This window comes from Mytilus trossulus, chromosome 13 (genome assembly GCF_036588685.1).
Source record: "Mytilus trossulus isolate FHL-02 chromosome 13, PNRI_Mtr1.1.1.hap1, whole genome shotgun sequence".
NCBI classification, from domain to species: domain Eukaryota; kingdom Metazoa; phylum Mollusca; class Bivalvia; order Mytilida; family Mytilidae; genus Mytilus; species Mytilus trossulus.
The window spans coordinates 45,146,533-45,218,621 of record NC_086385.1 but is presented as its reverse complement, the minus strand read 5'-3'; the positions used below and the strand labels follow the sequence as shown (position 1 = coordinate 45,218,621).

The 72,089-nt window shown below is 31.8% G+C and overlaps 6 protein-coding genes across 7 annotated transcripts; 4 read left to right on the top strand and 2 right to left on the bottom strand.

The window, feature by feature from the left end:
• Positions 1 to 6,108: 6,108 nt before the first annotated feature.
• LOC134695153 (uncharacterized) lies at positions 6,109 to 12,372 on the bottom strand. Its single transcript, XM_063556353.1, has 7 exons — positions 12,275 to 12,372; positions 10,566 to 10,620; positions 9,608 to 9,703; positions 8,959 to 9,000; positions 7,750 to 8,024; positions 7,110 to 7,232; positions 6,109 to 6,314 (listed from the first exon to the last, which is right to left on the bottom strand). Exons 1-7 carry the CDS (start codon positions 12,275 to 12,277, stop codon positions 6,225 to 6,227), a joined length of 684 nt encoding a protein of 227 aa, XP_063412423.1. The 5' UTR covers positions 12,278 to 12,372; the 3' UTR covers positions 6,109 to 6,224.
• Positions 12,373 to 15,240: 2,868 nt separating this feature from the next.
• Positions 15,241 to 22,908, top strand: LOC134695139 (BTB and MATH domain-containing protein 38-like). Its single transcript, XM_063556326.1, has 3 exons — positions 15,241 to 15,377; positions 21,000 to 21,454; positions 22,284 to 22,908. The coding sequence occupies exons 2-3, from the start codon at positions 21,052 to 21,054 to the stop codon at positions 22,757 to 22,759; spliced, it is 879 nt and encodes a 292-aa protein (XP_063412396.1). The 5' UTR covers positions 15,241 to 15,377; positions 21,000 to 21,051; the 3' UTR covers positions 22,760 to 22,908.
• Positions 22,909 to 29,618: 6,710 nt separating this feature from the next.
• LOC134694408 (uncharacterized) lies at positions 29,619 to 31,171 on the top strand. The gene is made up of 2 exons (XM_063555418.1): positions 29,619 to 29,985; positions 30,759 to 31,171. Exons 1-2 carry the CDS (start codon positions 29,619 to 29,621, stop codon positions 31,169 to 31,171), a joined length of 780 nt encoding a protein of 259 aa, XP_063411488.1.
• Positions 31,172 to 46,801: 15,630 nt separating this feature from the next.
• Positions 46,802 to 51,844, top strand: LOC134695125 (BTB and MATH domain-containing protein 36-like). Of its 2 annotated transcripts, none has more exons than XM_063556315.1 (4): positions 46,802 to 46,877; positions 49,106 to 49,205; positions 49,305 to 49,610; positions 50,355 to 51,844. In XM_063556315.1, the coding sequence occupies exons 2-4, from the start codon at positions 49,133 to 49,135 to the stop codon at positions 50,741 to 50,743; spliced, it is 768 nt and encodes a 255-aa protein (XP_063412385.1). In that variant the 5' UTR covers positions 46,802 to 46,877; positions 49,106 to 49,132; the 3' UTR covers positions 50,744 to 51,844. The 2 variants fall into 2 exon arrangements, with proteins under 2 accessions (XP_063412385.1, XP_063412384.1); XM_063556314.1 differs by lacking the exon at positions 46,802 to 46,877 and adding an exon at positions 48,711 to 48,806.
• Positions 51,845 to 55,866: 4,022 nt separating this feature from the next.
• On the top strand, positions 55,867 to 63,981 carry LOC134695424 (uncharacterized). The gene is made up of 3 exons (XM_063556673.1): positions 55,867 to 55,955; positions 59,316 to 59,682; positions 63,527 to 63,981. The coding sequence occupies exons 2-3, from the start codon at positions 59,340 to 59,342 to the stop codon at positions 63,973 to 63,975; spliced, it is 792 nt and encodes a 263-aa protein (XP_063412743.1). The 5' UTR covers positions 55,867 to 55,955; positions 59,316 to 59,339; the 3' UTR covers positions 63,976 to 63,981.
• A 2,940-nt stretch (positions 63,982 to 66,921) lies between these two features.
• On the bottom strand, positions 66,922 to 67,632 carry LOC134694407 (uncharacterized). The gene has a single exon (XM_063555417.1). It carries the CDS (start codon positions 67,630 to 67,632, stop codon positions 66,922 to 66,924), a length of 711 nt encoding a protein of 236 aa, XP_063411487.1.
• Positions 67,633 to 72,089: the final 4,457 nt, after the last annotated feature.

The window sequence follows — 72,089 nt, the reverse complement described above, 5'->3', positions numbered from 1 at the left end:
GCAATCCAACATTAAATTATTAACAAATAAATTTGAAGTAAAATTGACCATAGAGAAATGGTTTACATGTATAATTGAATAGATTTCCTAAAAGTCAATGGCCAAATACGAAACTGAGACGATATACGTCGTTAGCAAACAAGAGCATATAAGAAATAACAAAATCCATATCTCCTTCATTTAAAGTTCCCGTGTCATGTAAACATTTTGCGGAATACGGACTCAAAAATCTTTTATAGGTTTGTAAATATATACAAGAACCATTCAAATCAGATCGTAGAATGAACATTGTGATATTCTTTCAGCAAAGAGAGGATGCATGATCCGTATCATAATAAAGTCGTTACATAACCTAATTGTATATTTGCGTATTAGGTGGTAAAAATATACGATTATCGGTTCAAGGATATCATATAATTTTTTATTTCTATTTCTACTGCTTTTTGGTGTAGAAACTACGATAAATGTTTAGGAAACCTTCTGTGACGAGCAACATTTTCTGTGTCAAATTTAGCAAATTCGTTCTTACTACATTTATTTCGAAATTCCGGAATCTTAAAAAAATGCCTTTTTGTATCCAAAAAAGATGCGGCACTATATAAATAACATATAACTGAGAGGGTGATAGAGCAGATTGTTACCCAGAGAACACATTATCAACAGCGGCAAAGGTGTGTGTTATTTTATTTATTATACTGAACGTTTTATCATTATAGTCTTTTACAGAATAATTTTATTTTAAAAGTATTTTCTATGCCGTCACGCACATAATAAATGTACGGATGTTAGAAAAAAATAACAAATAAAATGTTGTTTTTTTTTATTCTGACAGTCCAATAATAAAATCTGAACCAACACGTAGATTTTTAACATTGTCTTTTTGAAATTACTTGATTTAAATTCAATGCATTGTCCGTTAAACTATCGGTTTTGATGGTTCTAGACGAAAGGGTAACATTAAAAAAAATGTGTCACCCTTTCAGCTATGTAATAGAGTAAATTAACACCCTCGTATTAGCCAATCAAAATATGGCATTTTAACGTGAAGTATAATAACATATATTGTTTGCGGTTACATATACACCCAACAGTGTTGATCATTCAGATTTTGTCAGTTTTATCAACGGATCTTTTATATTGAAAATGCAAAACCCCAAAAGGCAAACATTGTCGCCTAGGTAAATAGCTACTTCATCTATACGTATAATCATGATATTAATGTCTAAATTTGAACATACAAGATACATAATAAAATTATCTTAACTACGTTAAGCTTACTTCTTATATCATGATCACATTTGCATTTTTGACAATCATCCCATGTACTGGATCCTTTAGAACAGTGGTGGTGTCCATGATCTTAAAAAAGAGTTATCTAAACGTTTACTTAAATACTACAACCATTTATTTATTTATTTTATATGCAGATAAGAATCATCTTAGACTACTTTCCATGAAACCATTACAGTTTATGACGTTTCTACACTAAGTTCATTTGATGTCTTCTGACTTACATTTAATTATAAGCCTCATGAGAAAACATGATTCATTCATTAGATTGGACTGGTTTTGTACTATATTTCAGCACTGGATAACGTTGGTATATGAAAACAACGAACTGTTCTATTCATGTCAAAGTGTTAAATTTACTTTAATTTAGTAATATATTTATAAAACTTTGTAATATAGTTACCAACAACAAAAAGATCTGCTTGTTTTACATGGATGGCACATAACAAAGCAAGCAGTACAAATTTGTTCATCTGAAATCGAAATGAAATAAGTATGACAAAATAATTAATACTGGTTCTCTGTAACAATTTAAACTCTTACATAGGGAGTGTGGCACGCATGGTCATGGATTTTCTTCAAACTTCACACATTTACTAGTCTTGATGAAACAAACAAACAAATGCAAAATTTTGGTTGCTAGGCTTTTTTCAACATAATTGTTCACAGTAAATGATTAAGAGAAAGATTTTTTTTAATTTTATTAAATATATGCAAATATGTAATTTAATAACTGATATTTTCTTATTCATTTTTCAATCATAATCACATACTTCCCCATTTTAATGTAGTTTGCATTAGATTAAAAATACCCTTTTGAGGTAATTTTTGAATGCTCACAATATTTTTTTGCGGACACATGAGTTAAAGTAAACCATAAATTCTTAAATACCATGGTCTTATCTTATCAATGATGAATAGAATGTTTTTAATGAAAGGAGGGGGCGGGCCCTCTGGGCTCCCTTTATCCGCCTATGGTGGCGCAATATTAGAATTAGTGATCAAACGTGTCAAATTATAACCGGTAATATACAACTCAATTTACAACACAGTTAAATACAGTATCCTACTCAGTACCATAAACAGTATTAATAATCCGGTGCTTGTCAAAGTACTCTAAACTGTATAAAGATGTAACTATAAAAAAAATGTTCTTATAAATTTTAAGCAAATCCTATAAGATATAAATAAGTATAAGGTAGTTCTAGAAGTCCATAACTAGTAGTGGACTTCTTGTAGTTCAACGACCAAGACACTGTCAGCGTTGGTCAGACCAAATTCTACACCAAAAACATATATTTTTCTGCTTTATTTTAATAATATGAAATAACACAGAAATTTAATCGGTCAGGTCGTTGTTGGTCAGGTAATTGTCAGCGTTAGAAAGGTCACATTTTCTGAACTTTTATGATTTTTTAAATATTTTTTGCTCTATTTTTTCATTTAAATATTAAATGATTAAATTTTATTATATTTCAAATTTAACATAAATCCTTTAATAAATAAAAAAGTTATAAGCATTTTCTTTTGTTCCTGTCATTGTTAGCCTTTGTCAGGTCACGTTTACAAGACAGCTATTAAACCAAGAGTTCCAAATTGTGAAATTGAAATCATCCCTTCGTAAATTTTACGGACGCCATCACGAGTTTGTTGACCGTTATGGAATAACCGTTTCACAAATGATATCGAATATGTTCCTTACGTAGTAACTACAATCCCCTTCCCTTTGATGAATGTGACCTACCGCATTAGACTATTTACCGGATGTGTAATCACATAAGCAACACGACGGGTGCCATATGTGGAGCAGGATCTGCTTACCCTTCCGCAGCACCTGCGATCACCCCTAGTTTTTGGTGGGATTCGTGTTGTTTATTCTTTAGTTTTCTATGTTGTGTCATGTGTACTTTTGTTTTTCTGTTTGTCTTTTTCATTTTTAGCCATGACGTTGTCAGTTTGTTTTAGATTTATGAGTTTGACTGTCTGATTGGTATCTTTCGTCCCTCTTTTAATGAAGATTTGAAAAAAGTTTTTCTTCTATTTATGTTTTGAATCTGAAACTATTACACTAAGTTAGTGCCATAGTTCCAAATTGATTGGTCTTAATTTATAAGAACTCGAATTTGGCATAAATCCTTTGAGAAATAAAATAGTGATTATCGTTTTAGTTTTGGTACAGTCATTAGTGTAACCCACCAAAGGGAGATAATTCGTAGTGTTAGGAAGATTGCACAATGATCATTTTTTTGAAATTTATTTTGCATGTTTCAAAGGAGTTTACCCATAACTCTTTTTTTTTTATTTTTGACTAAAACAAGACTGAAATTAATAATTATTGTTTTTGCATTTCTTTGTAATAGATGTAGCTGCATAATTTAACAGCACTACACCAAATATTGCATTTTTCTCAAAAATCCGAACTTCCTCTGCTGTTACCATGGCAACCAAGCAATAAATTTATCGTGCCGAAAAAGTTTAAGCGGTTACAGATAATGAGTATTAAATAGTTCATAATCAAAGTAATATAATTTAATACACCAGACGCGTGTTTCGTCTGCATAAGACTCATCAGCGACGCTCAGATCCAAATAAGTATAAAGCCAAACAAATACAAAGTTGAAGAGCATTGAGGACCCAAAATTCAAAAAAAAAGAGCCAAATACGGCTCGGTTTGTCTATGCCTGCGATAAGAAAATCCCTAGTATTTCGAAAAATTCATACTTTTTAAACAGGAAATTTAAAAAAAATATATCATATAATTGATATTTATGTCCACACCGAAATGCATACTTGGGCTGGTAACGACACGTCCACCAGTAGTGGCATCGACCTATTGATGTAAAGAGTTATCAAAGGTACTTGCCAGGCTTATAATTTGATACGTCAGACGTTGATCATGCGTTGGGTCTACATCAGACGCATCAGTGACGCTTAGATCAAAATAGTTCAAGAGCAAACTTGTTTTTCCTTCATTTCTACATTTTAGGTATTCGTGTATTCAGTGTGATTTTGGTAGGTTCTGTATGCACCCGGTTGATTTAGTTTTCATTTTTGTTATATTTTCATTTAACTTTCCTTTGTCTATCTTTTTCTTTTTCTTTTTTGTTTTGTAAAACAGAGTAGATAAAGAATACCTACAGTAACAGTGAATGAATTAGATCCAATGGATGTATTATTGTTTAATCTCACAAAGTTTGACGACTTTTTAATGGACCAAGGTAGCTAAGAACGTGACTACCAGTGTTAGATAAGACTAACGGTATCACGTTTTGAAGTATACAATGGACACAAGTTCATTTTTAATCATTAGGTCAGATCCGTTCATGTTACTGTGTTTTTGACCTAAGTAAACAATAACAAACTATCAATTGAGTTTGCACTAATTACTCAAAACTTGAAAGTGTTTAAGTAATACTGCTGGACGACTCACATAAAATATAACATCAATTAGACAATTGCATATAACAGCAAAGGGCATCCAGTTAAAAGCCTCCAGTCTTCCAAACCCGAAAGATTTTTATTCAAACTCCAAAACGTCTGCTGAAGTCTTAAATATGTGACTAAATTAAACAGATACCTCAGTATGAAATGTTCGTTTTTTGAAATTGTTCTTTTGTTTGTGCCCTTCGTCTACTAATTTTCGGTCTGTTTGTACTTATCAACTATGGTATCAGAATTGTATTTAAGCTTATTGTAATGTAATTTAATTTTGGATGTAACGCGTCTTCTGATTGGCTAACGTTATTTTTTTATGAGCCCATAAACATAATTTAGTCATGTGACCGTGACTTCATCAACGTTATTATTAATAATTAAATTATAAGAAATGACTGTAATACTTTTTCTGTATATTCGAAATAACATAAAAAATGTGGTGTACACTGTTAAATAACCCGCTACGCGCGTTATTCAGTGTGCACCAATTTTTTTATGTTATTTCTTTATAGACAGAAAAAACATTACAGTCATTCCTTAAATGTTTTGTTAATTTAATAACTTAACGTTTTGCTTAAACGTCAATTATTGATTAACCAAATAATACTTTAGAAAAAATATACGATCTTCAACAACTATCAGGTGTCTTAAATAAATACTTAAGGGAGATAACTCTGTAAAATCAGCTAAACGTTTTAATTACGTTGTGTTGTTAAGGTAATATTAAGCTTCTCAATAATCAAAATAAGTGTTTGTCCACCTGCTATATAACCAGTGTAATTTTTCTGATAAAACGGTTGGTTCAAATTTTTTAGAATTTTTATATTTTGGTCAAAGGGTCAAAGTAAATACTTTGTCAAAATTTCAAGAAAATTAAACGAGCCAAATTAATTTTAGTTAAAGTGTTGGGTACCACTTCAAGTGATTTAAGATTGAGGATAACCAGCATTATCTTGTTTGTTTTAGGCCACAATCTACATATACATGTATACATAATAATATGGACAATGTGATATTTCAATTTGTGGTTCACTTCTATCAATAACATCCACGAACGTAGGTATCCAAAGAATAATAATGAATTCACTGTATGCCAATTAAGCTATTAATCGCCAGGAGTAAACAAAAATGTGATATATCATTCAACTGAAACCTTCTTAAATATGTTTGTAATACAACATTAAAATATATATAATAACAAAATTGTCATGACACTTGATATCAATATACTTTTTTTTTCTGGAAATATAGTTATCTGGAATAATGGAACGTTTGATCTTAATTTTAATAATGATATGTGTTAGATGTAATAAGATTCTACATAATTACATTTATAACATTGGAAAAAACGACTTATTAAGGTTGGCTTTGTTTCTACAAACATTGCGTTGCAGGAGAAACAAAACTGTTGACTATGCTGAAAGATCTCCCATGCTTTATATCTAGATATTTTTCAAGTTCTTAGATAATGAAAAACTACACTTTGAATTTGTCTTTAATCAAGTCCATGTTAATATATATATTTTATCGAGTGGTTCTGCTTCAACATGCCTAACTTCTGGAGTAGTATCGCATTCTTGATGGAAAACCTATAAAACAAAATAACAAAGATAAAATAATATAAAACATTAATTTCATTTGATTTGATTTTTGTTGTTTTAACGCCGCTTTTAAGCACCGCATTTATGCTATTTCGTGTTGGCTAGTTTTATTGGTAGATGAAGCCGGAGTTCCTTTTAAAAACTACCAACCTTCGATAGGAAATCTGACAATCTTAATCAATTTAGATTGGAGTCGAGTGCACCCGCAAGAGCGGGATTCGAACTCACAAACTCAGTGTTGACTGGCTTGTAACTTCTGAGACCAATCAGAGAGTTGTCTCATTGGCACTCATACAACATCTTCCTATATCTATAACATGTTTATGTTTAATGCCACCACATTTTCCCGCATGTCTCTAGTCAGGAATCTATGGACTTTTTTATTTTTTCTTATTGGTTCATTTATATATATATATATATGTTTTTTTAAAGAGTTTAAAATGACGTCCATTTCCACTGAACCTTCACACTCTTTGAAATCGAAGCCAGCTGGAGCCCGACTCCAGGTGGGAGATTTTCTTGCTATTTTGCAGACCCATTGAGCTCTTTCCTTCTCTTTGGTCGGGTTGTTTAAATACTATTTGACACATTCCCTGTTTCAATTCTCAATTTGACCATGCACTGTAAATATTTACACATGTACAGGTCCAAGTGGTGAGTTTTCCCATTAGAAATTACAACGCATCTTTTAATTTTTATTTTGTACTAATTATTATTTATATTATCTTCAAGAATATTTTTTTATACATGACATGAATAAAAAATGTTAAGTTCAATACTTACCCTGATCTCATTTCCATCACATGATATAAGTATGCCTGCTTGTCTTACATTTCGTCGTGGATGATAAAATACTGGTGTGTATGGTTTAGCTAATTTTGAGCACGTCCCATTCCTTAAAAGTACCTATAAAAGTTATGAAAGCGTTTAAAAAGACATCCGTATGAAATATATCGAATAAAACCAAATACACGTATAAAGTACTAGTATCTATTTCACAGATAACGACGTTACTATAATCCCATCCTGTTTTATTCAGATATGACCGAATTAGAGTTATTACACGAACAACTTTGTGCCTCTTTCCAGAGAACCCGACATCACCCCTCCCCCGCGGTTTATGGTTGAGGTTCTTATTGATCAGTCTTTAGTTTACTGTGTTGTGTTTTGTGTACTTTTTTTTTTCTTTTAGTCGCTTTTCGTTTTTTACCAAAGTATTGTCAGATAGTTTCGATTAATGAGTCAAACTATCCCATTGATATTTTTCGCTTCTATCTTGAAGTCTTAGCTTAAAGTTGTTATATTTTATTTCAAAATGAATAATTTAACGTGATTTATCAAACATATTATGGTTACGATACGGGTATTTCACGTGACCACGTGATCGATAATTGTTTGTATCTTAAAGTCTGTTGTGAATTACCTGTTCGCCTTCAACCCATTTAGAACTCACAGGGGCGTTGCAAAGTGTCATAACTAAAGCATCGTTATCATGGCGACCATCGTTAGGACATTGTGCAGCTCGTGAGTTATTGACAAATTGATTTCTTGCAACGGCATCAAAAACAGCAACGATGTCGCATGTACTGGTATGTGGTGCATGGGTAACAACTGGTGCATGAGTTTTATGTGGTGCATGAGTTGCATGTGGCGCATGAGTTATATGAGGAGCATGAGTCTTTGGTGCTTCTGTTTGATCTAAAATGTAACAAAAAAATACTTTATGATTTAAGTTAACAATTTGTTTTTTATATCTTGTCTCTGAAAACATAATAATCTATAGAATAAAACTTTATATAACACAAAGTACCCAACTAGCATTTTTAAGAAACGATACTCGGTCGCAAACTGCCGTCATATTTTGATCCGCGAATGATTCCGGAAATAGACATATATATGCGTGTTATACACCATTGTTTAGATAGTTTAAAATAAATTTAGTTTCGGTCGGATAGACAACCGAGGAATCTAAATATAACGGAAGTTTTCAATCGAGAATCATTTAAAAAAAAATAGATTTGAGTATCTCAATTATGTTATAGTTATCATGTAACAATACAGATACAAGACATAGTGCTTGTTGCACATGTTATGTATAACCAAATATAAAGGAAAACTATTTCAGATACCAGTGTCTGTGAGTTTATAAAATCTGCTTAAAATTCAATGTTAGTCCTCAGAATATCATACCAATGTTTTTTTGTTTACACTTTTTACACAATGCGAAGGTGTATTTATGTCAGGATCAAATTTAAGAACCGCAATTAAGCTAGTTCTACGTGTATTTAGCCAGTTACATGTACCATATTCTATCAATACAACTACTGTCTATGTGTCGAACCAGACTCGTGCGAAATAGAGTTTTCGTATGACATTTTTTTTTTAAAGCAGATAATGTGTTTAAGTTTTGCTGAAAAAGATTTCACAACACTTAGTTTTAATTTCTTTTATTATAATTATTACATAAGCCAATATGATTTCGCCCTTCAAATTGTTCAAGGTGAGTAATAATTCGATGAAGCTAGAAAATCCGAAAGTTCTTCTTCATAGTAGAAAGAAAATGCACCGAATCTATATTTTAGTCAGAATGTGTGTATAATAAGGAGACTATGACATAAAAAAAAAACCTCACCATTACAGCTCAGACCTTTACATCTATGGCAATCTAAACACTCTAAAGAAATGAATTAAATATTAAATGAAAACACTTTAAATTTCAAGTAAATCGTTACATTACTCTTAAGTTAAAATTTGGTTTTCGTGTATTGTTCTAACTATTTATATGTCCGAGTTCAGTTGCTGGCCGATTTTAGTAGGAGCAAGAACTGGTTCAAGCTGCATATCATATGTACCATATAAGCCACTTATCATTGAAATGTAAAGCAATATATTTAGGTTTTATTCTACCAATTTACAAAAAAACAGTTGGTTTTCACTTTTGAATTGATTCCAGTTTGATTCAAATCTTTGTTACATGTAATAGGCATTGGATTTTTCTGAATCATCGATAATTTTTTTTTATGAAATTCGCTTCTGGTGAAGTGGATTTTTGTGAAACTGTTATAGGCATCTCTTTCCTTTGTATACCTCACTCTAAATATAAAATATGAACTTGGTCTATTGTTGAAGGCCATGCAATGAATTATTATTATTTACATCATGGGTAATTGAATGTTCTTTTAATTGACCAATCATATCGCATCTTTTAATTGACCAATCATATCACATCTTTTAATTGACCAATCATATCACATCTTCTAGTGTCTATGTTATGTACATACCTAAATGTTGTTCATGCTTACAGATACACCCGTAGCATTTTTCCCAACGTCGTTCTCCCTCTTCACAGCTGTTGTCAAACAAAAACCTTTTGATCCCTATAAAAATAAAATTATCGACTTAATCATGTTTTCAATCAAACATATTCTGCATTCGTATCAACTCGGCCGATTCCGTACCCTCATCTCACGATAAAAGGAGAGTAACGGATTCTTCCGAGGACTGCCGAATGATATTCTGTTAATAGGAACATGACTTCTTCTTATATTTGGTCACAGTTAAGTAGGGCATTTCTTTTAGACAATAAATGAAAATTGAAAAAAAAATCCTCCTGCGCTTTCTTGATAATATGTTTACAGTGTGTTGTATTACTTTTGGGACTAATGAGAACAAACTAAAAGAAAACTTTATCGGATCTAACTCTTAATATTGAAAATGTTATCTTATAGGGGTCTCGAAATCTTTTGACAGCTTCCGAAGTTCTAACCTTTTAAAACTTTTTCAGCTGGACTAAATCACTACTTTACTTTAAAAGAGGGACGAAAGATACCAAAGGGACAGTCAAACTCATAAATCTAAAACAAACTGACATCTTTAAAATTCGTGACCTATTTTGATTTTCAGTGTAATTTTATTCCCCCCCCCCCTCACTTGCTATTTAATGCATAAAACATGGAGAAATAGATTTGGAAGTTACACACTGCAACACACTGTCCACACTAGGACAAAGGACGTTACTGTGGTCTTGGACCATCTACATCATGCAAATACAACATTATTCAAGCTCATATTCATTGGTGGATTGAATATTAAACCAATTTCAAATCCTGAATCAATTTTGCACAACCTTTCATGTTGGATGGGTATGTTTGCAAATATTAAATATCATGGTAGCATACATAATAATAGTTTATATATTATTGATAATGGTTTAAAATTTGTAAAAGTTTTCAAACTTACCTACGGTTTCGTGTACAAAACATAAAACAGCCCACAAAAATAGAGTATTTTTCATCTAAAGAGAAAAGGTAAATAGTTTCAGAGTTTTTCCCATTCAAATTAAGATTTGTTATTCACGGTTACTTATTCTATATGTATGTATATGATTCACATTGAAAATATTTGGGAGCAACTCTTGTCCACATGTTTAGTATCCCTGTAAATAGCAGGGCTGATATACATAAAACCATTCAAGATATAATCGTAAATGCTAGTTTATCGTAGAGCATGTAGAATAAACAGCTGCGCCACGAGTGCATGATATGCCCGTCGTTTTGTGTGTGAAGTTTTATGTAATAATCATAATTTTCTGAGTTACGGCGCGACATGTGACCCCCCTTTTTTTTCTTACAAAAAAATTCAATTACTCTAAAATAAAATTTTAAATCATCATCACAAATTATACAGATCTTCAGATAAATATAAGTAAGAAGTGTGTAAAGTTTTTAGCAATAATCATAACTCGTTTTTGAGATACGGTGCGACATGTTAAAAAAAAACACCCTTTTTTAGTTAAAAAGTCCCGTAACTCAAAAAAGTTTCAATATGATTTTCACGAGAGAGTAAACAGATCATTTGACCATCATAAGAAACAACCATGTTAAGATTCATGAAATTTTAAAAAATTGTTCTCAAGTTACGGTGTGACAAGTTTACGCCAGACAGACAGACGGACGCCGGACATTTGTATGCGATAATACGTCCTGTAATTTTTTTTCGAACAGTAAAAATAACTAAAAGGTTTAGCAGGGAAAGAACTTATTTCTTCTATGTTATAATGATATTGAGTGTCAGTCTTTGAAAAATCATTCAATTTAGAGGAGTATCAAATTATGGCCGAAAAAAAAACAATCCTATTTTCTAGTACCCTCACTGTGAGTTAGAAATGTAAGGTCTGTCGTTTCTGTGTTTCAGGTAATTTGAGAAATAACTTTTGGTTAGACTGATATCAAATTGCAGGTTATCTCCTCTAAAATGTTCTAGTTGGAGAAACTCAAACAGATATCAAGGTATTTAAAAATCTTGTTAACAATATGATAATGAACAATCATTTTTCTCCATGTCTGATAGTTGTACATGTAAGACAAGAAGAGAAATTTCCACCTTTTCTATTTTCAATTTTCCGTAATGATCCGAAAAAAACAGATGATAAATTTGTAAGGTATCCATTTAACACTTTTTAAGCAGAAATTAAATAAACATTTTTATGTGTTTAAAACAGTTCGCTGCACTTATATTGCAGTTATTCTATACTCTCAGAAGCATAAGAAGGTTTTCCAAATCCCTGTAATATTTTCCAGTTTTCTAACAAAAGGTTAAGAAAACAAAATTATGGTATTAAACATGAGTAAGACAAAACAGAAGTGATCAAAACCTGCAATATTAATGAATGTTTATGAGTATTTTTCTAAATCCTTCATGTAGATATAGCTTGCTACTTTATATGCTGTGTTATATTAGCAAATATTGGCATTGATAGACTTATGCTATTACACCTAACATTTCAATTAAACTAAAAATTGGTTGTACATTTGTAAACATCAACACGTATGAAAAAAAATCACAAGTCAGCCAAAACTTAGCTTTTTTCATAAAAAAAACAACCTTTATATGTACGTGTAGAGAGTTTCTGAGGGGAAATATATGATTATCTTAAGCTGTGGACTTACCATATTGCAGTACGGATTTTAAATTTAACTACGATAAATAATAATTTCGTGTCGTGGTTCTATCAATGTATATAATGATTATCACACCTATAGTTCCTCTTTATATATGTACCTTACAAGAGTGTCCTTCAACGTGACTTTGAATGTTAGATAAGTCTTAAGGTTTGTCACGTTCGGTTAATAAAGTATAATTGTGGTCATCTATTTGGTACCGACACATCTTAAGAACGTGTGTGTTCTTTGCTCTTTGTTTCCTACATGCTAATTACTAAAGCAGTAGCTCTGGTAAAAAAAAACAGAAGAGTAACTGAAATTGCATAGCAATGATATATATATTTTATGAAAAGAATACCATTTTGTTTAGGTTTTTGTTTTAGTAAGTAAATGAGCGCACTGACTGAAAAAAAATCACAGCATAATTATATTGGGTTAAAATATCGAAATCAAAGTCGAATAACATTTTTACGATATACTATTTATTGACTAAAAATAAAGAATCATGAGTCAGAAAATTAGGACCACGCTAACACAATTTTCCAATATCATAAGTTATATACGATGTTTCTCCAATGGAAACAATTAAAACATTTTTTGATTCGAGCGTCACTGATGGGTGTTTTGTAGACGAAACGCGCATCTGGCGTACATATGTAAATAAAAAAAATAATCCTGGTATCTATAAATGAGTGTTGTTTAAAACGTTTAATATTTAAATTTCGACCAAACATTTGAAGATATTTTACTAGGGAGGAGGAATGTAAAAAAAGCACAAAAAACAAGTTCGTCAATTCGTGATTACGACCTAAAATTAAATTCATAATATACATCAAATATAATCAATAGGGTAACACCAAACCTACAGTGTACTCCATAATTACATGTTCCCTAAAACGTTTTCTTCTATCACGTCGGTTGAAACATTGTGAAGATCTGGAGAAATACCTTTGCAGCATATTGGCTGAATGATTTGCTTCCTCTGACATCACAAACTAATGAATGTGCGAGTGCGGCTTTATTTTAAAGGTGTGATATCCTTTTTTTGCAATTAACCATTCAATTTTGATAATTCGTCGGCATTCAGTTTTACTGCTGAAGTTGAATAAGATTTAATCTTCTAATTTCTAGCAGAGAACAAATAATGAAGAAAAGGATAAACTGTTCATTTAAATCTTTATGAAATGACTGGATGGTTTATCGTTCCAACGATGTGTCCTTTAATTGAAAGGGTAAGCCGTAAACAAATGGATGGTAACTTCATCCTGCTTCAGTTAGTTAAAATAGCCATCCAAATGCCTACATATTTAGTTTGGACAGATTCTCATCTTAGCCATGATTAAAGACATCAACCAGCTACATTACAAATGAATTATTGCACATCTTTAGTAGAAACTTGTTAAAACAGTTTAAAGTAACGCAAACTATCAATTGATACTAGTAAAAGTACTTGTTCGGTATTTAAGGAATGTCAGTAATATTGTTTTCGTTCTATGAAGAAAAAACATAAAAATGTGGTGCACACTGATTAACTCGTGTAGCGGGTAAATAAAAGTGTGCACCACATTATGGTGTTATTTCGAATAGACAAACAAAATATTACATTCATTCCTGATAATTTAAATCGCGGTAAATTATGAAAAAAAACGTTGTTGACGTCACTGTCATATGACATGTATGATAAAATTATGTGTATGCGCTAATAGACAAAGCATGCCAGCTTATCAGAAGACGCGTTACATCCATTCTACATGTAATGGTACAAATACTTGGAATTTGATGAGTTTTCTCCGCGTCACCCTTTTCATATATTTTTCATTTTTTTTTTCATTAGTAAAAGTTGGTATCGGTCGAAACCTTTTAAATGCGTTACAAAGTGTTTTTTTTTATATCCTATCTAGATGGTATGGTACTACATGTAAATTGATTACTTACCTGGTTATTGTAGATGCGATCCAATATATTATGTGAAAGGTTTCAAATGATATGAATGAAAGATTTTGAATACTCAATAATGATAATCGCAAGGGGGAAATAATTCGATCAACTTAACCCTTTTCGTATCTTGTTGTGATTCCTTTTTGTGCTTCATATAGTTTTCTGTTCCAATAAGAGTTACCAGAACAAATAAAAATTAGCAATCTTAGGTCTTTAAGAACAATTTTTATTTTATTTTACAGATTTTTTTGGTAATTTAAAACCAAAACATATTATTTTGTTATTTGTCTGAAAACCACAGGAATTTTCGAAGAGTTGAATTCGATTCAACGTCCAAGTTAGCCGGTCTCGGAATTTATCATATTTTATTGTGTAACTTTATATAGGTGATTAAATCAATTGTTTGTTCATTCATCAGCATTCAATAATCAGTGGTCAATATCATTTTTTATATAATAAAAAAGCATAACAAAAACCTATATCTTTGATGTCACCTACCGATTTATACTAATTTCTGGGTTTGTAATAACATGAGCGACACGATGGGCGCCATATGTAGAGTAGGATCTGCATACCCTTCCGGAGCATCTGAAATCACCCCACGTTTTTTGTGGGGTTCGTGGAGCTAAGTCTTTAGTTTTCCATGTTGGGTCTTGTGTTTTAATATCAATTTTTTCTGTTTGTCTTTTTCTGTTTTAGCATGGCGTTGTCAGTTTATTTTCAATCAATGAGTTTGGTTGTCCCTCTTTCCTCTTATAGTTCTGCTGCGAAAAATGGAAGCCTTAATGAGGCTTAGGTCAGGTCGTTAAAAATGGACGTGAAAAGGTATAGCCGTTTTGGACAGAAAATAAATTTATACCTTGTAGTTTATCCTTTAATTTAAAATAAATGAGACAAGAAAGGTTATCTCGCTTTACATTATGTAAACCTTAGACCATGTAATAAAGCAGACAATGAACTATTTTGTAGACTGCATATGATTACGTCATTCGTATCGAACGATACACATATATGACAAAAAATGTCAGGGTATTTTAAAACGACATTTAAATGTGTAGCTATTCATTACTTATACATTTTACTTCTTTGTGTGTTGTTAGTGTCAACAAAATACTGTATCTAAGGTCAATACTTTCTGTTGTGGAATCATTTTTTCGACATAGTTTTTAAGGTAAGCATTTATGCAAGAATTGCTACTTATCTTAAATATTTTCGAAGGTAAGTTGTGTATTGAAGTAAATATATGCGTTTGTCTGTTAATTGAACTATGCATTATTTACTTCTTTTTTTGCTATATTATGAATTTGCCCAGTAAGGCTTTAGTCGTTGGCCGCTTGTTCCATGTTTTTCAAAATAATTTGTAATTATTATTTCAAAAACAAGTAATCAATAAGATTAAAATGACTTATTATTTACATGGTCATCAAGATAAACAAGTATTATATCAAACTTAATGGGGTGTGTGATTGCAAAATATGGCGAGGTGAAACATGTCTGCGGGCGCCCAATCCTCCCCTAACCTGTGACAGTGGAATAAAAAGCACAACATATGAACACACTTTACACATTTGTTCAACTGTTGAAAAGTGTTACGCAACGTACAACGATAACAAATAGAACCAAACATGCTTATTGCTAAAAGTTCAGATCGGAGAGTACAAACCGTTACTGAGAGTAATTGCTATGCCAATTACAACTTGATCAAATAATCATGTTTCTAGTAATTAACTTTCAAACGTCATAATTCAGCCAGATCTTTTTATAGACCGTCAATATTTATAAATCCTAGTTTGCCAACATTTCAATTAACAATTAAAAACAAATTGTTCAGAGAACAATTGAAGGTCTTTCCACCAAAAAAGTATTTTGATATGAAAATAGTAAAAATTCGGTTTAAAATGTCATTTACAGGGTCAAATGATAGCTAACAGTACGCTGATTTAAAACATTCATGATTTTTATACAATATTTTTTAAATGAAGGAGAACATTTGTTAATTCCGGTACTATTTAACTGTTTAAATGACACTGATTCCAAAAATATATGGTTCTATATACTTTTACATTCAAAAAGTACAAAACATAGTTACTTCCGGTTTACACAGGGTGACTTCCGGTTCCTTTTTTATGGTCATATGACTTGCAACTTACAGTAAAAAGTCCCATGGCTTTATCATGTTTACATATGAGGTAAAAGCAAATGTCAAAATCTAGAACGTCAATTTAACCTATGACCTTGAGCTCAATTTCAATTTTATTAACCAAGGACCTCAAATCAAAAGACCCTTGATCATAATAATATTTTGTTCATGAGTTATATTATAATATGCATATTTTTAAACAAACAGGGGAGAAAACTCTTATTTTATGTTAGCGAATCCTTTAAACCAATATGTATGTGTTACGACATGTCGCAACTAACAATGAAGCAAAAAAATGTGCCTGAAAAGTGGCGAAAATAAGCTAAAACCTAAATTTAGAAATGACATTGACCTTTGACATGTTTGACCTTGATCCTATTTTTTTTAAAACCAAGGATCTCAAATCAAAAGACCCTTAGGTTTTATCACTTATGGTTTACAAGCAACAACTATTTTTTTTTCTTAAAAATACAAAAGGGGAAATAACTCCCATATATTGTCTCTGTACTGCTTCAGTCAAAAATATTTTTATGATCCTGAAGATATAATATAAAATGATAGGTAGTTTCGTTTCTGATACTGACTATATCATATGGAATATCTAGACGAGCCCGTTAGGGCGAGTTGAGATATTCCACATGATATAGTCAGTATCAAAAACGAAACTACATATTATTCTGTTTATCGGTAATTATGATGTCACACAATGTATTGCCTAATGTTTTCAGTGATACAGCCAGTACGTTGATACTCGACAATATAAGCCAGTAAAATCTAAGGGAAAATATACGAATCACCGATAAAACGAGCAAATTGTTGAAATAGATTTGTCGTAATCTTTAACGGTTGCAAAGGAGATTTGTACACTAGAAAAACAGTGTTGGAGATAACTCTTAAAATGAAAATATACTAGTCAACAAAAGAAACGATACACGACTTTGAAATAAAATTGATCAAAAAGTATTTTAAATAGAAAACAAAATGAGATACACTATTTTAAAAAGTTTTCATTTGCAATGTTTGCACATGTGATAATGAAAATCGAAACTTGTCGGAAAGTATCTAAATTCTGTGTAAACGATCATAGGGTGCAAATTAGGTTTGCGGAAAGTTGAATAAAAAATCGACACATAATTTTCTAAGTACTATATAAAATTTCAAATTTGTTTAAAAATATTCAATATATTAATTAAATTATATTCATGTTGTAACTAATGGGTTAAAATAATTTTTTTTCAAATTTTTGGGAAAAAAACTTTTTTTTATATCTCAAAAAATTCAAAAAAATGTTTTTTTATTTTCGTCTCAAATCAATGCTTTAGATATGAAAACGACACACATTATATTTGGAACCTTTCGGATAAGTTTTAAGATTGCTACCGCTTTTTGAATATCACTTTCATCGGATTTTGTCTAATGCTTAGTCCGTTTCTGTGTGTGTTACATTTTAATGGTGTGTCGTTGTTCTCCTCTTATATTTATGCCGTTTCCCTCAGTTTTAGTTTGTTACCCCAATTTTATTTTATGTCCATAGATTTACGAGTTTTGAACAGCGGTATACTACTGTTGCCTTTACTTACACATAATGTCTATGGTAAATCAGTTGATAATGTATACATTTTCACCAAAAACAATGTATTTTAATATGAAAGTTGGAAAAAATAAGTTTAAAATGTCAAATGATAGCTTAGTGTACGCTGATTACAAAAAAATATATGGTCTCTATACAATATTTTTTAAATCAGGGAGATAATTTGCTACTCCCGGTTTGAAAAATGTTACGATATTATTTGAATATTTATTTGACACTGATTCCAAAAATATCTGGTTCTATATACTTTAATATTAATAAAGTACAAAAAATAGGTCACTTCCGGTTGTTATTTTCAAGGTTAAATGGTTTGATACCTTTTGCCAAACGTCACATGGCTTTATCATGTATACATATAAGGTAAAGGCAAAGGTCAAAATCTAGAAAGTCAAATTAAACAATGACCTTGAGATCAATTTCAAGGTCATAAACCAAGGACCTTAAATCAAAAGACCATAGGTCTTAATTATATTTGGTTAATGAGTTATATAACCTTACGCATATTTCTAAACACAAGAGGGGAGAACACTCCCTTTTACATTCAACATACCCTTGCAATCAACATTTACGTGTCACAACATATCGCAACTAACAATTATGAAAAAGCAATTTGTTAATATCTTATACGGTTTTGGGGAATAAGTGAAAATAAGCCAAATTCAAAAACTAGAATATGACCTTGACCTAATTTTCTTCTATTTTTTTGGACCAAGGACCTCAAATCAAAAGATCCGAGGTCTCTATCACTTATGGTTTACAAGATAGAAATGCATATCACTTATATCAAATGCATATCACTTATATCAAATGCATAAGGGGAAATAACTCTAATATGGAGCGTTCATATTGCTTTGGTCAAAATAGGACAAATCATGCGAAGGATATAACGAGCAATTTTATAAAATAAATTTGTCGTTATCTTTTACGGTCGCAAAGGAGTAGTGGACACAAAGAAAACAGTGTTTGTGGAAATAACTTCTTCAAAGAAAAGTACTTGATTACGCAGGGTGAATTTCAAAAGCACATAAACTGTTCGATATCATATACCAAATATCTAAGCGACAATTTGCGAAACAAATATTTATCGCAAGAACAAAATTAGGCAGAAGAAAAAAAATAATCAAAAAAAAAACAATAGGTCTTTCCACAGAAAAGTGGAGAGACCTAACTATCTATTAAAAATCAAAACAAAAGACAAAAGGTTTATAGAGCATACACTCGTATAATCTGTTCAAACTTGATGGGTATACAGTTTATTTGGGTTTTCTTAATATTCAGGTATCTTTCATTTCATAGTTACTGTTGTATTTGTATAGATACATAATATATAATCAAACAGTTTTTCACAATAAAACAGTCGATTAATTTAACAGACAACTAACATAACTAATGATAAAAAAGTTATCATTTATAAAAGTGTCTTAAGTGTATCAGTACATAAATAATTATGATATGAATACACCAATATGTGATAATGTTTTCTTTAAACACAAACATTTTTTTTTTGTTCACTTAAGAATAATTACATTAGAGGTATGTTTCATTTTAATACGTTATTCTGTTTGGTTACACTGTAATCTCGCGTTATTCCTTAATCAACTACATTACACAATAACATTTATCATTCATGATGACACGAGGTCCCATTAAAAAGTGCACAGTGACCCCAGCTAAAGAATGTTATTATAATTATTGAATGCTTCTTTTTGTAACTTCATACGATTGTAAACGCGTTGACTGTGCGCACATTTTGATAATGGAACGGTAAACAAGCTGTACTTCGGGTAACGCTTTTACACCCCAATGAAGTTACAAAATGAAGCACTCAATTCTTAAATAAAATGTACACATGGATTGCATGATAAAATAAAATAAAGCACAATGGTGAAAACAGGTGATAATGACTTTTGTTCACGATGTCACTAAGTCACAATTTACAACAATATTTCACAAAGTCATTCAGTTCAGAGAATGAAGAAGTTGGGATGATGCATCATCAGATGGAGGCTGGTAACTTCAACTTTGTATCGTCGTCTATTTTTGTTAGCAGACCATTCTTGAAGTGACTTCAAGAGTTAATCGGTGGTATATACATCCTATATGTTGGGATGGACAAATGTTCTTTACTTTGTTGTGCCAATCTTCCAGGGAGTTGGTGATGTATGTTCTTTTGTCAAGTATTTGTTCCATTAAAAAAAGTATCCTTAACCAAAGCCTTTGTCAATCATATAATCAGTAAATGATGTTGTAGCGAGTAATTTGTCAGCTTCATTAATATTTTCCAAAGTTGTTAGCCAAACATCACCAACAAGGTAGATTGGATTGATTGATAACAGTGTGGTTTTTCGTATACGTCGAGTGATGTCTTCATTTTCTTTATAGTTTAACTGTTGTTCACATGTCTGTGTCTTTCCCCAAATACATCGGATAGAGTAAACGAAGCAGCCTTTGACAATTATCCTTTGGAGCACTATCCACATTGCGTTGTTATTTTTGTCTCGTAATAGGTAAGGGGATGGTTGGGATCCCGCTTACATAAAAAATATAAAGAATTGATTGAGGTTTTTATATAGTTCATTTCAGAACAAACAGTATAATTTAAAAAGATAAAAAGAGATTTTAAAAAGTTTTATTATTTTAGTTTTCACATTTCCTCTTAGGATGAACCAGCAATTAAAAAAAATATTTGATCATCGTCAATATAATAAATATATTTCTGAATATCTTTTATTAAGATTGTTTTCAGATATTATGAATTTTCCTGGTTAATTAACTATGCCATGCCTACCTAACCCACATGATGTATAAACAATGTTCACGCTGTTGCTTTCAACCAATCGTATTACTAGAAATGAATAGATTAGAAGGTAATATGAACATATCACAGAAGACAGCTTTGATGTATATAAAGATGTCGAATTTGTCTCAAAAATATAATATACTTTTTAGGGCAAATAGTGCATATATATAACATGTTTATTGATATACACCTACAGTGTATCGTCTTGTTTTATATCTACCAACGTCCTAAAAACTCAAACGTTGAACATGTTTATTTCCAGTTAAACACATATTTGTGTAATCATCAGACTCAACAACACCAGTAGCTCAGACATGGAGCTACGTCACCGGATGAAACACTCAATCACAGATTCATTGAGAACACGAGAAGAAGAAAAGTCACCGAGATCAGCTGTTTCGGATGACTTAAATAGTAATGATGAAATAGAAAATGAAGATGCGGTAAAAGAAGAAGACCCTTTAGAAAAGTTAACAAGCAATGAACAAAATTTGGCGTCACCTTTCACTCAACAGAATGTTGGATTGGTTTTTGGTAACACAAAGATCTTTGTTCAAAAGGAACTTCTTATAGCGGTGTCTCCTGTGTTTAAGGCCATGTTTAGTTCTTCATTCCTTGAAGGATCGAAGGAAGAGGTACCTTTACCAGGGAAAAAACTCAGCCATTTTGTTCTTTTTTTACGTTATCTGACTCCAGGATTCGATGATGAATTATCAGGTAAATACATCAATTGACCTGTAATTAGAACATCTGGTCGTCATATTTAGATATAGACAATAACAATTACGTACATTAAGTACATGTATCTCAGATTTCCATAAATTTTTTATCGTTTTGTTTTTAACAGATTTTTTACAATTATTTTTTTGCATTTTCATAATATAGAAAATGCCAATCTGCGGCTCCGGAAAGGCGGTATTTTTTGGGAATGACAATACTATCAATTGGGAAGAATTCTGGATGATTTATTCATTACATGTTTTGATAACTTTCGTGATTTTAAATTTATGATAATGGACGATCTCAAAATGGCTTTCTGTATATTTAACATGTCAGATGGCGATATTTTGCATTTAGCACCACTCTCCTTAGCAGAACCTACACCCCAAATTACTCTTGTCGGATTTTTAAACCAACATCGTCCTAAAAATAAACGGAATTATTTTCAGTGAACGTTAAATAAGCAGCAATTAATTAAACAACCAATCAATCAATCATAATTCAATGGGCCTCATTGGTACAACCATCATACATAAGTATGTAATTCATCTTATTCTTTTTATTCATAATTGAATATTGAAGTAGAACTCATTAGTCTCTATACGTTTGGATATTTCATCCGGCAACTCTTGTTATTGTTACTATATTAAGGTTTTTACTTTCAAAATATTTGTTGTTTATAACTCTGTGTCGGTTGCAGTGTAAGTGAGTTGTGTCCCATATATCACTGAAGGCAATTCATTTTTTTAAAGATAAAAACTCAAATTCATCTAAACTAAACATGTTTTTTAAATGTAATCTTTGAAAACCAATTGATTTTTTCCAGAAGACAATGTTCATCATATGTTGCCTTTAGCTGATGAATATCAAACTGATGATTTAAAGAAAAGAATTGAAGATTTTCTGGTTGATGGTGTGATTTCCAAATCAGATTCCATCACTTCAGAGCAAATCATATTAGATATTCTTGAAGCGGAAATGTACAAATTATCTGACTATTTAAAAGAATCCATTGCAGTTGCTTCCCGGAAAAAGTTTGACAGCTTGACAAAAAGTCCAAAATTTGAAGAAATATCTCAAACTACACAAAGTAAAATTAGCTTCAAACGGTGGAAAGATATCGATAAGATATTTAACAAGGCCGTAAAAGTTAGTCCTCAGTTCATACGGCATCAGGAAACTAAAGTGATACATGGTTATTCAAGAGGATTTGGGTCGAGCGTGTCTAATGAACCTAAACAATATGAAATTGATATCAAAGAGGTTGGTGAACATTTAAAAAAATACATGAAAGAGAACTAATGCGCATTTACATAAGGATGTATACTCTTTATAGGTCACATGATACCAAATGGGATATCTCCCGCATTGGAACACGTTACCACTAAACAAAAATGAAAAAATCAAGCCGTAAAGTCATTCTTAAGTTGTTTCAATTTGTCCGCATAAGAGGTTGCTGTCTTATTCATGTTATTAATAAATATAATGTTGTTTAACATACTTCTTGCTATTTTTTATTTTCCTCTATTACACTGTGTCTATTAAAACTACCTCGCCAAAAAATGTTTGATATATTCGGAACTGTCACGGAAGATCAACTTAAAGGAAAAAGGTAGGAGTTCTGTTTATTTATTTGTAATTATTTGTGATATTACAAAATATAAATAGATATTTTTTATATAACTAAAATTATCGATGGTAGGTGTTTTGAAAGTAAATTGAAACCGGACGTACACGTGTTGATTCATATGGAATCACACCACACAGCGAATCATTTATTCGTAGCTGGTGAGAATAATGTTACGAAAATTTTATTCTTTGCAAATACGTTTATAAATATACTATTTTGCTAACAGAATGGTATGATCGATGAATCTGAAACATCATCACGCAGTCTCATAGATACCACTTTTTTCCTACTATTAATTTGAGGTACAATATGCCGGTGAGAAACATTAATTGTGCTGTAAAGAATACACTGTTTCAAGTTGTGGTATGCATAAAAAAATGTCCAACAGCATTCGTCCTTCTACTAGTTAAGGCATTTGTTTCTTAGATTGATATGGTGTATATCATAATACCAGAACTCAAATGAATGAGAAAGCTGATGTAACTGATCTGCTTGTGTCCATCCCTTAAGACAAATACACTAAAGCAGTGTAATAAGGCCTAACACAAACACACATACGCACAAACACAAACAGTACACCATAGCCACCACTTTATTCCAGAAGCTTCTAACTGATGCCGAATTCTAGAGTGTAAAATTGTGATTGGGACCTACCCAAAACAATTAGAACTTTTCTGAAAAAGAATATCGATGAAAATAGAACTATATCATTTCCCCATAATGATTGAATGTTAGGAAAATTGACCAGAGTTATCTTACTTTAATCACAAAGAGGGGAAAGTTTTAATTTAAGCCCAATTAATATTAAAACGATTTTCCACTTACAAATATAGTTACCTTATTGATATATAAGGACTTTGTCAGCTAAATCTATTAATTTTATGAGATATTATGAATTTTTATGACAAAAGAGAAACATGCTAAGCATGGAAATCAGCGTTTAGGTCATTCACCTACCTGTAGTATATGTATATATGGCACACACACCATGATGTCAGTTCATAACTAGTTTGGTAAACGTAATGTTTCTAATACAAATATATCAGCTTGACTTATATGGCTGACTAAATGTATGCGATAATCTAAAATCGTTTAAAAAGGAAATTTATAAAATATTGATTTAACGGATACAATTAAAAACAAATTGCATAGACAATAACAATCAAAACCAAGGAGTAAACAAAGACTCGCAAAAACCAAAGGACATTTACATCAACAGTCATAAATAATAGATAAGAAACAACACGAACTCCACTGAAATAGATATGAATAACATTGATCTTCTACAGTTTTATAACAACAACATATTTTAACTTCTTTTTTAAGAGAGAGAAGAAAGATAACAAAGGGACAGGCAAACTCATAAATCTAAAACAAACTGACAACGCCATGGCGAAAAAAGACAAACAGAAAAACAATAGTACACATGACACAACAAAGAAAACTGAAGAATAAACAACACGAACCCCACCAAAAACTAGGGGTGATCTCAGGTGCTCCGGAGATATTTAAGCTATTCAAACCTGGTGATCTTTATATACTGTGATGATCTCCTCTGGAGCATTATGGCACAATTTGAATATGAACAGATAAAATCGAAGTCGTGTGAGACGGGTTCAAAGCAGGATAAAACAAGTTGGTCCTTATAAAGAAGCTGTACGTGCTGATTCTCTCTTTGAAGGAGGCAAGAGAGTCAGATGTGGCCATAGTTCCGAAGGACTATACCGGCGGGGATGAATGAGTCATGGTAGCTACTAGTTGTGCAATCTACTTTTCTGTGTGAACTAAAATAACAACCTTTGATTTTTCAACTCTTTATACCACTATTCCACATACTAAACTTAAGGCTCGACTGAAATAACTCGCCAGCTTATGTTTCTTTAACAAAAAGGGCACTAGATGTTTTAAATATCTAGTTTTGGGCTGAAATTCAGCTCACTTTGTGAAAAATCATACAGAGTGAAGGAGAAAATATACCAACGAGAATATCACTGCCTTGCTGGCATTTTTAATTGAAAACATATATGTTGCATTTTAAGGCTTGGTCTTCCAACAGACTGTTGAAATCCCAATGGGTACCAATTGCGCTTCTCTACTTGCAGATTTGTTTTTATATTCTTATAAATCAGACTTTATCCAAAGGCCTGTAAAGAAAGGATAAAAGAAATTAGCCCCGTTTTTAACTTCCCCTTTCGGTATATTAATTATGTACTGTCTCAAAATAATATAAGCTTAAGTGATTACTTACACTTAATATATCCAAGTGAACTTTAAATTAAAGATACTACCGACACAGATGACTCTGCTTCATATTTAGACCTTTTTCTCGAAACAACCGCTAATGGAAGGTTGAATACCACAATTTATGACAAACGCGATGACTTTAATTTATCTATAGTCCACTTTCCATTTCTGTGTAGCAACATCCCAGCGGTACCAGAATATGGATAATATGTGTCTTACTTGATACGTTGCTCTAGAGCTAGCTCAAAGTACGTTGATTTTGTTGAACGAGGAATACAGCTTTCTCAAAAGTTGCTAAGACAGGGCTTTGAATCAATCAAATCAAGGTCATCACTCAAGACATTTTACGGTCGCCATATTGAGCTGATAAGCCATTATGACAAAAGTGTGACAGAAATTATATCTGAACAAGAGTATATTTTTCGCCTCTTTTAATCTCGGAGTATCTGTAAAAAAGGCAAAAAAGAGATTAAAAGCTTTGTCGAGAATGGTTATACAAATAATATTTCATTCTTTTGTATCATAAAAAAAATATCAATTTTGTCGATTGTGAAAATTGTCGTTTAAGAAAACTTTAAAACGTTGAGGGTACAAAATGTCAAAATCTTTTTTTTTTTTTTCGCTTAGCATGTTCTTTTTTTAAGTTAACATAATTTCGAACTATCAAAGACTACTGCAATGCATTAATCATCCGTAAAAATACTGATACATAAAAAAGGAGTCATTTTACAATATAGTGTTGCAACACAATCAGCGATTACTCCAGACAAAATATCTTGCTTTACAGTTAAATATTTATTGCGTTGGAATATCTGTTGTTAAAATGAATCAAATGCCGCATTCGTATATGAAGATAGAAATAGTGTGTATTAAAGGAGCATCTTACAGCCATGTCGCCTGTGTTTGAAACAATGTACAGTTCTAAATTCTAAAGGGTCAGGAAAAGCCGACATGGAAAAAAATAAATCACTTTGTTCATTTTCTACGAAACCTTTGTACAGAATAAGATCATGTAGATGATGATTTTACATGGTGAAATACAAATAGGCAGATAATGAACTAAAACATATTTTTGTGTATGAGCCAATTTATGCCCGCCTACAAGTATGGGATTGACTCGCTGTGTTGAAGACACATCGGTTGCCTTGGGCTGTGTTCTGCCCCTGGGTCGGGTTTTTGATTCATAAACGTAGTCCTCGTTTCCATTTCCCATTTTATATGGTATCTGTACATATTGTTTTTGTTTAATTTTTCTTTTGCTACTGTTTAGTTAAACAAACTTCTTACTTATACTGCTGCCTTTTTTAACGATATGGTGGTTATCATGGAAGTTAAAATATAAAAACAAAGGATTAGGAATTTCCGTCAATTTCACTGTATCATTACATACTTGTGAAGCAAAAGGCGCAAAAGGCAATGAAACAGTTCTTCGGCTTAAAGTCACAGTGAAGCCTTCAACATGAAGGAAAACAAACTTTCACTTCATTGCAAGTTTAAGACGGCCCGAGCATTTGCCTGAGTAGAAGTCTTTGCAAAAGTATTATGGATAGACCTTGTATGATGTAACACCACTAGTTCAGGTTCAGAAATAAAACTACAGCATTTGATGTATTCCTGTTATAAATCCCAATATACAATTATACACATCATAACCACTCTATCTTTCGAAAAAATGCATTTTGTGTGCAGCGAAATCTCTTACATAAGTTTGACGCAAACGCTTTTTCGTTCGATTTTTTTATCTCAACTTGTAAAGAATAAAATCACAAAAATACCGAACTCAGAGGAAAATCAATTTCGAAAGTCCATAATCACATGGCAAAATCAAAAAACAAAACGCATCAAAAACGAATGGACAAGAACTGCCACATTCCTGACTTGGCACAGGCATTTTCAAATGTAGAAAATGGTGGATTAAACCTGGTTCTATAGCGCTAACTCTCTCACTTTAATAACAGTCTCATCAAATTCCGCTACATTTACATGATGCGTTAAATAAACAGTCACAATTAATAAAATAGTCGAAATATGGGTACATCAGTCATCATCGTATAACAATTTAACAGGACACAAAAACATCTACTATATACAAACATTTATATTCGTTGGATACTAATATTCGTGGATTTCGTGGATACAGGAGATACAGGAGAACCACGAATTCAAATGTTCAACGAATTACCAATGTTCTTACAGAATGAGTGTAGCTGTAGAATTTGCCAAAACCACGAAATTAAATATCCACGAAAATGTATGTGTTCTTCAAACCACGAAAATTGATACCCACAAAAAAAAAAGAATCTTCAGTCAATATACACGTTTGTTGATTCCATAATTATACCCTTATTCTTCTAAATTAAATATTTGAAACCATGAATACTTCAATTGCAAACTATTTCGTAATAGCCTTTTGTTACCAGTCAAGTTACGCCTCATATTAACTATGGAAAAAAATAGTTACTATCTGGTCCAATCTGTTAATAGATACATCAGGCGAGGCGACATAAGTGTAACAAAAGGTTTACTAAACGTATATATAATTAAACAGTAAGATATGGTCAAATACATTTAAATGACTGAATTTATTTAAACTTCATTGTATTTGCTATATGTATAGTCAACAAGTAATATACACAAGGATAACTATAACTGACTTGAAGGTTCTGAAGGTGAATATTTTTTATATATGTTTATTTTTTCCATTTATATCTCCGTGTTCAGAGTATTAACATGAAAGTAAAAATGTCATGAAGCTAATTTTTGAACAAACAGGGTAACCAATCTCCGATAAACATGACAGTAGTTTTCGCAAGGTTTTTTTTACCTTTTATTTTGCAGACAGGTAAATAGGGAATGCTCAGATCTCTCGATTTGCTTTTCGTTCCACGAACTTAACTGTTTAACATACTTGATGGAGGTTAAAGTTCAGACACTAGGTCATGTCGTTCGCGCGAAGTTGTTGTAAGAAAGTTAAATTTATATAAAAAACAGATGTAAATTTTTTAAGATTGTTAGGCCTAGTCTTTTAGATATGAGTAAATTTATATCAAGTGTAATATAAATGTTCATGATAAGGCTATTGTTAGATCTTCATTGTAGTGCTATTTAAATATATCTTATCAGCTATTGTCTTTAACGTTCAAGCGCAATAATAATCTCAAAGAGAACGAAGAAATAAAATACTTAAACACATAACTCAAACTACATATATCGCAAATTGAACTTCAAAAGACAAATAATATATTCACTTTGGGGTCCGTCTCTTCTCAATATAAACATCGAAATAAATTGTATATTTTATTGTTATAGTTGTGCTAGACATGTATTATAAATTATAATTGACATTTATTTCTGATTCTAAACTATTACAAGTAAGTAATTCATTACAGATTGTAACCTACTATAATTGGTGCAAATGTCTATTCCAGGTGTAGGTTCTTCTTTATCTTTGAAATAAACCTATATATGCATTATGTTAAGTACCATGCAGTATATATTTTGAAATTTGATAAATCAAACTTGTTGATCTTGGTTTTTTTTATAATTTTTGTATGTTTGTTTCTCTCCATCTAAAGTTTGTTTTTACTTAAAATATAAAAAAAAAAAAAAGTCATCAACCTTTTAAATTCTAGTAGTAACTTTTTCATGTTTTTAATTTATAAAATTTCAAAAGGGTGTTTTTTCCTTTAAATCTTATCTCATCATTATAAAGATGGTTTTAAATTGTGCAACAATACGCATAATTCGTTTGTTGTAGGGCGTTCATTTAAAATGGGGTGAATATTTGAAGGCAAATGAGTCACCCTAATAAAAAGGTTAGGTTAGAATATTGTGTTTTAAACAGGAAATACCATCTGTCAGTGTACCAACCGTTGTAAGAATAATACTGAATAAATGTTTCAAAGACTATCAAAGAATAGACAAACAAAAGCAATCGCATTTTAAAAATATTGAGGGAGAAAAGAGGTTGCACCATTCACCGTTAAACATGCACAATAACATATATAAAAGTAACCATTTGTCCATATTTGTCATTTACTAGCTTTACTATCATCTTGTGTTTTGTAACACACAACATTGGTATGTTTAAAACAAGAACTGTAATGTTTGATAAATGGACATATATTTCTGTTATGCCAATACCCTTGATTTTTTCGTTTTTGTTAACGGACAATTAACACACTTGTTGCAGCCTTTTGCATATTTTCATTAACGATATATCTGTAATCCAAATATGTGACATATATATTATATTACCAGGAATACATATAATTGGGGTTTGATGAAATGCAGAAACCTTCTACAAGTACAAAAGATGGGGAACCAATTCTACAAGAAATAAGTGAAAATGATGATACTTTTAGTGAAGAAGAATGGTCGAATGACTCAGAGGAAGATTTTGAACATTTATCAAGCCGGGAAAAAAACTTAGCCTTACCTTTTAATCAACCAAATATCGCATTTGTTTTTGGTACAAGTAAGCTCTATGCACAAAAGGATTATCTTATAGACGTCTCGCCTGTGTTTAAAGCAATGTTTAGTCCTACATTTCTGGAAGGATCTTTAGAAGATATACCTCTACCTGGTAAAAAAATTAGTCATTTTGTTCATTTCCTGCGTTATCTGTCTCCGGGATTCGAAGATGAACTTACAGGTAAATAAAGACAACAGTAGTATACCGCAGTTCGTAATTCATAAATCGATTTAGAGAAATAAATCCGGGTTTCAAACTAAACTTGAGGGAAACACATCGAATATAAGAGGAGAACTACGACACGACAGAAACACAACATGAAAATGTAACACACACAGAAACGAACTATACTATAACAACGGTCAGTTTCTTGAATAGGCACAGGACATTTTAGAAAAAAATGGTGGATTGAACCTGGATTTGTGTCATGCCAAACTGCCCGTCAAAATCAAAAAGACAACATTACATGACAAGACTACAGTTATAAATAAATGAAGAAACACATAGGACAGAGAAACACACGAATAATAGCTAACAAAAGGTACCAGGTTCAATATCTATTACGCCAGACGATAGTTTACCATCAATTTGCACGCCTGGCCAACATACTTACGAAAATGTAATAGCAATCATTTGTTTTTTGCAAAAGGGAATATTGCGGTTGTCGTAAGAAAGAACTCATCAGAATTTATAAAACGTCAGTGCAAGTAATGTTTTTTATCTAAGAGCTTGACATTAAATCTTGTCTTTTATTAAAACTTAATGTTGTCAAGGAGATGTATTTGAAAAACGATGTCGACTGTCTTCGTAAGTTTTGCGTAAGCTTCACGGATCTACTTCTTCATAATATCATTTTTAGAATGTCTCATTATTCTTTCAAATGCAAGTGCATGTATTGCAATGCTGTAGTTTAAAAGACATCAATGCATTTATTTACTTTTTTTTCTTTTCAGAAGACACTGTTCATCATATGTTGCATTTAGCTGATGAATATCAAACTGATGATTTAAAGAAAAAGATTGAAAAGTTCCTTACCAAGGGCGTTTTGTCTGAGTCAGATTCCATCACATCAGAACAAATTATCTCAGATATTCATGAAGCGGAAAGGTACAAGTTAAACGACTACCTGACTGCATGCATTGATGTAGCATCTCGGAAAAAATTTCAAAGCTTGAAAAGAAATTCGAAATTTGAAGAGATATCTCAAAATACACACCTTAAAATTGCCTTTAAACGGATGGACAATATCGATAAGATTTACAATAATGCAGTACAAAGTGACCTTGGACTCACAAGACTAAAAACAAATCAATTTCATATGAGAGATCTTGGCACTAACTTAAAACCATACATGAAAGATAACTAATTGTTGTTTTCGATCTCAGTGGTTTTGAACGAGGATTTATTCAATTTAATTTATTTGTATTGGAACACGTTACCATCCACAATTAGGGAGAGTATAATGTAGTTAGTGTCATATATCATGATAATTTGTAACTAGTAGGATATTGATGTTTTTCATATAATATGTAAGCAATCAGAACATCGCGCCTCCATCTGCCCTTTTAAAAATTCAATTCCATATAAATTATTGTATACAGTAGCTGGTTGCTATGTTCAATGTTTGTTTCTGATTAAGCGTGTACAGCATTCAATTAAATTGTGCTACTTTCCTTTGAATATTAGATGATTTTTTTCAAGTAATAAAATATCAAAATCAGAGCACAAAAAAAGCTGATTTATCTAAAAATGTCTTTTTCCTCCTGCATCTTATATATGTTTACTTTGTAGTGTACAATTGTTGGAAATGCTTTGGACATGCAGTTTTATTGCTATCGTCCCCAATGTGTTCGTCAAATGTATAGAAAGTTGTATTATTCACACTGATATTTGTAAAAAGTTAATATTGGTTGTACGTTGGAAGGTTGGAACACCGTACCATTGTATACTTAAATGATTTGGTATGGTATGGTATGGTGGTATGGTATTGAGTAGCTATAGGGTATGGTTGAAAATATGACATTTTGTGACAGTGCATATGAATTACCAGAAACACGAATATTAATCTATATTTTTTTATATAAATGACCGCATATATATATTGACATTTATCTACAATTGTTAACAGTAAACCTTTCCGTAAGTACAATACTAGATGGTCAAATTAAGATATCTTGAGTATTAAAAAGAAATGTCAAAAAAACGATATCATGGACATGGGTTAACTTTGCAAAACTTTCAGTCACTTTTTCAATTAAGGAGTCGTAAGTCCTTGAACGTGTTTTCGGAAGAACATTTTGCATATCAAAACTAAAACAACATACAGAACAACCATAATATACAATGTAAGTTGTAAATCTATAAATGCTGTATATCACCTGCGGCTGTGCTACACTATAAATATTGTAAGCTAAAACGTACGGAGGGACAACGTAACTTCTATTGCAAACGAATGTGAGTCTGCAAATGCGGATCAATGATTATGTATAGGGGCTTAAAAGCCAAACTTTGGATAAATTATTAATAGTCTATGCAATTGTCCTTTATTTAACGTTCATATTGTCACTTATACACATACTGTATAGTCAGCACAATAATGTATTTACTTAAAAGTCTTATACAAGTTACAACAATAAACCAACTATATCAATTATCAACCAAGACAATTATCTGATATCAAAGCTCTGATGAGAAACATAAAGAATAAGGAAATCCTTTTTTTTTTTTGAGTGATATTCGAAATTAACATTAAAAGAAAATGATTTTCTAGATGCTTTTTTCAATGCAGTTACCATACACTTAATTATCAGTAGAGATAAATAAATTACAAAGTGATATTTCAATTTTCTTGCACTTAGTCGTAACTTGTGTTAGTGAACTGCTATTGTGTTTAGGTTTTTCTCTGCTCGGAATAGGTGCTTCACTGACCTCAATTCATAACATTATTTTCTTAAATTTTGATAAAATGAGACCTTATTTCGAAACTTAGGTTTCGATATCCACATGTATGTTGGTTTTTTTTAGGTTTTTGCGACGTATTATTTAATGAGGAAACGACACTAGCTTGTATTTGGTTTCACTATTGTAAAACATTACAGTAACTACTTTTGTTTCATCTGTGTTTCAAGATCATCATTCAGTGTATATAAAGTGCGAATCCAGCTAGTTCATTTTTACTGTTATATGCGGGTATGTCTATTGTAGAATAAAGGATCATGGGAAAACTGTATTTGTTTATGTTTTGAAAATATCAAGTTAAGTGATTTGAAGATAAGTTTTAAAATATTTTCATTGTGATACGTCTTTATAATATACAAACATAGACTAAAGTTCAAATAAGTGTTATAAAAGCATCATAATATAGCATATCGATTATTGAAAACGATCCATTTTAACTATAGATGCGATGAATTATCACTGTTAGTGCAGTCATTATTAATGTAGAATTTTCAAAGATGCGAGGAATTTTTATTGTAGAATTATGTGATAAATGCACTTGCAACAAACGAAAAAAACTTAGTTGATGACTTTAGGATTTATGAAACATGTATTTTCAAATTGAAATACAAACTCCTCATTCATTCTTCATCAAAAATATAGCTTTTCAAACTTGTAACAAAAGCGATTCTCAAAATGAAAAATTCTAGATCCGCGAATGGATACTACCGCAGAGGTAAAACCATACACATTTGGGTTATTGTACACGAAATGCATGCTACAATTCATTTTTGATGATTTTAGACCCTTTGGAACTCTTTGTGGGCTCTTTCAGCAACTAGGCAAAATTTCCCCAAACTAGATACACGGTTAGATTCAGCATGTAAACGAATCCCAAATATCTATATTAAAGGACTTTTGTCTATAAATTTGGACCCCACTAAATTGAAAAGGGGACCAAAATATAAAAAAAATGCATGCATCGGATACATTTGTTATTGAAGGCATGACTGTAACATTAGGACTAATATACAAAAATATCTTATTCTGGGGGTCTCATTGGGGGTTCTAATCCCGGATCCCGCTTACTGTTTTGGCAGATTCCCGTGTTCCGCTTATTGTTTTGTCAGATTCCCGTATCCCGCTTATACTGTGCAGTTCTCATTTTTTGTAATTATCCGTGTCCCGCTAGACTTCATTTCTCGTTTTTCACGACACAACCATTTGACTTTCACCTGTCACGCTTGCAAAAAATCGGCAATCCGGCGTCACGCTTATGCGACCCACTATTTTACTCTATTCTGACTCATATTAAGCCCATTATAAATAATATATATATTAAAAAAGTAGCGTGGATTTTGTATCCCGTCTCGTTTCGTTTTTGAGCCATATATAGATGTCGTATGTGACAATGAGACAACTCTCCATCCGAGTCACAATTTATAAAAGTAGACCATTATACGTCAAAATACGGTCTTCAACATGGAGTCTTGTCTCACACCGAACAGCAAGTTATAAAGGGCTCCAGTGTAAAACCTTTTAAACGGGAAAACAAAGGTTCAATATATATCAAGATGTACGTAATTAGTGATGAAGTGTCATGGAAATGGATAAAAAAGTAAGGATAAAGATCCCTATACACTTTATAAGAAACTAAATGGAATACATTTGAAATCAATGTTATTTCTATTTAATATATTACTGTGTTTTAAAACCAAACTTTCCTCCGTAAGTTAAATTTTATCAAATCTTTCTCTTACCTTATCTATTGTTTGAGCAAGTCGGCTAAATTAAGGCTTTACAGCTAATTTCCTAATGCATGTAAAGCAAAACTTTGGTTGGCTTGCTTGCTTTGTTTGTTTAATTGTTTATACAAACTTTGTAAATAAGATTGACATTTTTAAACAATATGAATAAGCATACTTTAACCTGTGTTTTTAATATTTGAATTACATTGGGTGTTATCATAATGATTATCCAATAAAAGAAAAGCAAGCAAGTCAACTAAAGTCTTGCTCTACATGCTTAAAGAAATGAGCTGTAATAGATAACTAAAAAAAATTATACAGTGAAAATGCACCGCATATACAATACTAATGATTCGCTCCACAGTGAAAATGAAAGAATAGTATCATTATTAGACAGTAAACATGACTAGCATTACGAAATCATCATAGTGGAACTTAGTTAAATATGAAGAAACTGATTGACAAAACATATTCTACGTTATACAACTTTATTAATTGTATTAAAATGAATATTTTTTACTGCAACAACATCTCACCTGTTAGTTATAAAGCACCTGCACGATCTGTTCGTGAAAAGTCATTAATATTCACCTATTTTGGTATATATTTCACAGCTGGATGGCTTAAGCGCGATAAAACCCCGCTGCATCTCTTACTTTGTTTTATTAGTATTATGTATTTCTGAACATATACATTTTAACTAATTTTCATCATTTTCTTCAAAAATTAAAAAAAGTTCGTCTGTTTATTTATCATTCTACATTTATTTAAGACATTTATGGCATATACAGTAAAAATGATATTTTAGGATCCGCACTTTACATACACTGATCATTGTCGTTTGCGTTACCATGCATTTAATTATCTACAGCATATACTGGTTCTATATTATCAATAGAGAATATTCTATCGCAGAAAAATACCATTCACTGTGAAAATTTTATACATAATGTGAAACGACATTTAGAGCTAGTATAGGGAACTATTAATCTGTTTCAACTCTAATGGCTTTCAATTCCGACATTAATTGACTTTTTCTGGATAGAGTAATATTTTTTAGACTCCTTCTCTTTTTGTATAGTCGATCGAATTGGATTCCTTATGAAATTTTATTTAACAATAATCTTACATTTTTTCTTCTTTTTGTATCCATAACATCATGAGAATACATTAAACTATTTTCGGATAATGACACTTCGTAAATTGCATGGACACCATCACGAATTGGTTGATCCATACGATCAGTCTTAACTAATTAATGACATTTTCACCATTTCTTAGATTATTGTTTACCATTTACGTCGTCTGGTCTTTTAAGTACCTATTCCCGAATATGACTGTTTTGTTGAGTATGAACTCGCATTGCTATAAGCCGAGTCACTGTATTTTTTATCCAACATGCATGTATTTGGTTATGATGTTGTTTTTGTAATTTTTATCGGATATTGTTAAATGTCTAATCGTTTGCAGTTGTAATTCTATTTTTGTGTTTTCAATTCGTAGGTTAAAAAAAAAGATACAAATGTAATTAATCACCCAAATCATTTTAAGATTTTAGTTTAAAGCGACTTAACGTACACGATTTATTTGTGTAACGGTTTGATTCATAAGAAATACCGGCATCGCTAGATAAAACAATTAATTATCAAATTACTTACACAATTCTCTATTAATATTCTTGTTATTAAAATAAAAACATCAAATACGATCATTTCAAACCTAATCTTGAACTACATTTTGTATATCAATTACTTTAAGAAATATACCTGTGACGTCACTTTTTGTGGCGACGATCTAGTCGCGTGATAGACAATGCGTGGTTATGTTGTGCTGCTTTTGTGAACTGCTCTAGGTTGTTTTACATGTTTGTTTTTATTATATGGTTAGTCAGCACTTCGATGTTGACATGAATGTCAATTGTATTGTCATTTTTTTTATAAATTTACTGATTGCAAAAGTATGAATTATGGATTTTCTTATGCCAGGCAAGGATGACTTAAGCTGTATTTGGCACAAGTTTTATGAATTTTAGGTCATCAGATGCAATTCTTTTCATTAACTTTATTTATTTTTTGATATCCGACTATTTTATTCTAAGCGTCACTGATGAGTCTTCTGTAAATGAAACGCGCGTCTGGCGTATACAATTATAAGCCTGGTACCTTTGATAACTTTTAGCATGTCGAAATGCATTATTATATTGTTTCTTTGGGCATTTCTCTGTCCTAAATGCTCTTCAATTTCTTTGTACTGTAGTCCGGTCATGCACTGTTGTCATTTTGGCGTTATATCTAACGTTGTCATAAAAGCGATAGTTTTGGCTAACCACAAAACAATGTTCACCATCCCCCATTTTTACTTAAAATGTCATGTACCAAGTCAGAAAAATTCAGTTTTTATCTCATATTTCGTTTCTGTGTAATTTACATTGTCGTTTGGTTTTCGTGTTGCATTTTAGTGTTTTTGTTATATCGTTCTTTTCCTTTTATTCCCAATGTGTTTCACTCGGTTTAAGTTTGTAAACCGGATTTGTTTTCTCTCAATCGATTTATAACTTTCGATCAGCGGTATACTACTGTTTCTTTTATATAACAAATTGAATAGCGACAGTTTATCAAATTGTCTATTGACGAGTGAACTATTTTGGTACTGTGTAGATATGTGGTTTATACTTTTCGAATTAAGTAAGATATACACATATGACGTGTAGGTTCCAAGGAATTGGAGGTTATTGTTTTCACGGTAAGTGTTGATTTTAGCATTTATCGACATGAAATTATAACTATGATATCTTGAACGTGTTTATCAACACACAGGAATGCATTGTAGATAACTGTGTTTGTGTGTACGAAAATAAGTGTATGTGTTTCTATAATAAAACAGACGTGGATCGATTGACAACGAACCAGTTATCGGCAAGATTATAATTTACTTGGATATATGCACATGTATCTTATGAATATATATTTATATATAAAGAAAGGCAAACAAGCACATTAAACCAATATGATATGTAACAGGTAAGACTAAGATATTTGCTATCAATCATGATACTTAATGTATACTCTCGAGTTCAAATATGGTGAATGTCTCAAAACGTTTATTATCGATTTAAACCATTTAATGTCATGACTATAATAATGAATTATTTGAACAATAAATCATATGCTTGCTGTGAGATATCGTCAACAAGGTATTCTACACACGTTTTATTTCATTAATAATTTTTTTCTATTTATAATTTTCTCATTGTAACATCGAACATGATATCAATTTTGTTCATACTATTGCTTATGATCATTCAGGAACTCAAAAACAAACCTCTACTATCTGTTTTTTTTTCTAAGTCTCATTTTAAGATTTTAAAACAACTAATTCATACTCCATTGCTATCTATGTTAACTTTGGTAATTTCAAGCATTAATGGCCACTTGGTTCTAAGTTTAAATAAAGTGGCAGTCATGTTATAGATGATTGATTATAAAGTTGGTTTATTTAAGAATAGAAGCCCGCGGAACAACTCTTCTCCCGCTGTCCCATACTAGTTTAGATCAATTAGATTTTGCTATATCGCTTGCCATGTTTGCGATTTATAACACCGTTACTTCATTCCAATGCGTTCAAATGACACTGCAAACAAAATTGGCAGATTTTCTATTTTGTCAAAAACTCTCTTTTATTAACCAGAACTATTCCAAATGCCGTTGAATGATCATCTGAAATTGGTTGCGGTATGTTGACATGTGACTGTCAAGTTTCGATGTTTTTTTAGATGTACTGCCTCACCAACGAAAAAATGTCCAATAATTCCGTATATGTATGTACAAAATAAAAAGGAAAGAGTTTACAGGAATACAAAGTGTGTAACATGTACATGCGTTTTAATATTGCATTATGATAAAAAGTACTGTGGATTCTTTCATTTTCGTGGATTGCCTTAAACATGCATTTTCGTGGATATTTGATTTCGTGGTTTTGCCAATCTCTGTGTACAAAGCCTTCTGACAATATATTTTTCGTTGAACATTTGAACTCGTGGTTCACCTAACCCACGCAACCCACGAACATTGATATCCGACGAATACTAATGAATCCACAGTGTTATTTAACATATTAAAATCAGTATATAAAGTTAAATTTCATGAACGTTTGACTACCGGATGCTAAATGATCCGTGGCAAATATTTTCTATTTATTTTGGTATAGTTAAGCTTTGTATCAAAATTGTAAAGACTGTTAAGGAAAACATGTTCAGTTTCAATTGAAAACAAGTTTATGTTGATACATTACAAGGTATGCCTTCTATTGATTGTCACTTATCGTACTGATATGTCACATGGTTGCAAGATGAAAAATCAAATGTTTAGAGTCAATGACTAAAAAAAGACTGAAATTTGTGGCGACACAACTTGAATCATCCTAAGCATTCAGGGTTTCCGCTGGCGGTCGCCATTTTCGCAATTTGGGAAAAAATAATAATTGTGGCGATTTAAATTCTTCATTTGCGAAAGAATTTGGCGAAAGAAGTATACATAACGTTTTATTTTCAGCCATCTGTTTTTTTAATTTTTTCGGGTTTCTCTGACTATACCGATCAGACAATACTCGGAATTCACCTTGAACTCGTTAAGATTTTGACAGAAAATCAATAATCTCATAGCTATCGACATCAAAGGACTAAATAATACAGTTGTTGATTGCATGATATGAAAGTTGTTGATTGCATGATATGAAAGTTGTTGATTGTATGATATGACATAATGATATGGTTAAATGGCTTCTGTCACATGTCACAAAAGGGATTTATCAACCACTTTGCGACGCACGTTTTTAAGGCAAAAATTTTACGCTTCATCTCCTTCTTTTAATGATAGTCCAGAAAATAAAATAAATTGTTGTTATGACGAAAAATATCCAAACCCAAGAAAGGTCTCTAATTGAAAACTTTATCATTTTACTTTCATATAGATCATTGATTTGAGTGGGTACTTCAAAGTCGTTTCAGTGACACACGTTTTTCAAGCATCTATAGTTTTACTTATCTGCGATGGTCTAGAAAAGAAAACTGTCGTTATGAAGAAATCTATTCAAAAGGTGGGCATGAGAGTAACCCTGCAATGTAATGACTTCACCTTACACGTAGGATCAATTCCAAGTGATAAGATGCTTCGTTTTAATGTAAAAACCACTTCTTTTTTAGGGGGGGGGGGGGGGGGTGAAAAAAGAAGGAAAATTTAAAAAGAAAATTTTATATATGTGTGTTTCTTGGCGAAGAAAATAATAGGTGGCGAAAAATATATTGTTTTGGCGAAGAGGTGAAGAAAAAAATAATTGACCCAGGGAAAATAGTATACCGGTGTTCAAAATTCATAAATCCATGGACAAAAACAAAATCAGGGTAGCAAATTAAAACCGAGGGAGACGCATTTAATGTAAGAGGAGAACAACGACACAACGCTGAAATGTAACACACAAAGAAACGTACCAAGCAGCAGAAACAATCCCACGAGAATAACAAATATAACATCAATACCAAATCCATGAATTTGGGATAGATAAGTACCGTGACACGTCTTATCGCAATGTGAGTTTACACTCAAAAATAAGAGAAAACAAACGACGAAAGGTTAGAATGTAACACACACAGAAACGAACAATTATATAACAATGACCATATTCCTGACTTGGTACATGACATTGTAAAAGGAAACATGGTTGAACCTGATTTTATGGCATGCCAAACCTCGCACTTTAATGGCAATATTAAGTATAACATTGAAATGACAACATAATATCCTTGCTAAGAATAATTCTGAAAGTGGTCGGTTAGAAATGTTTCTGCTTTTGTTCTCCTCATTTTTATGTAGTTATCATAGTGTAAATGAAAAAAAGATACCTCAGATATCAAATATAAACGACAACCTAATAAAAATCATTGCCGTCAATTTTTTACAGCAAAGCGTAAAAGTACATATTTATAAAATGATGATGTATGGATGATGCAGTCAAAGTTTTACTGCAATTTATTACGTGCCTTTGAACAATTTCTAACTGAAACTGCTAATTTAAATTCAATAATGTATACAATATATGTGTTTTTGGGTTGTACATTATAAGTAGTACTTCTCCAGTACAAATAGAAGTAATATGAGTAGAAGTGAAATAAAATAAAATAAAACAGTGAATATTGTTGATTTCAAATATGCAATTGAAGAATAAGAGTTTCATGCTCTTAACCACCAAATTATATAAAATTATGAAGGACAATTTTGGAGTTTCTTTTAAATTAGACCTTTTATCAGTAATTTCTTGCAAGGGTTGTCAAAAGGAAATGGTGCATAACAATTCATCACAGAGCAACTTGCATCAATGTAACTTGCATATAGATAAATACTATGTATTGCCTATGCTGCAGTGTTAACAAATTAAGCAATTATATGGTATGGTCATCGTACTGACAAAGGAATACGACTTTAATATAGACATTCCTCTCTTTACATTTGAGATACACCTACCATTATTTATAGTGTGGCTCTTTGTGCGAGAGTTTCTAGCTGCATTGAAGAGCCATTGGTGGCATTCGGCTGTTGTCTACTCTAAGTATGCATTATTGAAAATCAAGATGGAAGCAAGCGGTAGTCAGGCCTCTGCTGAAAATGACTGGTCTTGAACTAATTTACTCAAATTATGTTATAGATAATGCATATTTTAAGGTTTTTCTTGTCGTAGAACACACCGAGGGGTGTAAAGATTGATCAAATGAAAGACCGACCGTAGGGAAGTCTTTCTTTGAGCAATCCTGACACCCCCAGTTGTGTTCTACGACATGAAAAACATTAAAATATGCATTATCTGACTTATATACCGTCAAAAAAATATATTTTTTTATAATGATTTGCAAAATTTAGTATCCTATTTTACCGACAACACTAAAGTGGGGTATTCCTTTCTTATGCTTTCAGGTTTTAATACGCCCTACGTCTCATTTAGAATGTGAAATAAAACTCACTTATAAATCTAGATATAAACCTACACAATAAAAAGTGTAACTGCATGAAGTAAGACACAAATGTATTGTTACCATCCGATAACGGTGTATGACAAATACAAGACACATTGTTAGTAATTTATTGTACCACTTAGTTTATGGAAAAGGGGAGGGGTATGGTTTTTTTTTCTATTTGTAATGTCATTTCTATCGCGGAAAAGTGTTTTTTTTTAACAAATTGTATTGAATCGAATGAAAAATTCAGAAAGATTATCTTTTGAATAGCAATACTAGTACATTTTATTAACAGATAATCATGATATAATTATATTCCCTCCGCATGTACCCGACCCTTTTCTGAGTTACGTTAATGTTATTCAATAGAATATAAGATTATCTTACTAGTTGATCATTTGATAGAGTAAAAGGTAAACATAAATATAGAAAAGTTAAGAACTGACAGAAAGACGAATATAAATACATGTAGGTCACCGTATGATTTCTTTTTTAGCGTTTATCGTCCTGAACATGCATAAAATATGTGCCACTGGACGTTAAGCAAGCAACCAAAAATCAACCAACCTATTCAGTGTGACTCAATCAGGTTTTTAAAATTTAACACACGAATATGTTACATCTGGCACATATACGATAATGTTTCTTTATTGAAGCGATAAATTAACAAAATTTCATGCGTTATTTGTTTCTAAAATTAAAATGCGGGCAATGAAGGTAAATTTTACATCTATCATTGATTGAACTTTTAAATACAAATTTCCCAATCGGCAACAAAAAACTATCAGACGAATAAAATTTTGAAGTAAATTATAAACTGCATTTTTATCAAGAAAATAATGACCTCACACAGGTCATTATTTTATGCCTTTGATCATATTTCATTGAAAAATGGTATCGTCTGGGTTGATTCTGAAAAAGAATGACTTGTCGTTCTGAAAGAAAATAACTCCATATAGGTATATAAAGACAAATAAGCAACTTGTCTTTCCTGTCTAAATTAATTGAAAAATGTGAGCTATATAGACTGAATGAACACGTGAAACTCCTTCCTTCAAACCAATCTGCGTATCGTCAATTCCATTCGTGCGAATCGGCCCTTCTACGACTTGTTCATGACATACTCGATGGGATGGAGCATCAAGAAGTCATCGCTATGATCGCCGTTGATTTAAGTGCAGCATATGATACTGTAGATCATAGTATTTTGATAAAAGTACTCAAATATCATAACGGTGTAAATGGAACCGCAATTAAATGGATCGATTCCTATTTGAGACTTCGAAGATGTCGTGTAAATGTCAGCTCTACAACATCATCAGAGCGACAACGTGAGTGAAGCGTACCACAGGGAAGTTGCTTAGGTCCCTGGCTTTATTTTGTCTACGCCGGAACTCTATTCGACATTATTCCACCATCTATTACTGTGTACGGATTTGCCGACGACCATACTGCTAATAAACGTTTCGTGCCAACATTAACGAATGAGATGGATGCAATTCGTGACCTACAGGACTGCTCTGTTCATATAAACACCTGGATAAACAGTAACAGACTAAAATTGAACAATGCGAAAACAGAGTGTATTCTCTTTGTCAGTGGACACCAACTCTCTAGATGTCAAACTAAAGAAATAATCATTTGTGGAGATGTTATAAAATCAAAAACATATATACGGTACTTATGAGCTTTTCTGGAAGAGATTGTAAACTTCAAAGACCATATCACTAAAAAAAATGTAAGACAGCAATGATGAGCTACTACAAAATAAAGTGCATATTATCCTATCTATCGAAAGAAGCAACTGAAATTTTGGTCTTATCTTTGGTTATATCACATTTAGATTATTGCAATGTTATACTTTTTCGAATTTCACAAACTGATTTATATAAATTGCAACGTATACAGAATATGCGTGCCAAACTTGTGTTTAACCGTTCTAAGTATGATAGTGCCAATCAGGCATTGTTTGACTTACACTGGCTTCATATCAAAGCCAGAATTACATTTAAAATCTTAATATATATGGAAAACTGTCATGTAGTTAATGCACCGTCATATTTGATCAATTTGTTAAATCCTTAAGCGATGAAACGTGTATTAAGGTCGTCAGAGTCATCTATTGGTTGTTATGCAGTCCCATATAAAAAAAAGAATACTTTTTCAGATAGAAGCTTTAGTACTATTGGGCTAAGATTGTGGAATGAACTAGGTACAAATGTAAGAAACTCTGAACTTTGGATACTTTCAAATGTCGGTTGAAAACATTGTATTTTGAAAATTATTTTGAACTTTTCTGACTTTTTTCTTGTGTATCACAGTATATATTTTCAATTTTTGGTATAGTACATACATATTGTTTTTTTGTATAGTATTTTTGTATTTTATATGCCATTTATGTACAACGCCATTGAATACATATTGTATATGTAGAAATAGGCGTTAAATTACGTTTTCATGTTTCATGTTTCATTCTAAATAATTAGAATGTTCTTATCCCAGGCAGAAAACCTAGCCGTTTAAGGCACAACTTTTTGGAACTTTTGGTCCTGAATGCTCCTGAACTTTGCACTTGTTTTGTTTTTTAAACTTTTTTCATCTGAGCGTCACTGGTTAGTTTTGTGTGGACAAAACGCGCGTCTGGCGTATTAAATTTTAAACCTGGTACCTTTTGTTAGCTACTTATCGTGTGTTTCACTGTCCAATATGATATCCCATTTATTTGTTTTGTAGTCCTGTAATGTAATGTTGTCATTTCAATGTTATATTTGACATTGCAATAAAAGCGGGAGGTTGGGCACGCTATAAAAGCAGGTTCGACGCACCATTTGTTTTCTTAATTTGTCGTGTGCCAAGTTAAGGTGGCAAATTTGAAACGAAGAAAAACTATCTAAGTAAGTTCAAGTATAATTTTTTTTTTTTGAGAATTCTTAGTACCATAAAATGTATTGCACGGAAGGAATTGAAACATAATCTATTACCTGAAAACAAAAACAGTCGTTTTAGTGCTCTCCCTAGTTTTCCGTGTTGCAGTTCTAAGGCTTCGTATGCGAATTTCTGGATAAAAAACTACTTAAGACGACTTCCGAATGTATCATTTATATAGAACTAAATTTTTATCATGGAAATTAACCAAATACCAGCTTCAATCTTAAAATTAATTGATTTAAAACTAGTTTTTAATCAAAATACAAAGTGTTGCTCGATTTTTTGTCTCAAGGGGTAGAGGCATTTAATAAAATCATATACACTTGTCTTTATCTGAAACCTCTTAATTTAAACACATCTACTATATTATGATAACACATAACAAACTTAATCTTGTTTGTTTTTTAGTCTAATAAGACATGTGCTTTTGATTTCATTAAAAGTAAAAAAAAACTACTAAACTATTTTGTTTAAAAGCTAGAAAATTATTCCTTTTCCTTTTCAGTCACTATCATGGTTAAAAGACAATATTTCTCTTCTTGTTTGCATTTGGGGACGGTCAGATTTATGTCAGAAAGAATAACATAGGAAATGTGGTATCGGAAAATAACAAAGAGGTTTTGGAAAACTAGCTTTCACGGTATTCTTGTTTACATTGTATGAGTGCACCAAAATGTATTGGACAAATAACAGAAAAAGAAAACAAAAACAAAAAATCTGATGTATTCCTATTGATGCAACAAAATTAGCGATGTCATACTATTTAGATGTGTAGCTAGCTATAAGCATAAACACCAGGTTTAATTCACCATTAATCTTTTCTGCACCAGGTCATGAATATGACAGTCGTTTACCAATCATTTAATGTGTTTGTCTTCTGATTTTGATATTTGATATGGGTCTTTCTGTTTTGAAATTTCGTTGGAGTTCAGTATTTTTAGATCTTTTGTTTAATAGTGTGAGTGGTCCATTGATGCTAAGGGTGTGTTAAGTTATGCTTGCTTAATATCATTTGTTTACCTACTGAAGCTAACTAATGACTAGCTATAACTTATATTTTTTTGTGTTTCCTATACTATTTTCATTATATGAATGAGCTTTAGCAGATCGAAGCAATCAACAAAATGATTTATTTTTGTTTCTCTTTCGATGTTTAAATTCTTTTTCTTTTATTCTTTAAAAATGTCAAGTGTATGCGTAACCCATCTCTTGTTTTAAAAATGATTTAATTGGAGGTCGCATGAATACGGATAACATGAGGTCGAATTGTTGCCTTACAAATGAATAATTCATCAGCGATGTTTCTTAGCTTATTTTGACAACATTAATCAAACTAAAAGCGGATAAATATTTCTCCATAATTATACTTTTATAAATGATGGAACCAAGTCAGAAGCCTGTAGTTCAGTGGTTGTCGTTGGTCCATGTATGCCATAATTGTTTTATTTAATTAATTTGATATAAAATAGTCAGTCAGTTTTCTAAATTGGATTATTTCGTATATTAAATGTTGAAGGGGGGGGGGCTTGATTGCCTAGTTGCAGGCCGTACGGTTGGCTATTTTTTTCTATTTCGGCTGACATCCACAAACTTAAGCTTAACCAGAATCTGTAGTTCATCGTTAGTTAGTAAGCTACGATTTTGCTATTCTATTTTGTTTCAAGTAAATATAAAACTAGAATATGGAAATGCTATTTCTATACAAGCATTCAGTTTGGATCTAATATGTCATTTGTATGTCAAAATAAGCTCAAAAACATAGCAGACTTGAAGGTAACTAATTGGACATTCTTCATCCTGTACAGATTTTTTCGAGTTGATGCATTGTTAATAGTTTTTTTAAAGAAACGTAACGGGTTTTTTTGGGGATATACGATTTAGTATGTTTAAAATCACATAATGTTATAATAACAACTTGAGTCATTTCGTTGAACATCAACTTGACAGCTAACGTCCCATATTTATGAATGAAGAATTATAAAACTTTGATTTTTTTTTAAATACTAGGGCTAATCTCCATCAGGAAAATATTACTTTTGCTGTTTTGGCAAACCGTTTAAGGATTTTTGTTCCTGAATGACCTTTAACTTCGTATTTTTTTTTGGACTTTTTAATTATTTTTATTCGAGCGTCACTTGTGAGTATTGTGTAGATGTAACGCACGTCTGGGGCAAATACAAAATTTCAACCATGGTATCTATGATGAGTTTATTTTAACAATGATATAACATGTGTTAGATTCAAACGCTATTAGAAATCAACCAAAATATCACTAACTAGAACATACACTTCATTTGGTGGATAGTTATATCATTGATAATCTTTAATACATTTAACCTCGTTGTTGTTTGTTTACACACTTATTACACAAATGACGTACACATGATAAACCATTCGACATGTAAACATATCTGTGATCATTGATAGAAAATTTGTCCAAGTACTATACATTTGTGGTATGTGTTTAATTTAAATTTAAAACTTTATTCAAGCATTCTTTCACTAAAAGCACAAAAAAGTAAACTATCATTATGCAAAGACGATAACCCCTGTCAAAAGTGGTCGGATAGTTTCGACTTTGTTGACTTTTTTGTTGATCGTGTTTTGCTTATACTTTGTTCACTTAAAAGTTTCTATATTATATGCAAAATTAAACGCAGATGATAATCAGAATGATTGTTTAAGGGTTATACCTCCTATGCAAGTCAAATTATAATTTCGGCTGTGTTGACCCATTTATAGTCATAGTTTTTATGTTCACAATAACCTCACAAACATTACAAAAGTATTTTCCACAATACCCAGATGGGTATAGTTTTGTTTAATTGTGTATTTTTTTTTCTCGGTCAAATAATTGATTATTAATCTAAGAGGTATCATATCTTTCATTTTCATATGATGGTGTTGAGTTGGTAATGGTCTTGGTTCTTGGTTAAAAGAAGTGGTTCTACAGTCGTGGCCTTCATATCTCAACTTAGTAAAATCAAAGTCCTATCTTCATGTTCTATGTTGACGTGATGTATATTTGGATCATTTATCATCAAACAAGAAAATATGCATGCGCCTTATAATATTATAAAACGTATACCATACATTAGCATTAACTATGATGAAAAATAAAATAAAAATTGTTGTACGGTTAAAGTGAAAAGTGTAGTTGGCATATGAATGCTTATTTTATTAAAGCATAGTATTGCTACTGTTTGTATAATTATTTCCTTATATAGTGATAACATTTATTGTGTAATATCCGCAATCGTATGAAGGTTCGGGTCATTAAATCGATGTTAAATTTCGAACAATGATCACACCTGACATTTTGAATAATCCTTTTTTTATGATTTTAATGAAAATATTTAATCATATTTTCTCTTCTCATTTTAAATTTTAGTATTGACATATAATCATACCCAAGAAAGTTAAAAATGTAGAATGTATTCTCCCTCTTAAAGGAACACTCATAATATATAACAAATCTTCAAAATAATTAGAAAAGTGCGAGACATACTATATTTCATAGATTACAGAAGCTAATTATTAATGAGACAAGCATCCAGTGTACAGGTATTGACAATAAAGCCCTTTTAAAGGGACACTAGATGTCAAATAAAAGTATTACATACTTAAACGTATATTCAAATACAATAAGTCTGAAATAAACAGAAAACAAATGCATGTACATGATACATTATATCAGACTTTAGTGTGTTTTTAGTCCATACGCCAACTGATTACCTACAGTGTTGTAATCCGATGATCACACAACCCGATTTAAACATCAACATAAATAGAATAACCTTAGCGACGTCGTTTTGTATCTAGGTCTATTTTATTTCATGTTATTGGTTAAAATATAAGATAATTTACACCTTTACCTGTACAAAAATATTTCTTGTGGACTGAATCATTTTTAAAATGGCTGAACGCAAATAATGTATGTGTAACCAATATCTAGCTAATGGATTAAATTGGATAATTAAATAAACACAGATTTTCTTTTGTCGAATTATTTACATGCAAACGAAGAATTCATTAGCAATATTTATTTTGTTTACTTTGACGAAATTTAACCAAATTGGCGGCTTAAAACTAATTTTTATTTCATTATTTAACTTTTTGAAAGATTGAACCAAACGAAATAATATTTTATTTTTTTATATCTCGTAACTTTTTTCCCATTAACAGCATACACTATATTAGTGTTAATTTATGTCAACACTCGTGATAAAGTGTTATCATGCGTACACTCAAACTGATATAATTTCGCTATGACAATACGAGATAAAATTCGTAAATGAAAAGTTGAAAGTTATAATATAAGTTATCTCGGGTTAACAAGTTGATTCTTAAAAAATATTACAGTAATGAAATAGACAGAGAAACAGGTAATGGTTCATTTTATTGTTTAAAAAGTGAAACATACAATATCTTAATCTCATCTCTTTCAGTAGTGAATTTTATGTTTATTTTTCAAACTGTTGGTTTTTCTATAAATCTGTTCTTCCAATCAGAATAATTTCAAACTGTTTGAAAATATGTAAGATGTCTTTGTCTTTTTGTATTTATTAACAATTGTGTATTTTTTTGTACGCAAATGAGTCATTCAAACCAAAATGGTCATATTTTAATGACGATATATCTATATTTTATAATTCAACTTTGACATACAATGTTTTATTACCAGGATTACATTTAATTGAGATTAGATTAAATGGACCAGTCTAGAAGGGCAGAAAATTATAACCAAATTCAAACAGTAGGGATAGTAAATGATGTGACGAGTAGTGAAGAAGAAGAAGAAGAAGAAGAAGAAGAAGAAGAAGAAGAAGAAGAAGAAGAAGAAGAAGAAGAAGAAGAAGAAGAAGAAGAAGAAGAAGAAGAAGAAGAAGAAGAAGAAGAAGAAGAGGAAGAAGAAGATGACTCAGATGAGGATTTAGAAGAGATAAAAAGCGATGCTGAAAACTTGGCTTCTCCTTTCAATGAACCAAACATCGTTTTGGTATTTGACAACAGAAAGCTCTATCTACAAAAGGAGCACCTCATAGCCGTGTCGCCTGTGTTTGAGGCAATGTTTAGTTCTAACTTTCTTGAAGGATCGATGAAAGAAATACCTTTACCTGACAAAAAGCACAGTAATTTTGTTCATTTTCTACGTTATTTATGTCCGGGATTTGCAGATGTACTAACAGGTAAATACAAATATACTACTATGCTCACGTTATAGTGAATTTATTAGAAAACGTCTGTACCAAGTCAGGAATATGACAGTTGTTACCCATTCGTTTGATGTGTTTGGACTTTTGATTTTGCCTTTTGATTTTGAACTTTCCTTTTTGAATTTTTGTCTGAGTTCAGTATACGTATTTTTGTGTTTTTACTTTTGACCGCAAAAAGTTTCTGCTACTTAAATTTAAAACTAATGTTTGCAGCTTAGGGGAAGATTTGGAAAATCTAAAAGTGTTTTTGGTCAATTAGAATTGCACATGTATTTATCAACTATGACAATTGACATTTATAAAAAAAATCAACTCAGCCAATCAAATGTGTAACACAAATAAAAAAACATTACGCTAACAAAAAAGGATTTTTCATATTTTTGTTTACTACAGCAATGAAATTAAATTAAAAAAGAAGAAACTTTGCTCGAAAAAAAACATTCTTGCAAATGTTGTTGTGCATGAATAAGCATAACAATTTAAAGGTGCACACCTTCTCATTACATACAATGTACATCATTTTTTCAAATACACACAATAAGAACAAAGTTCATACCTAATAGTTAGCTATAGATTATCATAACTGATATCTTTATAATTCTTAAAAGATATAACAAAATAAAACAATTAACTACATTCAATTTTAAGAAAAATCATTATTATATTCAATGCAAATCCTTTATAAGTTATGTTTTTGCATATTTTGAATTGTTTCAGAAGCCACTGTTCATCATATGCTTCCATTAGCTGAGGAATATCAAACGAAAGATTTAAAGGAAAGAATTGAAAAGTTCCTTATAAAGGGTGTTTTGTCTAAGTCAGATTCGATCACATCAGTACAAATTATCATCAAAATTCTTGAAGCGGAAAAGTACAATTTAAATGGATACCTGACTGGATGCATTATTGTAGCATCTAGGAAACAAATTCAAAGCTTGAAAAAATGTTCGAAATTTGAAGAGATTTCTCAAAATACACAACTTAAAATCGCCTTTAAACGGATGGAAGATATCGATAACATTTACGACAAAGTAATAAGAGATGTGCAAAAGACACAAGATGGACAGTCAAGTGGGAAATCTAAAAAAAAAAACAATTTTCAATGAAAGATCTTGGCACACACTTAAAACCATACATGCAAAAGAACTAATTGTTGTGTCCGATCTTAGTGAATTTAAACAATGATTAAACACTTTAATTAATTTATATTGGAACACGTTACCACCCTTTACTATAGAGAGTAATGGTTTAGTTAGTTTTACATATAACGACTATTGTATTTATTAACTAATTGACGTTTTTGAAAGAATATGTGCAAAACAGAACATCGAATATTAATCTATATTTTTTTTTATATAAACGACCGCATATATATATTGACATTTATCTACAATTGATTACAGTAAACATCTCAGTAAGTACAATACTAAATGGTCAAATTAAGATATAAAAAACGACAAAACAAAATATACATGTATCATGGACATGGATTAACTTTGCAAAATTGTCAGTCACTTTTTCAATTTAGAAGTCGTAAGTCCTTTAACGTATTATCGGAAGAATATTTTGCACACCAAAACTAAAACAACACACAGAACAACCATAATATACAATGTAAGTTGTAAATCAATAAATACTGTACATCACCTAGGGCTGCGATACAATATCAATCTTGACCGTCCGAAGTGACAACGTAACTTCTATTGCAAACGACTGAAAGTCTGCAAATGTGGATCAATGATTATGAATAGGGGACTTCAAAGCCAAACTTTGGGGAAATTATTGATAGTCTAATATGCAATTGTTCTTTATTTAACGTTCATATGGTCACTTATACACATACTGAATAGTAAGCACAATCATGTATTTACTTAACAGTCTTATACAAAATACAAAATGTACTACAACAAACACACCATATCCAATTTCAACCAGGACATTAATTTGATATTAAAACTCTGATGAGAAACATAAAGAATAAGGGGGTCATTTTTTTTAAAGTTTAAGTGATATTCGAAAGTAAAGGTCTTTGCGAAGTATATTAAAATGATTACATTCGATGTATGTTTCATTGTAATACTTTATTTTGATTGGCTAACTGCACATCACTTGTTATTTCTTCAGGAATTGCATTACTCAATAAAACTTTTCATTCATGATAACACGTGTTCCCACAATAAAGTGCACAGGTGAATTAAGTAAAAAAAAGTGATAAAATTCGTGTTTTCCTGATCATAGCTAAAAAATGTATTTATAAGTATTGAATGCTTCTTTTTGTAACTTCAAAGGGTTGTAAAAGCGTTGACCGTGCGAACATTTTTAGAATGAAGCGCTTTCGCGCTTCATTCAAAATGTACTTCTGTCAATGCTTTTTCATCCCAATGAAGTTTCAAAAAAAGCATTCAATTCTTAAATGAGGAAGCGGCACTATAATAAAACATGATAACTATTGTTTCATCTGTTTTTCAAAATCATGATTGTCGTTTTCGTTACCTTACATTTGATGATCAACCGCATATACTGGTTCTATTTTCTAAATTATCAGTAGAGAAAGTTTTATCGCAGAAAAAAAACATTCACTGTGAATTTTTATTAAACATGTAACACTCAGAAACGTGTCCTTGCCTCCAAACGTGTCCGATTCCCTCAAACGTGTCCACATTGACGTCACTGAACTCCAAAACAAGTCTAGTTAAAATCATCACCAAAGCGTGTGATTGTAAAAAACACCAAAACGTGTCCATTTCTCAACTAACCCTCAAACGTGTCCTATCACAAAAAAACGTGTCCATATCAAGCGTTATTTGGTTATTGCAATTTCATTAAGGTATACTGATTTTACCGTTTCATTAAAAGTAAAGATAAGGTACGTGTTTTAACCGGCCGAAAAACTGGGTAAAAGTGAGGGCGTCATTTCGGCTATGTCGTATGTATATTGTAGCAAAACTGTTTAGTTAAACTGCACATTTAACGGGTTGAAGTGTGCCTTTCTCTGCACATTAACATTTGTATGTTACTTCTAAATATTGTGAAACACCGGCAACTGTATAATCAACAGTTTAAAGTAAATTCATACAGTACAAATGTAAAACATTAAAAACTTGTAACTTATGCTCTCTCTAAATATGCATGAAATACTGGCAACTGGACAATACGCGATCAACAGTTTAAAGTTAATTAAACAGTGTAGAGCAGTAAATTTATTAAAACATGTATTTTTTCTCTAAATATGCATGAATACTTGCAATTGGAAATATGCCATCCACAGTCTAAAGTTAATTTATACAGCAAACATAAAACCTTCTCGCTCAAATTTTGCATAGAGTACTTGCAATTGGACAATACCCTATCAACAGTCTAGAAAACGAATTTATACAGTCCAAATTAAATTTGCAATTACGGTAATCACTTATAACCGGCGTTGATTACATAACATTCATATTAATAAAAAGAATCCATAAAACCAATGCATGAACTATTTGGCACTGGAAGTAATGTCTCTTGATCGTGTGGCTTTAGTGATGCTGGAAACCTAACATTTATGAAACAACTGGATGATAAATTTGAGAATGAAAATGAGGAATGTGTCAAAGCGACAACAACCCGACCAAATAAAAAAACAACAGCAGAAGGTCACCAACAGGTCTTCAATGTAGCGAGAAATTCCCGCACCCGGAGGCGTCCTTCAGCTGGCCCCTAAACAAATATATACTAGTTCAGTGATAATGAACGCCATACTAATTTCTAAATTGTACACAAGAAACTAAAATTTAAATAATACAAGACTAACAAAGGCCAGAGGCTCCTGACTTGGGACAGGCGCAAAAATGCGGCGGGGTTAAACATGTTTGTGAAATCTCAACCCTCCCCCTATACCTCTAACCAATGTAGAAAAGTAAAAGCATAACAATACGCACATTAAAATTCAGTTCAAGAGAAGTCCGAGTCTGATGTCAGAAGATGTAACCAAAGAAAATAAACAAAATGACAATAATACATAAATAACAACAGACTACTAGCAGTTAACTGACAAGCCAGCTCCAGACTTCAATTAGACTGACTGAAAGATTATGATTTCATCATATGAACATCAGGCACAATCCTTCCCGTAAGGGGTTTAGTATCGTACCATCATAACATATATGAGAAGAACATAACCCGTGTCATGCCAACAACTGTTTTTAGAATAAATGTGTTTAGTCCGACGCAAAGACCTTATCAGTGACTCAATATTAACGCCAAAATATGCAATCTTTAATGACTTGACAACAGTATCGTAATTATATCCATTCTTAATAAGTCTATTCAAAGGTTTTGTAAGTTTATGAGGTGAATACTGACACCTCTGGCTTTATAAAGAATATTTCCATAAAAAATTGGATGTGAAATATTTGAACGTATAAGAAGTCTGCATGTTGAGCTATATTTACGAATGATGTCTTTATACCGATGATAAAATTTAGTAAATGTTTTGACTAGTTTGTGATATCGAAAACCCTGGTGTAATATTTTTTCAGTAATACATATATTTCTCTCGTTAAAATCTAAAACATTGTTACATACACGATCGAATCGTACAAGTTGAGATATATAAACACCGTAAGATGGTGACAAGGGAACGTCACCATCTAAAAACGGATAAACGTACACGATTTACTTGTGTTACGGTTCGATTCAAATGAAATTCCTACATAGCTAGATAATACAATTAAGGTGGTGCCCAACACTTTCACTAGAATTAGTTTGGCTTGTTTAATTTTCATAAAATGTTGTCAAAGTATTTACTTTGACCCTTTAACAAAAATATTAAAATTTCAAAAATGTGAAACCAACAGTTTTGTCTAAAAAACAAAAATACACTGGTTGTATAGCAGTTTGACAAACCAAAATTTTGATCACTGAGAAGCTTCATATATCCTAACAAGACGACGTAATTAAAACGTTAAGCTGATTTTACACAGTTATCACCCTGTAGTGTAAGGTACCACCTTAATTGTCAAATTACTACACAATTCTCATCGAATACGATAATCTCCAATCTAATCTTGAACTATATTTTGTATATCAATTATTTTAAGAAATAAAACTGTGACGTCACTTTTTGTGGCGACGACCTAGTCGCGTGATAGACAATGCGTGGTTTTATTGTGCTGTTTTTGTGTACTGCTATTGGTAGTTTTACATGTTTTTTTTTTAATTCTATGGTTAGTCAGCACTTCGGTCAATTGTTTTGTTAATTTTTTTGATAAATTAACTGATTGTATGAATTATTCTAAATACTAAGGATTTTCTTATCCCAGGCAAGAATGACTTTAGCCGTATTTGGCACAACTTTTTGGAATGTTGGGTCATCAGATGCAATTATCTTAATTAACTTTATCTATTTTTAGATATCCGATTATTTTGATCCAAGCGTCACTGATGAGTCCTCTGTAGACGAATCGTGCGTCTGGTGTATACATTTATAAGCCTGGTACATTTTGTGTACCTTTGATAACTTTTAGCATGTCGACATGCATCATTTTATTGTTTATTTGTGCATTTCTCTGTCCTAAATGTTCTTGCATTTTTTGTACTGTAGTCCTGTCATGCAATGTTGTCATTTTGGTGTTATATCTAACATAGGGAGAGTTTCGGCTAACCACAAAACTATGTTCACCATCCCCCATTTGTACTTAAAATGTCCTTACCAAGTCAGAAAAATGCAGTTGTATCTCATATTTCGTTTCTGTGTGATTTACATTGTCGTTTGGTTTTTATGTTGCATTTTAGTGTTTCTGTTATTTCGTTCCTTTACTATTATTCATAATGTTTTTCACTCGGTTTGAGTTTGTAAACCGGATTTGTTTTCCCACAATCGATTTATAACTTTCGAACAGCGGTATACTACTGTTTCTTTTATTTAACGAATTGAATAGCGACAGTTTATCAAATGGACGTGTTAACTATTTTGGTATTGTGTAGATATGTGGTTAATACTTTTCAAATTAATTGAGATATAAACAGTTGACGTGTAGGTTCCAAGGAAGTGGAGGTTATTGTTTTGAAGGTAAGTATTGATTTTAGCATTTATCGACATGAAATTATAACTATTATATCTTTAACGTGTTTATCAACACAGGAATGCATTGTAGATAACTGTGTTTTTGTGTACGAAAATAAATGTATGGGTTGCCATATTAAAACAGACGTGGATAAATTGTAAACGAGACAATTATCAGCCAGATTACTTCGATATAAGCACATGTATCTTATAAGAGTGTATTTTTAAGCCGGAAAAGGCAAACAATTGTATAAAACCAATATGACATATAACAGGTAAGACTAAGATATTTGCTAGCAAAAATGATACTAAATGTATATATACTCGAGTTCAAATATAGGGACTGTCGCAAAACGTTTATTATTGATTTAAACCATAAAATAGTATGACTATAACAATGAATTATTTGAACAATAAATCATATGCTTGATATGAAATATTGAGAACATGATATTTTTCACACGTTTTTATTTCATTGATAATTTTTCAATTTATAATTTTTAAGTGTTTCATCGAACAATTCTCTCATACCATTGTTTAGATCATTGAACAGGAACGCCCTTACAAACAGTCTGGAGGGTTTTTTTTCTCAGTCGCACTTTAACATGTTTAAGGTATAAAACTACTTATTCATGGCCCATTGCTTTCTATGTTAAATTCTGAAATTTCAAGAATAAATTGCTATTTTGTCTTAAGTTTAAATAAGGTGGCAGTTATGTCATATCGAATTTAAAACTTGTGCTAAAAAATCAACATTGTATCTTTGATTAGGTATTAGAGCGTAATGGTTCCCTGATTTTTTATAGTACAAAAACCGTTCCACCTGATCTGAACAACAGGGTAAATGTGCCCTCATTTTATGATTTAAAATACTTCTTTGTTATTGAAAAGGAACTTTCAACAAAAATTATATAGTGCTTCCAAGTGCCATAGCTTTCATTTGATACCAAAACTATCCACGTATTCAAGCTTTTTACAAAGATACAGCCATGCGTAAGAACTTAAGCCTGAATTAATGGTTTTATATTTTAAGGAGATATGAACCTGACGAATTTGAACTTTCTGCGCAACTCGAACTGTCGGTAAAATACGAAACTTATTATTGTACAAATAAACAATAAACATAAAATTTATCAAACGATTGAATATATTGAAACTTTTGTTATAAATAAAAAAATGATTTATTGTTGTTTTATGGAAACAATTTTGCGATCGCACAATTACGACATCGTTTAATTTCCGGCGCCATTTGTAAACAACAACAGTCGTCTCCTGTAAATTATTATGTAACGTTTGGATCTGCATTTTCCTAAGATTCCAGTAATGGCGAGTTTGTGTTCAAGATTAGAGAAAAAATAGAGAAACAACACTATGGCCATGAAAAAGAATCAACAACACGACTGCAATAAAACGTTCCGTTTTTCTAGAATTTAGGGATTTTTGTAAAATAATGAATACAATTTCCGGCAAATTTTAATATCTGTTTTACCAACAAATATGATTAAAAGTAAAACAAACACACACTATACACTTGCTAAAGCTTAAACCACTAAAAAAATAAATAAGCACTTTTTTTCTGTTTCTGAATCTTTCATCTAACTCAATATATAGCAACTTTAACGGTATAGGGGAATCATATTTCACAACTTATTCCCTATTAAAAAGCTTGCAGCTGCAACTCAAATATTATATGACATCATCAGTGTCCTTTATCTTAAAACATCAGACTCGGACTGCTCTTGACCTGAATTTTAATGTGCGTGTTGTTCATGTTGTTATGAGTTTACTTTTCTACATTAGCTAGAGGTATAAGGGAGGGTTAAGATCTCATAAACATGTTTAACCCCGCCGCTTTTTTGCGCCTGTCCCAAGTCAGAAGCCTCTGGCCATTGTAAGGTTAGTCTTGTATTATTTTTAATTTTAGTTTCTTGTACACAATTTGGATTTTAGTATGGCGTTCATTATCACTGGACTAGTATATATGTAGGACTCCAAAGTGCGAAGGTATACGAAGAAAGATGGCCAGGCTAAAGTGCGATGGTATACGAAAGTATAGACGTACGAAACGTTTAAACAAACTTAAAATGAACATGTCGGAAGACAGCTTAAGAATTTTTGATTTACAACTTTTAAACCAAATGTCCATGACTTAATGTCAGGCTTAACCGTGCTTCGTCGGCAGAAGCAACTTTGTTGATTCTTTTCGGATGCTGGTAGAAGGACTTGTGTCCTGCAGTTGACCTTTTTACTCTATAGATACAAAATAGAATTACGCATATGTATCGTGTATCCTGCTTCTATTGGCAGCGGACGGATGCATTTAAATTATTGTATACGTGACAGTTAACTTTGCAGTCACCGTTGAAATGTTGTCGCTAAAACATTAATTTATGCATTGCAGGAAAATATAACATGAATGTGTAGTCGTTACAAAAAAGGGAGAAATTAAAGCTCGGCGAACATCGCCGTTCTCTCTCATTTAAGAAAAAGGTAGACAAATAAATGTTACATATTCCGACAATAATTTGTAATTCACAAGGACGATTGTAAGGGGAGGTGTTCCCATAAGTGATAGACTACAACGTTTGAACGGCAAGCTGCACCATTTATCATAATATCTAATGCGCCCGAATTATTTAAAGGAAATATAGTATTTGTGAAACCTAAATTACCTTTTTAACAATTATTACGCGGTCTATCATTTAACAATCACTTAAGCCTACGGTAAATTATAAAGCCTATCTCATATGGTATACTATCTTTTTAAACATCTAGGTACTTTAACGTTTAAAAACATTTCTGTACCTTTTTGGTCAATCGCACTTTAGCGTGATATACCATCGTACTTAAGCAAACAAGCAAGCATCGCACTTTAGCGTGAGACACCTTCGTTCTGTAACGTAGACCATAGCACTTTAGCGTGACCATCGCACTTTAGAGTACGATCGCACTTTAGCGTCCTGCATATATATTTGTTTATGGGCCAGCTGAAGGACGAGTCCGGGTGCGTGAGTTTGTCGCTGCATTGAAGACCTGTTGGTGACCTTCTGTTGATGTCCGATCCATGCATGGTTGGATTGTTGTCTCTTTGACACATTCCCCATATCCATTCTCAATTTTACGTGATAAATATTCCGTATCAACTTCACAAATATTACATTCTGTTTTGAAGTATAGATTCTGGAAATTTGCGTTGTTTATCCTCTTAATGACGTATTATGTTGGGTTTTTTTTATCCTTGGATATTTTTTATGGCGTTTGATTTTGTAGCAGTTCAGTGTTTCAACTGTTCCCTTGTTTTCCTTTTTATTGATTTGTTTCCATCTGTTTTGATTTGTGACTCGATTTTTGTTCTCGTTCAATAGATTTGTGAATATTAAGGAGCGGTATACTCTTTTTATTCAGCCTTAACAGTTATGTCAAGTTTTTTGTAATATCCTATTAGCGAGGATACTACCTACAGATTCAATCTTAGTGTGACTGTGTTATGGTAAATTTTGTATTCTTGTCTTTTATTTTGTTGGTGTATGTTTTCATTAATGTGTTTATGTCAATTTGTTTGTCTGTGGTGAAATAGTAATTTGTATCTAGCGCTTAAATGAGTCGATTCAATTTTTGTCATTATTTTTTGTCAGATATAAATAGATCTTACCTATAAAATGGATACAGTTGCCAAGAGAAACTGGAGTCCAAGAAATATTAGAAAAGACGGATCATTGAGACGCTCTCGAAGTTATTCGAGTGAAGATGAAGAATCGATTGGCTTACGGGCAGACTTGGCTTCTCCTTTCAATGAACCAAATGTTGCATTCGTATTTGAAGAAAGAAAGCTGTATGTTGAAAGAGAACAACTTATAGCTGTGTCACCTGTGTTTGAAGCAATGTTCAGTTCTAAGTTTAAGGAAGGATCAAAAAAAGAAATATCCTTACCTGGGAAAAACCTTAATCATTTTGTTCGTTTTCTACGATACCTTTGTCCGGGATTCGATGATGAATTAACAGGTAACATACCATTTTCTTTTCACAGCACCGTTGTTTTAAAAGGGGTGATCTGAGTCTGATCATCCCTATCAGACTACCCTATATAAAAAACAAGATGTGGTATGATTGCCAATGAGACAACTATCCACAAAAGACAAAAATGACACAAACATTAACAACTATAGGTCACCGTACGGCCTTCAACAATGAGCAAAGCCCATACCGCATAGTCAGCTATAAAAGGCCCCGTTAGGACAATGTAAAACAATTCAAACTAAAAAACTAACTAACTTTTTATGTAAAACAAAATGAACGAAAAACAAATATGTAACACATAAACAAACGACAACCACTGAATTACAGACTCCTGACTTGGGACAGGCACATACATACATAATGTGGCGAGGTTTAACATGTTAGCGGAGTCCCAACTCTCCCCCTAACCTGGGACAGTGGTATAACAGTACAACATAAGAAATAACTATAAAAATCAGTTGAAAAAGGCTAAAATCATCAGATAGACAAAAAATACAAGTGGACGTGGCCGGGTACATCCCGACACAAAGAGACACAATGAACAGATCTTAGAGTACTCGCAGTTATCTGACAGCTAGTTCAAAGCCACTAACAACTAATAAAAAAAATCATGCCTCTAAGACTAAACATTCAATCCGTACACATCCAACATACAATGGATTTAGTGTAAAGACGTCATATACAGTCAGAGAAAAACATGACCTTGTGCAATTCCAAATTACAGGTATCGACAGATTGTAGATCCATGAAAACGTATATGTATATAACCTACTAGTAATATTTAGTTAGCTTTTATTCTACTGATAACAAAATCAATATTTATACCAATAAAAACAATATTCAATGATCTTATTACAGTGTTGAATAGGTAACCTTTTAGAATAAGTTTATTTAAAGGAGCAACAAGTTTACATGGATCATTTCTAAATTTCCGGGCACGGTTAATAACATTTCCGTAAAAATGAGGATGTGCTATCCCGTTTGAAATAAGTTTTCTACAGGTACAATCAAACTTCAAAACCAAATCTATGGAAAACTTTAGTAAATGTTTTAAGTAATTTATGGTAACGATATCCCTGGTTTAATAATTTACCAGTAATACATAGGTTGCGTTCGTTGAAATCAAAAACGTCACAACAGACACATGCATAGCGAACAAGTTGTGAAATATAAACACCGTAAGATTGTGGCAAAGAAAGATCACCATCTAAAAATGGAAAATTAACCATAGGGAACGAAAACTCGTCTCTTTTTTCGTAAAGGAGTAGGTCCAGTAAGACCCCTTTTTGGCCCCAAAATATAAGCGTTTTACAAAATTGTTAAAATGTAAACTATTAGTTATTTATTGGACAGAAGAATGCTTCTGCTACATAAATATGGGCTGTTTTTGACAATACAATGCACATATATCGGGTACTAGCACCATAAAGTCATGCTAAATTACTGACATCTTCACAATTCTAGCATTTTAGTTAAATTTTAGACGGTTTTTGTGTAAAACGAAAATGGCCGCATTTGTGTTCATCTTCAATATTGAAATGTAAGTTGTATTTTATTATAAGACATAAAATATATAAAAGTTGAGGATGAACAAGAATGCGGCCACGTTCATTTTTGACAAAAAACAACTGAAAAGTGACATTTTTCGGCATATTTGACAGATTTTTCATATTTGAGCTTGAATCGGATCATTTTTAATGACTAAATCAGTTAAAATATTTCACATAAACTGATTGATTCCAATGAAATAGACACTTAAGTGTTTAAAAAGTGGTCAAATTCTTTCGCCAGATGAACCTAAAATTTAGGTCAAATCGGTTCTTACCGGACCTACTCCTTTTAGTGTGTAGTTTCCCGTTTAAAACCGAACTATCTAAATCCAGGAAAGGACAGTTATTACCGAATACATTTGATTTATTTAAAGTTAGTTCCTTGTGGTAAATTTCAGCAGTATGTTGAGAAAATTCTTGATTATCTAACGAAAAAATATAATCAAGATAACGGTAAGTGTTGTTGAATTTATCAATTAAATGCAATTTCGACGGGTCTCTACTGAGTTTAGTCAAAAACTGTGATTCGTAACAAGTCTGCTATTAAAGGGACACAATTATTGCCCATGGGGATACCTACAACCTGTCGATAAACTTTGTTGCCGAAACGTACGTAAATATTATCAAGGAGAAAATTAAAAGCTTCAATCATCTCATCACACCTCCAGTAAGTATATTTAGCATATTTACCTTTTTCATTAGAGAAGAAGGCTTTAAATGAGTTGCAGCAAATATATATACATTCAGCTTTACCAAACGACCATTTCATTAAACAGGAAAACTTTTGTTTAATGAGATAGTGTGGAAGTGTAGTGTAAAGAGTAGAAAAATTAAAAACTATTAACAGAATCAAAAGGACCATCAAAAGCCCGTAATTTATCTAAATCATCCAAAGATTTTTTTAACACTCCAAAAATGGTTTATACCACTATGTTCATATATTTTATTACAATAGTTTTATTACACTAGCTTGAGTTTCTTTATTCTGCATGTTTTTCTTAGTTCTGGTACATTTTGGCGCAATAACAAAAATCCACAATAAAACTTTGGGAAAACTTACATTTACAATTTATGTAGATAAACTCCAGATCTTATGCTGAAATATGAACTCAAAACATTTCCGTTTTATCCCAAGATTCATACCTCTTCACCAGGACCTTATGCTTATTTCACATATCTAAGCATTGTGTCATGGGCCCTTGAAGTGGATATGCTATAAAATAGTACATCATAAAGTATTTCATAATGATTATAAGGCATTCGAATCTATATTTTCTGAAGGGTAAATGGTGTTTATATCTTATCTATAACAGCTCGGATTTGAATATTTCAAAGAGGGGGTGGTATATTTTTTTCTATAAAACATATATCCTGATCACCAATTTAATGAAAAACAAATATTGTGGTCCAGCAGACGATAATATATTCTAAATCATGATTTCCATGTACGTCAGAGTGTTTGTAAATTTTGAAGGAAATAATTTGATTGATAGCGTAGTAATGCTTTTAGAAATATGTTTGTGCATTGCTTTTTATGAGGAATTTTTTCAAAGGTTTGCAATGTTAAGTTATATTTTTACCATCAACTAGAGTCTGGGTATTTATCGTACGGGTAATCTAAAAAAAATAGTATTGAGTTTCTTCAAAAGTGGAGCCAAAGATTGCCAGAAAGTATAAATATCATTATAAAATCCCTATAAAAGAGGGACGAAAGATTCCAGAGGGAGAGTCGAACTCATAGATCGAAAATAAACTGACAACGCCATGGCTAACAAATAAAAAGACAAAATTTAACAGACAAACAATACTCAAGTTACAACATTGAAAACTAAAGACTAAGCAACACGAACCCCATCAAAAACTTGGGGTGATATCTGGTGCTCAGGAGGGGTACGCAAACTCATCATAGAAACCAGGATTAGATTTTGTAATCACGTGTCTACAAATGACTCATCAGTGACGCTGATTCAAAAAAGTAATAAAGACCAAATAAGTCAGATCTTGCTCCACATATGGCACCGTCGTGTTGCTCATGTTATTATAAACCCGGTAAGAAGTCTAATTCGGTAGGTCACATTCGTTGTGAAAAGGGAAATGGATTGTAATTACGACATAAGGAACACATTCAATATTATCTAAAATAAATGTTCAATCAATAACGGAATGACATACAGAAACAAAACAATATTTTTTACATTTAGCAGCATTATTTTATATTTACATTTCGTATAAATATAGAGACTGGAGGAAATAATCAGAAATTATTATTCTTTTTTCAGAAGACACTGTTCATCTGATGTTGCCTTTAGCTAATGAATATCAAACTGATGATTTAAAGAACAGAATCGAAAGGTTCCTTGTCAGCAGTGTTTTGTGTGAGCTAGAATTCATTTCTTCGGAACAAATTATTTTGAATATACTTGAAGCGGAACTTTACAAACTATCTAACTATCTGGATGCATGCATTCAGGTTGCGTCTCGGAAAATGTTTGATAACTTGACAAAAAGTCTCAAATTCGAGGAAATTTCTCAGAACACGCAACTTAAAATCAGCTTTAAGCGCTGGGAAGATATAGATAAGACTTATAAAAATGAGGTTGAAGAAAAATTCAAGTCCACAGCACGCATGCAATCACCGGGGCCCACAGTGTTAGGATCCTTTAATCAACATGAAAACTATTTACCAAATTTTGGCCTAAAAATAAAACCACACATGCAAGAAAACTAATTTGAATTACGGGTGAATTGAATTAAAGGAATTATACGCTTTAGTCTATATTCAATAGAAAAAAAGTTAGGATAAAGTCATTTTTACTTGCATAAATAGTTGTTCAAGAAAGTTGTATAAAGAATATTTAACATCGGAATAATCATATATATATACTATACTAACTCAAATGCAATAGCTGGAGCTGTAACACTTACAATTTTTACGATTAAACATCAATCCAGAGATTAGAAATCTGCTTCATATTATTTGATTTTTTTTTTTTTAGTCAACATATATAACAATCAGTATGATTGGCGCATTTTGATGAATTGACAGGTACGTATTGCTCAGTTTTAACCTTTTCGTGTTATGGTTTGTCTTTACTTTCTTTTCCTTTTTTGCCATTGAGTTGCAAGTATATTGTCGTGTGTGAATGTCCATATTGATATTTCTTGCCTCTCTTTTAATAAATTAACGGTACCAATTTTCTTGCACCAGATGCGCATTTCGACAATACATGTCTATTCAGTGATGTTCGTGGCCAAAATATTGAAATCCATAAAAGATGAAGAGCTATAATCCAAAAGGTCCAAAAAGTATTGTCAAATCCGTGAAAGGAACCAGAGCGTGATGAAGCGTGTGACAAATACTCCTATATACAGTTTAACGAAGTTTAAATATTGTGATCATAATTAAGAAGCAAAGTTCCAGTTTTATTTGTTATAAAAGACAATAATGCGAACATTACTTTTTTAAGTTCATTGTTTGACCTGAACCCACTACCTAGATACCTCTTGGAGCTGAATACGTTATCGTTAGAATAACAAGTATGGCTTGTGATGTATAATAGTATATAAGGTAGAGATAAGCTTCCAATATTTTACACTCACCATTCACGTTGTCTGGCAATCATATCATATCGTGCAGCAGCAGAAAATAGAAATTTTTAAGATATTGATAAAACTATGTTATCAATTTGGGAAGAAGACTATGACGTTGGCTGAGTAAATGTCACGTGATATGGCCTATGAAAGACTCACAATGAATAATGTATAAAAGGCTTTCATAAGCATAAGGTATTTACAATCTCAGCACAGCCGAAATATAAATTAAAGGTCAACTAAGTTAGTAATAACAAAACAAAAGAGTTCAGTAAGGGTAAACAATATTCTATTATGAATTATACAATTGAAACACCTATCACATTCACAAATAACTAGTCAAAAAAGGATACACAAGTTTGAACTCAAATGTATCATAAACTATAATAAATAGGAAAAAACTGATCCTTTCTACAATGAAAACCATTCATTTACAATGCAAATGCATATGATTTGAAATATCTGACTAATTTGGAAAATTGGAAAAACCGACGTATTGACGAAGGGGTCGAATTCATTTTGCGGAAAATGATGACAAAATTCTACCCCTCATATTAAAGATGGGTTCAAAATATCTGCAAATCATTCAAAATTCAAAGGCAGACATTGTTTGATTTTGAAATATAAGTTATGCTATCAACTTTTCTAATTATTTTTGGTAGAATATACAATTTTTCGAGTAACAAAAAAATAAAACGGATGTTAGATTTTTACCATTGGTTTTTACGGGAAAATCACACTCTATTGATATTAGAACAATTGGGCTATTATTTAAACATTTAGTTCAATTTCCAGAGTCTCCCACACAAAGAGTTCAAAGTCATTATTTTTTATGCCGCAAAAACACTGCAATCTGATTGCTGAATTACCCCGGTGTAAATAACATATCACCTTTATCATGTTTATTCACCCAGGAGGGAATACAAAAAAACAAAAACAAATAGGCCAATGTAAAGATATTTTCCCAAAACATTCTAAACACACAAAATTAATCTGACTTTCCCAAAAATAAAGAAAAACGTATTTGGCAATGCGCAGCAACATCTACGTTGAAAAAATTTAAAATGGAAATTTAAAATAAACATGTTCTAATTTTACATCCTACTTTAGAAATAAGTAAAGAAATTGCTCATTAGAAATAAATTTGTTATCCTGGTGTGCGCCTCAGGGTGTATGAATTTTCATCAACGGTGTGAAATTTTGTACATCCCAGCTGATTATATCAAGATAACTAGGTCTTCTTTCCACTTAATACATCTTAACTATATAAAGAAAAACACAACACAAACTTATGTTGTTGACTAGCTCGAGTACTGCATAGAATTTTGTTGACTAGCTCGAGTACTGCATATTGTGAGCTGCCGATTTAATAAGACAAATGATCAATATAAACATATTATACACTATACAATGTGAAAACAATAACATCATTGTTCAACAAAAATATATACTCATCAATGTTGACCTTATTGTATAAGAATAACTGAATAAATGAATGTTTCGTGGCCGCCCAGGAAAAACCCTTTTAGGAAACCTGTGTCCTTTTGTCCATGCCAACGAAACTCTAAGTGTTGGACCTCACTTATCAAATGAGAAAAAGAAAAACATAATTTTGTTTGTAAATATCGAAATAGAAAAGAAAGCGAGTCATTAGGACTCAAGGGCTATGAAAAGTTTTGGTACAAAAGTCTAAATACGATTACGTTTGTATAGCCAATCAACCTACATAAAAATCAATATATTTATCAAATACAAAATTATGCAAATCTTTTTTCCTTAAAAAAACCTTAAAAATACGATGTTCACAGTACGAAGTACAGGCTAGAATTAACTATATAAAACAGTCACTTTACAACCTAATTTTTTGGCGCCAAAAATTCCTACGCCTACACGTACATGTATTACACATGCGCAAGAAGACAATCAATTCCCGTTATACTTATGTGCCTCGGGAATTTTTTAGTCTTCTTTCCACTTAATACATCTTAACTATATAAAGAAAAACACAACACAAACTTATGTTGTTGACTAGCTCGAGTACTGCATAGAGCAACAAAGATAGAAAAATAAGAAAATAAATATACTACAAGCCTAAAGTTTTAGATACGGCTAACCTACTTTCTACAGAGTCGGCTACGTAGCCGTCTTTGCTTGAATCACTTTTCCATCTACCATGGCGCTTCCAGCACCTTTCATTGACACCTGAATTTGCCGCCATAGTGGCACCACCAGACCTAAGAGAATGCAACCCAAGATTCAATTCAGGTGCAACTAGTCTTAATCTCTTAATAACACACTCCCTAGCAGTAGTGTAACTAATAGGTTTGTTAATACTAATTAATGCACATTTTTTCTTACTTCTGTACAAAGGTCGAAATAAAAACATATCACTATCCAAAACTAATTCAGCTAAACTTACATATCTAAAAAACATAGCATAAGGACAAGCCAAAGTATGACCTTTACAAATTAAAATTTCATCACCTGATCTGTACTGATCAGTCTTACTTCGCCTAATCTTAATAACTAAATGCTCTTCTTTTACGAAAAAATCGTTACATCTAAGCTGACTTAACTCATTAAAACGTAAAAAACCACTGAAACCTAGCAAAGTCATCAAAAGATCCCTAACTACCAGTAAATCTGTAGAAAAATGAAACATAGAACATAACCGAATTAAGATATCAGTAGTGACTGGGTCTTTCTTATTAACAACAGGTTTAGCAGTTCTTTTAGCTGATTCAACTAAATTTTCAACAAAAGAGTTATTTGTAGGGTCAATTTGACCACACATTTCGTGTGCCCATTTAATTGAATAAACAGCAGATGATACCGTACTGTACGTTGATCCGGAATCTAACAAATTAGACAAATATAAAGCAATATGTATAGGCGAGGCAGGCATAGAAATTAAACAATGTTTACTAACAAATTTTTCCCACTTTAAAAAACCATAGTAATATTTTTTCACAGTACTGTCACTTCTGGATCCCAATAAACGTGTTGATAAGCTGGCAACCGAACTGTACAAAGGGTGAGTTTCATCAATTCCACTATGTACCACGGCGTCACGCACAAACTGCTCTTGCTTTATTCCTGTGCAAAAGAAATACAACAATCAAAATCTGATTTTAAAAGCAATCATTGCAAAATTCAAAGGATTTACTCCAAAAATACCATTATTACCTCTACCTCTTACAATTAAGTTTTTATTTGTAAGCCGCATTTTACTCTCAACAAAAGTGCAATTCGAATTGTGTAATAATGCCCAGAATGGAGCTGATTTCCAAAATGGAACAACAAGAGTACTGTCCGCGCTATCGTTGCATACTTTTCTAATGACCTTGGCTATCAAATTTGGCGGTGGCGCCAACCAGTTATTTTCTCCTTGCCAATTTTGCGTGAAAGCGTCAATAGCTTCAGTACCTTTGCACCAACATTTTGAATTAAACCTAAAACATTTACTGTTATAATCAGTAGCAAATCTATCTATAGAATGTTTTCCCCAAAGCTCATCAAGCATGTCAAACACATCAAAATGAATTCCCCAATCATCACAATCTGAATATCTACTTAAATTATCAGCTATTGTGTTTTGTTCCCGAGGAACCCATTGTGTCTTAATACTTATATCGTTTTCTGTGCACAATTCATTTAAATCGCAAGCAATCTCTTGAAGATCTAACTTTCTACTACCGTTCTTAATTATGCTTGTAACGTTTTTATTATCAGTATTCAGTTGAACTGTATGATTTTCCAGCATTGTAACAGAACTTTTAACTACTCTACTTACTGCTTCAAGCTCTCTCCATGTAGAGCTTTTAACACTTTCAGATACCGACCAGTTACTAGTCACAGTTATCAAACTGTTATAAGGAACTTCTAGACCACAATCAGTCATTTTCATAATACAATCAGAGTCACAGACAGACTCTGTATCATCTGGGACTACATATCCCCCAAAGCCGACATCTGATGCGTCAGTATACGCCACAAAATCACAAAAATCTGACTCATGCAGATTAAAACCCTTTCTATTGAACTTTCTTAAGTTCTCAAACCAAAAATATAGCTCTTCAATAGCTACAGAATTCAATACTACAAGCGAGTTCCAACTTGCTCTCATTATAAGACAATTGTACAATTCTCGAGTTCTAAGTCTACAAACGTTTCCCATTACAGACATCATTGATATTATCTGTCCAACAATACCAGCCACAAATCTAGCATTATACAAAAGCTTGCCTTTACCTACACTTATCAATGTTTTGTCAATAACCGAAAGAAGTCTTTCGACTCTCTCCTCGGTAATACTCAATTTTCCAAATTGCATTTCCCAAAATAACCCTATCCAAGTAATATTCTGTACAGGCAACCATATACATTTCTCTTCTGCTATTAAAAAACCAAACTCTGTCAAACTTTCTCTTACAAAAGTGCTAACACGGTGTGCGCAATCGAAATTACTGTCTCCGCCCAAACCATCATCTAAGTACATTAGGATTCTAGAACCTTGACTCCTCCAGTACTTAACAACTTCTTTTGTAAGTTTGGTAAATATATGACCAGCGCTAGCAATTCCAAAAGGAAGAACATTAAATACATAATATCTGGTTGTCCCTTCAAATTGCCAACTAAAACCTAAATACTTTCTGTGATCTGGTAATATCTCTATGTGATGATAAGCACTTTTTAAATCAAAGCGAAACAGATAATTTCCTTTATTAAATAGTTGCTTGGCAACTGACCCATCTTCAAACTTAAATTTAAACTGATGTATGCACTCGTTGATATGTCTGCAATCTAGAACCAATCTAGGTTTTGCTGATCTGTTATATGCTACCGTTAGCGGATTTACTACATACGGTATTTCGTGTACTTCTGAAATACACTTCTTATCTAATAATTTAGAAATTTCACCATTTACAAAAACAGAATTATCTAAAGATGATTTATTATTTCTGAGAACACAACTGTCTGGAAGAGTTTTAAATGGTATACCATAGCCTTGCTCTATTACTTTTAAAATGTACTCACTTGTACCAGTCTCCTTCCATTTGTGTATTGCCTTATTTAATTTACCTACTGGTGTCAAAACATTCACCTGTAAATTTAAATGACCAGACGTCTGGTCATTACTCTCGTCATACCTGACTGAACCGTTAACACAATTGACCATTGTTTCGTTTACCTCTTTGTGAGCAGAATTCAATAAACGACTCCCCCCTTTTAACTCAACATTTGATTTGTAACTCAAATCCCAAGCTAAATTACAACATATATCAAAAATTTTACTTAACTTTGGTCGTTTCTTTTCAGGACACTCATTCTGCCAATGACCAGGCTTGTAACAATTATAACAAACACCAGGCTTCCTTGATACTGTCTGTCTATCTCTGCTTCCACTGGAACTCGCTGGTTTTACATAAGGCTCAGCGCGGGATCTCCTCTTAACTCTGTCTGCTTTGATCTTCCTTTCCGCTCTGTTTTGTGCTCGAAATATCTTTCTGTCATCTTCTGAATCGTCCGCCAAAGGATTTGCGGTATACTCCTGAACCAATTTCCACCCACATTCTGAAGAGTCTGCCATCTTTACTAATTTTTGCCGATAATTTAAAAGTTCAATACCTTCAGATATCTTCTGTTTAGCCCTCGCGGCAGTTGGGTCTTTTGGCTCGATAACAGCTTCTGCTTCTTTCAACGCGACAGACACTTTCTGATTGAACTTAAATTGATCTTCACAACTTTTCCTCTGAAATTTGTAACTGTCTGTTGATAAAAGGTCATTGTGAATACGGTTGAACTGTGCGTCCGAACGTTCCTTCTGTTGCTGGTCATAAACTTGAAATTTAGTAGTAAATAAACTGTCCAACTTAGATAAAAATTCATTCTGTGATCTATTTACTTCTTCACTAACGATACGCTTCACATTATTTTCTAAGTCATCCATAGCGTGACGGTGAACGGCACTCACAAAATACGATGTTCACAGTACGAAGTACAGGCTAGAATTAACTATATAAAACAGTCACTTTACAACCTAATTTTTTGGCGCCAAAAATTCCTACGCCTACACGTACATGTATTACACATGCGCAAGAAGACAATCAATTCCCGTTATACTTATGTGCCTCGGGAATTTTTTATTATATTGTACGTTTTCAACTTCCGGGTTTGTTGTTAAGCGTAGTAACAATAAATAATATATCAACAGGTAATTGACCAAAAGGTTCTGAAGGTAAATATTAACAAGTGTTTTGATCAATTAATAACCTTAATATCTGAATTTTGTACATTTACATTTTTAGTTAGTGTATAATCTTGTCTTGCTTTTTATTTTCAATAATTTATTAGTATCATAGTTTCTATGCGTGGTATACAATCCATAATATCGTCAAATGATCTATAAATAGAAATTTTCGGAGAGACATAATAAAGAAATTGTGCCTTTCGTAAGAATCAGACGTACATATAAGAGTAATTCTCAGAATTGGTCAATATGCAAAGATGACAAATAAAAAAAACTGAATGCAAGGAAAATGATTTTTTAATAATGAATGTAAATCTGTAACATTTTAACAGTACAAAAACACTAAAATGACATCTTAATTTCATATCATTATACATGAAATCTCAAATATACCTTCGGCAACCATGAAAATTTTCCTTCCTGTAACACATTTTGAAATTCCCAAAAAATGGAATTTTGATATTTTAAATTGTTTTTTTTTGAACCAGACAAATAATATCATGTAGAAAGTTAAGTTTTAAGCAAATAAAAAATTGGAAAAAGTAATGCAAAAGAAATTTAACAAGCATTGTTCATGTTTTAATAAAAAATGTGTTAAAATTTTCTTTTAATTTTCAATTAAAAAAAGATGTAAGTCTTATTTAAGTAAAAAATAGACCTGATAGTATTTCATAGTTTATAAATTTTCATACCCAGTGTTTCTTTTTCATAGATTCAGATTCAATATTTTATTAAAGTCTCACTACTTGCAATACATAAATATACAGTACATACAGAGTATATACACAATATAAAATAGACAATACACAAATATAAATTACAAGTACCATTCTATTAAGAATTATGAGAGACTATAAAACCATTTCTATATAAAACTAGTTAAAATACATACGATTATTAAAATCATTTCATTTTAAGAATATAAAAAGGTATTTCTTCTACTTAAAATATCAAAGCAGGTTTTGGCAACCATATCATAACAATTAATGTTTTTAAATAAA

Coding starts and splice junctions, on each gene's coding strand:
- LOC134695153 (XM_063556353.1), bottom strand. Junction 8,025..8,958: donor TAAAGGTCTGAGCTGTAATG/GTGAGGTTTTTT, acceptor GTTACATTTTAG/ATCAAACAGAAGCACCAAAG. Junction 7,233..7,749: donor AATGGGTTGAAGGCGAACAG/GTAATTCACAAC, acceptor TAACTTTTATAG/GTACTTTTAAGGAATGGGAC.
- LOC134695139 (XM_063556326.1), top strand. CDS start 21,052: ATGGAGCTACGTCACCGGATGAAACACTCAATCACAGATTCATTGAGA. Junction 21,455..22,283: donor ATTCGATGATGAATTATCAG/GTAAATACATCA, acceptor GATTTTTTCCAG/AAGACAATGTTCATCATATG.
- LOC134694408 (XM_063555418.1), top strand. CDS start 29,619: ATGCAGAAACCTTCTACAAGTACAAAAGATGGGGAACCAATTCTACAA. Junction 29,986..30,758: donor ATTCGAAGATGAACTTACAG/GTAAATAAAGAC, acceptor TTTTCTTTTCAG/AAGACACTGTTCATCATATG.
- LOC134695125 (XM_063556315.1), top strand. CDS start 49,133: ATGGACCAGTCTAGAAGGGCAGAAAATTATAACCAAATTCAAACAGTA. Junction 49,206..49,304: donor AGTAAATGATGTGACGAGTA/GTGAAGAAGAAG, acceptor AAGAAGAAGAAG/AAGAAGAAGAAGAAGAAGAA. Junction 49,611..50,354: donor ATTTGCAGATGTACTAACAG/GTAAATACAAAT, acceptor GAATTGTTTCAG/AAGCCACTGTTCATCATATG.
- LOC134695424 (XM_063556673.1), top strand. CDS start 59,340: ATGGATACAGTTGCCAAGAGAAACTGGAGTCCAAGAAATATTAGAAAA. Junction 59,683..63,526: donor ATTCGATGATGAATTAACAG/GTAACATACCAT, acceptor TTCTTTTTTCAG/AAGACACTGTTCATCTGATG.
- LOC134694407 (XM_063555417.1), bottom strand. CDS start 67,632: ATGTGTGGTCAAATTGACCCTACAAATAACTCTTTTGTTGAAAATTTA.